Here is a 71,228-nt window from a genome sequence, read left to right as displayed (position 1 = left end):
AAAGGAGAGACCAAAAGAAAAGAAAAAGATACTGACTTTAGTTTGTATAGAAAGTGAAACCATTTTAAGCAAAGATTTCCAGGAATAATCTAATTTGTTCTATGTTGATATATGAAATAAGAGAGGAGAATAGCAGGACTCCCCCACATCTTAAATGTCTAAAAGTTCAGCAACACTGGGACTAAAACATGATGTTTTTATTAGTAGGTAGTCCAAAAGATTCCGATTCACATTTTAAGAGAATCGAACTCAGCAAACCATACCCACAAACAATACTGCTAGAGTTTGTCCCTCGTGGACATGTCACACAAGGCCCAACCCCTCCATCTGGAATCTTCCTATTGGGCAGGCATGAGATTAAGAACCACCACTCCCCACAGGAGGAGGGTAAAGGTGGAGCGGTAGATACTGTGGGTCACCTAGTAGCCAGAATGTTTCTTCTAAATGAAAAGAAAGCAGGATCTAGAAAAGCCAATGTATACTACGTTTTGGAAAATTCTGTCTTTACTAGGATATGCATGTTTGCAACAACTGTTGTTTTCTATTATTGATAATGCTCATGCAGGATTTGTAAGGATATGGGTAACTTTGTAAGGATATGGGTAAAGATGGCCATGGTATTCATCAAAATAAGTCTGCATCACTTCCTTGCTACCCCTTGCCATTAAGAATTAAATCCAAGTCACTTACCACAGTTTACAAACCCTACAAGATCTGAAACCTGCCTGCCAAGCCAAACTTCACATAGACACGCCTCTGCTCATCAACCGGTCCAGAAAAGCTGACTTTTTTTCTTTTCAAACATGCCAAGCTTATTGCCACCTCAGGGCTTTTCCATTTTATTCCGTTTGCCTGGAACATCTTTTTCCAGGTCTCATAGGTCCCTTCTCTAAATTTAGGCCATATCTCAAATGTACTGTCTGGAAAGGTCTTCCCCAACTAAAGTAGTACCCCCCCGCCAATATCTTATCATCACATTTTATTTCTGTGAAAGCACCTCTTATCATCTGAATTAGCTTCTTCATTTGTTTATTCTCCTATGTGTTGTCAATCTCTCCTTGAGTCATGTAAATATCTATGCATTGTCCCTTCTTAAGGTTGTGAGTTCCATGAAAGCAGGGATCTTGCCTATCTTGTTCACTATTTTGTCCCTAGTGCTTAGAGAAGTCCTGGCACAGGGAGTAGTAAGAATAGACTTTGAAGCCAGACTGGTTGTGTTCAAAGTCCATTCAAATACACTGATATTGTCACATCACTTATGCTCCTTTCCCACTGTTCAGACATGATCATATGGTCCGCAACTAGCTGTAAGGGAAGTTTGAAAATGAAGTCTTTATTGAGAATGGCCTTGTGTTCAAGGGTTCTGCTACAAAAGGAAAATGAGAAAGTAGATGCTGGAGGATAAGTATCAGTCTCTGCCATAGTTCACAACCCTTTGTAACCCAAATGTCCATACACAGCCTTCTTCCAACATACGGGACACACTTACCCCCTCTCCAGGGATGAGTGAGGAATCCTACTGGCTAGAAACTGCAAAAATTCTCTGCCCTGGCAGTAGAGGACTTTAGCCAAGCTTATAGTGCCTGGTCCTGCCCTCTAGAAGAAACTCCCTTGTCCGTTATCTTCTGTGTCCCCTTAGGAAGTTATTCCTTGTCCGTTTTCATCCGTGGCTACGTGAAATTGCCAATGGAGAGTATGTATGCCTTTGCGGGGGGGGGGGGGGGGGCTGCAAGTTTGATGATCTAGGATTATTGTAGGGGCTGAAAATTTGTAGGCTTTTGAACAGGCTTGTGGTTTGTTTGGCAATACAATTCCTCAAGACTTTAGAAGGTTCCCAGTCTATGTGCTTCCCCTCAATTCCACATGCAAGGACTCACAGCCAAAGAGCTTGTCTAGACATAGCTCTATAGTTCAGTTGCAAGAAACAGATACCACCTCGTTATTTTATGCAGAAGGAAAGTTTATAAGAGAAAATTGGGAGTTAGTGAAATAATTGGAAGAGCTTGAGCATTGCCAGCAAGCTGGCCTCCTGCAAAGGTGCTCTCCATCCCATAGAAAAGTGAGGAATTGGGAGACTACCACTAGAGCTATTAACTGAAGCCACAGAGCTCTAGGGCTGCAGTCTTGGGGTTAGTAAGTTCCACTACCACCACTGCCACTGCTTCTTGATCCCCATGAAGCAAGTAACTGGACTCTGGCAAAGTGGTCTGGCCTCAACTTCCACAACCACCTCTGAACTGCCATGAAGCTATTGACTAGTGACTGAAATCCCAATTAAAAAAAAAAAAATTGGTCTCTGCAATAATTCTTGCCAGTTGCAATAGTTAAAGCATCAGGATGCTAGTTCTTATTTCTCTTCCACCTTCTAAATGTGGTACAAATGTATCTAATTGGGTAAACCTAATTCACACCATTCCAGCTCCGGGCCTATAAGAAGGCACACCAGAAGACAGAAGAATGGTCACTGGGTGCCTCTTCCCCTCATCCACCACTGGTACATTGTAAAACTCTAGTCTTATTTTTTGACCTCTCTATTCTACCCTTATCTCTCTCTTTCATTTTATTAGTAGTTACCTTGAAGCCATCTAAAATAATGGACTTGAATGGGAAGGCAACACCCTTAATCTAACTTTTTTCTCTGAGCTGGCTCCCATTTTCTGGCCAGCCTCTTAACAAAAGTATTTATTTAACAAAGGCTCCGGGACACAGACATCTCCTGCAAAAGTTACCTGCCTTAGTGTGCTGGTACAGAAACAGATGGGTATTTCCAACCCTGCAAGGCCCCAAATTACCAAGTCTTTAGTCAGTCTAGATTGTGGGCTACAGGCAGAACACCTCCTTTAACAGAGCTGTAGTCCTTTCTATCTCTTCTTGCAAATTCTATAGCTGTAGCCTGAGTTCCTTTCTCTTTTGTAAACAACTTTGCTAAAAGTGGCCAGAAGCAACCAACACACCAATAGTCTGAATTTCTCCAGCATTTAACATACAGCCACTAATTCAGAAGTATAAGGTTTGCCTTCCAAGTTACCATGGGCATAACAAGGATCAGCAGCTTTCCAATCCCCAATATTTGATCTCACTTCCCATCTTCCAGCCACCAAGCCAACATATATTTAGCCATAAAACTTGAGTGTTCCATTTGTCAGATACCAAATTCTGTATAAACAAGATAGAGTTTAGGCTGTTGTTACAGAAATCCAAAAATACAGTGGCTTAAGTAATCTAGAAATCCATGTATCTCTCACATAAAAGCCCAGTTTGGTGATCCAGGGCTCTTCTGGTGGCCATATGGAATCCGGAGATCCTAGACTCATTTTGTCATTTTGCTGTGCTCTCCTCAGCACATAGCTTCCATTTCATGGTCCTGGATGGCTGTCTTAGAACCTACCCTCAAGTCCACAACTTATTCGTGGAGCCTAGAGCAAGAATGTAAATAAAGGACCACATACTTATTAAATGCCTAAATATTTTAATGCTGTCAAGCCAGCAAACCATTAAATATACTTTTGTCTTCCCTCCTTCACAAATATACCTTCCTGGAAAGCCAAGTTTAAATTTAGGATCAGGGTTCCACTCTAGAACATGGAGACATAGGGAGAATTTGCCTACAGCCTACCTCCCTTTTCTTCCCATTCCTGCCTCCTTCCTTCACACAGAGGGCCACTCACACATGCTTTTGGACGCCCAGCATGCACATACAAACTCTGTCCACACGCCCTACAAACAGCCATCTTTTGTCTACTCCTTGGGCCCCAGGACATACACACAGGCGATACAGTCCACCCTTGGGGAAAGAACCTGGGGAAGAGAACAGTGCAAGCTTTTGGACAGGGAATTCTGAGGTCACAAGCATATTCTGTAAAGAAGGGCACGGGATCTAGATGCATGTCCTCCTAGCCCTGTAAGTCCTCACCCCCTGGGGAGGGGCAGGGCCAAAGAAGGGGCAGGGGAGGACCCAGGGCAGGGGTTCTCTCGCCGAGCTCAGCAAGGTAAGTAGATGGCACTCCTCCACCTTTAAGGAGCCTCACCCTAAAGCTAACCACAGCACTTCTGCTCAAGATGAAGTGACCAGAACTTAGTCACTCAGCCTCATGTACTGGCAAAGGAAGCTGGGAAAGGTAGCCTTTGTCCTGGGAAGCCATGTGCCCCACTAATATTCAGAAATTCTTCTACTCACTGAAAAGGAGAATAGGTATTGGGAGTAAACTAGCAATCTCTGCCTCAGACACATGCCTTTTCACAAATCACACTTTTGTTTAGACAAGTGAGTTCTTCACAATCTGCTTTCAGAGAGGTGAACTTGGAGGTAAGACAATACTGTCAGTTATAATTGACGGTCAAAATAATTGCACACCTGAGCTTTTTTTTAATGGGCAGCCAATATGGAATGTTCAGCTCTGAAATTTTGTCTAATTTTCAGATAACTCAGGAAGAACCAAATGAATTTTTTTTAATTCAAAGGATATAGTATGATTATGACATTCAATAAAACAGTTTTAATCTTAAATCCTGAGAATCAATTAGACCTTAAACAAACAAAAACTTAAACCTAAAACCTGACCATGCTTAGCAGGATTTTTTCCGGAAATATTCAGCGACTACTAAATGTATACTTGCCAATCCAAAAAGAGCAAAATTTTGGTTCTGGCATTGTTTCCACTGGCCTATTCATATATGGGAATAGTGCAAAATTCATCAATTATGCATAGGCAGATGCATCTTCCACATTGCAAAATTAACCAAATATATAATAATTACAATATAATATTATAATAATGTAATAGTTACGGAGTACTATAAATGGAACAATGTAAAAATGCATAATAGCATGTAACATTGTTTTGGTTTTTGGTTTTTTGCTGAGTAGTTTACATATTCTGTGTTCTTGGGTTTTTCTTTTGTTTGTTTGTTTGTTTGTTGAGACAGAGTTTCACTTTGTTGCCCAGGCTAGCGTGAGTGCCGAGGCGTCAGCCAAGCTCACAGCAACCTCAAACTCTGGGCTCAAGCAATCCTTCTGCCTCAGCCTCCTGAGTAGCTGGGACTACAGGCATGTGCCACCATGCCCAGCTAATATTTTCTGTATATATTAGTTGGCCAATTAATTTCTTTGTATTTATAGTAGAGACAGGGTCTTGCTCTTGCTCAGGGTGGTTTTGAACTCCTGACCTCCAGCAATCAGCCCGCCTCAGCTCCCAGAGTGCTGGGATTACAGGCATGAGCCACCGCGCCCGGCCTTGTTATTTTTATTATTATTATTTTTACAAATTGAAACAACACTCTGAAATCTTACAAAGAAATAATAGCAATACTATGACGATGAATATATCAAGCCTGCTTCATCTGTCTCCTTCCCTCTGTCCTTCTCCCTATACCCCTGAAAGGTAATCCATCTTTCCACAAAGGAAAGAGAACTGTCTCCCTGTTTATCCATAGAGAGACTTCGAACACATTGCTTTTGTTCCCACCCGCTGAGCTAGTGGGAGCATCAGGTGTGCATTTCCTTGGGCAGAAACCAAGAATGGAGCCCCAATGAGTCATCTGTAAGTCACATACTGAACTAATGCTTCTGGCTGGTGATCATTTTGCTATGATCGTTCTCAAAACTGGCATGCTGCTAGTTGTTCCCCAATATTCATTTACTCCTTCCCCCATAGTAATAGATTTCTTAAACATTTTTTACACACTTCTAAACATTTCCCAGCCTCCCTTACAGCCAGGTGTGGCCATGTCATAGTTCTGGACGTGAATAGAAGTGATGTTGCCAACTTCTGGGTCTTGACTTCTTGGCCCCATTCTTCTTGCCACAAGCTGACAGCTAGCAAGAGCATCAGCCTTGGAGCCAGAAGTGGAACTTCTTATTGAGAATGGCAGACCAGTCCTTCCAGCTCAGAAGTGCCTACTTCTAGATTGTAACATGGTAGACAAATAAACCTCTACCTTTTGGAGGCCATTTTTTAGAAGGGGTAGGAGTCTATCTGTATTACAGCTACTTAGCCCATACTTTAGTTCATTCCCTACCATTGAGAGTAATGCATAGAACAGAATGTGGCTACAGAAATCGGCAAATCATCCTGCAAGCAAGGGCATTACACAGCTGAAAATCTGAAATGGAATAGGACAGCGTGTATTTTGTTCATTTGTTTCCTTCCCATTGTATAAAGGGGGAAAATGCTTTTGAAACTCAAATGGAAGAGCTTCATCTTCTGACATTTCCTTTATTTTTTGCCAGTAATGAGGACATATGCAAAAAATGGATTTTAAAACTAAGATGGACCCCAAGTTGCCTCCTTAAGACAGGTGTGTGTGTGTGTACATATGTGTATACACATATGTACACACATATGCGTGCATACTGGCTCAAAAGCCAGGCATCTGACATGTCCCATTTTCACTCTTGCCTTACTAAGCATGAGGAAAATTATTTAGACTTTTTAAATCTCAGAAGCAGAGAGAGAGAAGAGAGCAGAGAGACTATAATTGCAGTTTCCTTTGTTATTTCGTTACATTACCTCATTAAAGCATAATACATTATAAATACTCAGATGCTGGATAGACTGAGACCTGGTGGCCAAGTCTAATATTCTGTTGCTATCATTTATAACTATGTGTAGTTCATTATATTTGTAGAGTCATTTCCTTGCCCTAATAAACTCACTTATATTTATTTTGTTGTACCATATGTATTTTTATGAGCCACCCCAAATTCTTTTTTGGAACAAGAAGAAGTATGAATAAGCATAGTACTTGATACTTCACAAAACACTAACACACCTCATTTGATCCTGGTAACAGTCTTATGAGAGGAGAATTATTCCCCTATGGCAGATGAGGTCATAGAGACTTAGGTGAATTGGCTTGTCTGAGGTCACACTGAGAGTGAGTGACAGAAGCAGGTATCAAACTATTACTCTGCTTCCATGTCCAACACAGGCAGCCCTGTCAACAAGCCCTGGCTGCCTGTGCTGAGGGACCTATGTGTTGTAAGTTGATTACAAGCTTTCATTTAAATTTTCTGGGTTTTTTTCAAATGAAAAAATATATTAGAAGTATTCTGAAGTGCCTATTTCTGTGATCCCAGGCAATGCAAAGTGTAACTTTTCAGGAAATGTCAGAAATTTATAAATGGATTAAAACTAATCTCTATTCCTCTACTAAGGGTTAAAATGTACATCAACTATTTTCAGAAAACAGTGCCTGGAGGTTTGGCCTTGGCAAAATATGAAAAATATAAATTGATTTAACTTATTTTAATGGGTATTTACCTGCAATTTGTCTCAAATCCAGGTGTAATCTAGATTCATTATCTTGCCCCTTCTGTCTGGGAACTGTGAGTGCTGAGCACAGGTCTGGCAGGCTAGGAGAAAAGGAATTAGGAAGGGAACTGTTGAGCCAGGAAATCCAATCCTATGTGTCTATAGGATCAGTTTAGTCACTGACTCAGAAGGAACAAAATATAGACAGTGACCAGGCCCAACAAAGATACATGGAGGCAGGTGGCAGGGAAAGAATCTCAAAGTCTGGTTCTCCTTGGTACCCTTCAGAGCCTCAGAGGGAATCACTTCTGCTGCTGCTTCTTTGTTGTGATCCTGGGCTTCCTATGGGCCTAAGGGTTCTTTTTGGCAGGAGGCCCCCTAATCTGCCAGAGTATTTTGCTAGCCTCACTGTTTCCCTCCTTGCAGCATTGGGGAAAAGGGAACCATTGATCCAGTGGGATTCCCAGGCCTGTGCAGGAAACTTGGGAGTTGCCACACCTTTCCCAGCTCCCTTTGCCTACATAGAAATCATCATTTTCAACAAGGCATTAATGGAAAAAATAGGCAGGCAGCCAGTCAGATATCCATCTTCTGCACCAGCAACACTGTCTCTTTCTCCCAGAATCTGAGAAAAGAAAATCAAGTGAAAAAAAAAAAACACAGCTCAAGATGTAAGATACGGTTTTGGTTCTGGGCCTTGCCCCAGATCCCCAGGTATAAGATGAGAAAGATGAATACCTTAATTTGATTTATAAGGTTGAGAATAAAGTAATTTTTTATAGTCTGATTTTTATTTAAAACATTACTCAATGAAACCTCAATGTTTAAAAGTTTACCCCACAGCTTGCAGTTTTAGTCTAAAGGAGGTCACCACGCTGTACAGAGTATCTTGCAGCATGTTTTTTCAGAAGACAGATCTGGGGTACAGCGGCATCTGAACATTTATATGTCAAATGTGTAAATGCTTTGGAAGCCTCAAAGGAAAAATCCCTGACACACCTGGCAAGCCTGGAACCTGATCTCTCGTTCTTCCTCGCTGCTTCACATCGCACTGACATGGTGCACAGGGGGAGGCTCAGAAAGAAAGAAAACAAAACCCACTGCTTGAGAATTTAGACTGCATAGTAAGCTCAGGTAATAATCAACAAAAGCAGGCAAAATCACACGTAGAGGCACCTATTTCCAAGAGCCATCCTTGGGCATTTTCAAAGGACATACAAAGGAGTATACCACTGGCTTTATAATGTAGCATTTGATAAAAAGCAGTTAATCATATCACCCAAATTTTTTTATGCTCAGAAGTTGCACACAAATGATATTTGACTTTACTTCAAAGCCATTCGACCTGAAAGATTTCCAAGCATGTCACATGTCACATTTAGCTACTTTTGCTAAGAAGGGCATTCAGCCAACTGGCTCGCATTCACTGCCTAGGAAAGCAGAGGAAGAGAAATGCTTAGCCAGTCAACAAGCAAATAGGTAACCTCCCGAAATAAATTGTATTATACTAGTTGTGAATAAACCACACAGTTTCCTCATGTAGATTATAACCCTTCAACCAAATGTATCCTGTAATCTTGAAGATATATTTGTTCTACCGTTTAAGCAAATCCCCATTCTGCATGTCAGAATCCAATTCATTACTTAAGACCTAGCTCAGATCCCACCCCCATGAGCCTTTTTCCTGCTCCCCTTCCCCCACCATGATTTCTGATTCGTCTCTGCCTTTCTTGTGTACATGACTTAGAGTGTTCGCTATGAGGATTACCTGTGTGCTTAGCTTATTCATGTTACTGGATTGTTGGGAAATGAGGAGTGTGGAAGGTGTTCTGTTCACGTATCCTTCTAGAATGCCTTGCTTTGAGTAGATTCTAAATATTTGTTGACTCCGGTTGATTTCCTAAACAGCCTAATCACCATCTGTGACATCATCTGTGAGGTACCAACCAAAAGTGTACACACATAAATACATGCACACACACAAACACACATACACAATTTCTTTATGGTGATTTCCTTCAAGTTTCAGATAACCTTCAGAACGTGCATGTATCCCAGTCATTTTTCTTGCACTCATTAACAATAACCACAAGATCTTAAACATTAAAACATATAGCTCAGACGTATAGCTCAAGCACTCTTTCCTTCCTGCTTCCTCACGTGGACACTAATAGTGATAACCCTGCAAAGACATTTGTAACTGCAGACTTCAGTCATGCCTGCCTGTTAGATTACTGAGCCTTTCATTATTATGCTTTCCTTTCTGCCTACAGTTCTTTCTAGAACAAACTAGAGCATAAAGAAATGAAAGAATTGTTTAAAACAAAGAAAAAAATATGTGTTGATGATTTTTTTGTCATTCAAAAGTAGACATTTAATTACTTAATGATAGGTGGGTGCTAAGGCTGCCAATGAATAGATCTGTATGAATATTGCTATACGAATATTACAAATTCTTGACCTTCTTGACATTTCTAACATCTCTGTTGATTGTGCATCTGTATGATAGTATCTTTCATCCTAGTTGTATTTGTAATAAATAAGTACAGGCAAACTGCAATCAAAGAATATTTTCACATTATTTTAAATGTTTTAAAATATTTTGATCATTTGCACACAGCTTATATTTACATGACAATAAACAAGCCTTTGATCAGAAAAGAAACGAGCTGGAACATATTTGTATGGACTACAGTATTGAAAAAAACAATTCTATTCTTTTTTATCTTTTTTTGTGTTTTTTTTTTTTTCCATATTGAAGGAAGTTTTTCAAATAAAGGGTTTCAGCTAGGTTGTCTCCAGGTGAGTTTGTCTCTGGAAAGCTCTGTTTAGTCATCAGTGGAGAGCCCCACCCTGCCTCACCTTTAGCTTTCCATACCCACTTTGTCCTCACACACCAGATATGTCCCTATAAGTTAGGATTTTCATGAAATAAATCATGTGATCTATAAGCACTGATAATTAAAGGAATTTGATAGAGATCCTTTTGAAAACAGAAAAATTATTTTGAAATATGAATATTTCTCCCTTGTTACAATAACTGTTATAATTACGGTCAGTTACTGGGTCTGCTTAAATCAGCCTGTATCTGCAAGAGAACAGTTGGGATGGGGGGTAGAGCTCAAAACCAGTTTATACTTTTGAAAACATGACCCAACATTACTGCACAGAAACAAACTTACCAAGACCTTTAACAGATGTTATAGCTGACTTACCTGAACATATGAAAAATATTGACCCTTTGATTGGTACCATGTTTTTTTATTATGTCCATATTTCTGTGAAAATTCTAGGCTCCTAGAGAAAGCTAAGCCTTAAAATAGAATCATCAGGTCAACTTATAGACAGAGGGAAACAAGCATTTGCAGGAATCCATAATTGCTGAAAAGCTACATTTGATTTTTTTAAATTGCATTTTAGAACCCTGGCAAGAAACAAAACAAAGCCCCCTCCAAAAAAAACCCTGACATTGTTTATGTGACATTTTCTAATTATGCTTTCATTTGTGCATTTACATGTTTTCATTTCTACCTAAAGAACAAAAAGTCTTAATATGCTTTGGTTTGAACATTGAAAATATTCCACCGAGATTCCTAGTACAGTTTCTGCAATGGCTATAATTTGTAAAATCCAGTAGGAATAGGAGGTGCTTATATTCAGCTTCAATCTGAAGAATTGTTTTAGCAGGAATTTTATATGCAAGACTAAATGCTGATCAACAGAGCATAATATTGTATTCTGAAGTATGCTAGCAAAGGCAAAATTAATTTTTTCTTCTTCTTTTTTTCCTTCCCCTGAAATCTTCTGCCATAGCGACTGCATTTGCCTCCAGACTTGTCAGACACGGTGAGCCGCTCAAGCAAACAGGATCTGGCAGAATCCGCCAAGCTGCTGGGCCCAGGCTGTGGCATGATGGCCGGAGGCAAGAAGCACCTGGATTTCTAGGGATTCCTCCTTAGTCGTTGCATGCAGAATTATATGACACTCTAATTATGATTGCTAATAGCTTATGTAAATATTTTTCTTAACAATTTGACCCTCCAATCCTTGAAAAACACAGGATTGAAAAATGGGGCCACCATTCTTCATTTTTTAACCCACTTTTTATACAGAAATAGTACAGCAGAAATACTTTTATTTTAAAATTTTGTATGATGGCATATTTGAAGAAAATAATTTTATTTTTAAATAAATGCAAAAAAAGGGTCAAAATCTCCAGATGCATTACAGTGATCATTACGTGTACTAAGGCACTTAGTATCACGGGTACATGTTAGAGCAGGTAGCATATAAAACATTGTGAAATTCAAAGCTGTATATGAAAGTATATTTTCTCTTTATTTCAGAAAAAGTCACTTGCCACCAAAAATGCTAAAGTTTTTTTTAAATGAAAATGTGTTTGCTAATACATAAAATAAATTTGCATTTATGTATACTGTTATTAAATTGATGAAGACAAAATATTTTGGGATTTAGATTCTATTAAAGATAATTAATCTGCCATAATAGTTAATAAATATAATGAACTTGAGTTATAGAAAGAATAGAAAAAAGAAGTTGATGGTTTTCAGTTTAGTAATCCTAAACAATTGAAGTCAGCACGATGAAATTATGTCAACAGACGTAATTCAGGATTGAAATTCAAACTGACAGCTACATTAATGCTAGGATACCAGGGGAAAAACATATACTGAAGCGTGGTGAGAGATATTTACAGAACATAGGTCTGAGACAAAGTAGAAAAATGAAACTAACTCAGATTTCCATTGTATCACGTAAACCTTTTGTTAATTATGAACATTGGTTGGGTATGGAAATGTCTAGCCATATAAACATGTGTTTTGGGGTGTATAGCATACTGAACCAGTTTTCATATGACACACCAGATTTTTAAATCATAGTTCCATATTCTCAAAGCTTTTAACAAATAATAGATAAAAAGTGAAAGTTAAAAAGTAACTTGCATATTTAAGTAAAGAGTCTTGATTTTTAAAAAGATATTTAAAAATCCATTGGGAGAAATTGAATTTCCAAAACACATTTTCAAATATGTTAGAATATTTTGAAGTAGCTATAACTAGCATTTTTAAGCAGTTTGCTTTTAATATACCACAAATTATACTTTATTTGTTCTTGACAACATTGTAGAAAACAAAGACTAGGTTTTAAAAACCGTCTACCCAATATGATGAATGTCAGTCACTTAAAAAAAAAAAACCCACTGTAGCATAAACACATACTGTATACAGCTTTTATTCAGAATTAGAATAATTGAATCAATGACAGTGATTTGCCAGGATGTCAAATCTCTCCATCATATCCTGTCACTACCAGTTTATTTTTTGTGATCAAAATCAAAAAGACAACTATTTTGTCACCTGCTATTTCATTAGTACTAAAAATCAGGTTTCTTGTTCTATTTTTTTAGAATGTCTGGTTTATTTTTTTCTTTTCTTTTAATTCTAAAGACATAAATTCTTCCCCATTTTCTTTTCAAAATAAAGTTTCAGAATTGATCTGTCAGTTAAAATTAAAGGGCTTTTTTATTAAGCAAAGGTGCTTTTAAAATTTAAAGCAACTTCAAAAAAAATCAATGTAGTCCATAGATAATAAATAATGTTGTGCAGATAGATACTCCACAAAAGCTTTGATATGTCCTTTGAAAGCATTATGAACAATCTGAATAAATTCAAATGAATATTTTAGTCAGGTTATTATTTTAATAACTCTAACCTTTTTCTTACCGTGTTGTGATTCATTTTATACAAACACACAACAGAACAATTACATAGCATTTGACTCTGAAAAGGAGATGTGAGGTCATCAGATATGTAAATTGCTTGTCAAAATACTTAATAGGTCATTGATTTACTTCCCTGGCTACCATGGCTATAAAATTAACAGCCAATTACTAGTTAATATATGCTTTGCAAATAGATAAATACTATAAAAATTGAATGTGCATATTTGAATCCTTATTTTAAATATAAAAGAAACTTTTCAAACTCAGTAAAAGTGCATTTTGAATAATAAGAGTACCTGGGCTTTCCAAAAATCAGATCCAAGTGCTTTGTTTTTCTGATTCAGGAGAGAGATGTATATTTTTGTTTTCCTCTGATAAAAACCCACTCTAAAAATGTGTTTCCTTCCTTCTGGAAGCACTATTTGTTATCCATTATGCTAATAACTTACTACATAAAAATATTGGTCTTCAGTAATGGTACTGTAGGTATAGACACCATTGTGATACATTATGAAATATACACTCTAGTAACAGATTTTTTTCAATTATCAACTTGACTCAGATATAAATACTTAAAAACAATGCCAAACATAGTATCTGGAATGTCCTCATATCTTTCAAATGTTTCTAGTACATGAATTTCAAAACCCTATAGGGTATTCATTTCTTACACTAGATTTGTCTTTCCTTAACATGAGGTAAATATTTTGATTACTGCAGTCTGCTCAGGTGTTAGGGTTCTAAGACCTTCTGAATTTCTTTTTAGTAGTCATCAGACAGTGTCCACTTTTTCTTTCTTCCATTTATTCTTTATCTCTACCTCCAAGATCTTTAAATACTAACACTAGACACATACGCATACAAAAGGACAATGGGGGGGGACCCCTATGCATTTGTTTAAGCTCATTATTAATGTCATTTCTAAGACATCATGTTACTGCTTTCCAAAGATAGTCACCATCAACAGTATCAAAATTAAATACTAATCCTAAGTACTTACACCTTGAACTTTAAAACTGAGCAGTTAAATCATTCAGGACCAAGGCCAAAAAATAGATGAGGTTTACTCTTGAGAAACAGAAAAGAGAAGAATATATGTTTGGCCTTGGGGAGCCAAACATATTGAGAAGAAAAGCCTTTCCTTTTTTTTAAAATCTCGTTAATAATAAAAGCCGGGGGAGGGGATGAGCAGAAGAATATAGACAGAATCCTAAAATGACAAACATTCATAAAACAAAGCTGAATCTTAAAATAATACTGTGTAAATGAATCTTAGGAAACCTAGTTATGATAAAAATTAGGAGAAAATGGTTATGCAAGCCACATCAAGAAGCCAGTTGCTTACCATTTAAGAATTCAGAGGCACAGCTTTGGGGAGAAAATATTCTGGGAAATTCGTTGCAGTAAAAAGCATTTTTTACTTGGAGTAATTTGAATGTTTATTACTTAAACATTCAGCTCTAATTCTGTTCACCTGGTTTCCCTAAGTCAGTCAAATTTGGAGAATAATTTTAGGCTGTTAGTCCTATGATTCTACTGAGGATCGCATAAACAGATAGTCTCCATCCTGGAAGATGGCATCGAAATGTCCCTGCAGATTTCCCATTGATAAATATATAAATACACCTCTCAGTACATAAATAAAAATAAATTATTTCAACAATAAGTAAAAGGCCAACTCCCAGGCACTGCTACCACACAGTGCCTGCCACCCAGTCCCCAAGAGAGTGCCTGGAGCTCTGTTCAGAAGGACAGCTCATGTCCCTAGGGTGTGGGCAGAAGGCAGGGCAGCCGTTCCTGTCCTGCTGGACCAGAGGGCTTCTGCAGCTGAGCAGCCGCTTCTCCAGACTAAACCAGACTATGCCACTCAGCCCTGGCACTCCTGACCCTCAGAGGACACGTATACGTGCCCAAGTGCACACATACAGGCCCTCAGCTCTCACGTCGCTCCCCTTCTCCCGTTCCCAGCTCTAGCACCTAGCGTGCCACACCCAGGTCTCCAAAGTCTCTGCTCTCTACACAACAGAGCTGTGGTGCAGGATTGGCTGCCTGACCCAGGCCCAAAGCATAGCCATTTGGAAACTGTCCCTTCTTGCAGGGAAGAAGCAAGCCAGCCAGCAGCTGCAGCACACACTCCCACATCGCCCTTCTCTGACAGTTTCCTCAGTACACGTCCCTCAGGGAATGTACGCTGCAAATGTCAGGAGGTAGAAATGTCTGCACAGGCAATTGTACCAACAGTGTGTGTGTGTGCGCACTCCCCTGCAGAAGTGTGCCACTGTGCAGTGCAGACTGACAGTGGCAAAAACTACATGCACATGTACAAAAACTGCAATCAACTTAGGAAGATGTCTCTGAACGTGCAGCAACTCTGGTGGAATAAAAGTATTGGTATATTGAATGCCACAGCGATAAATCTCAATTACCTGTTCACAAGTAATTCCTTAACTAAAAAAACAGTAGATGTCGAATGAACTAAAAGGTTATGTTTAAATGCTCCAAGTAATTTCTATATTTCTGATCATTTGCCTTTGGAGATTAAAAAAATAAACAAGCAGGGTCCCATTCAGTGGAAGTGTGTCTTTGTCCCCAGAGGTTTCTGCATGTGCAAGCATTTTAATCCAGACTGCCAGAACCCCCAGGCTTTTTACTTTTAGTTTGCAGAAGAAAACTTATCTATGTTGACTTATATGTTGCACAGAACAGACAAATAAAAGTCTCAGACAGGCTTTTTTTACCCAACAAAGGCTTATTTTTTTCCCATCCTTTGCTTGGGCTCAAGCACTCCTGCCCTGCGTGCCGCCACTTTAAACATGATCAGATCTGTGCTTCATTGCAAATAACAACTGACCAACAATGGGCCCTGCTTCATAGATTTGGGAATGTTTGGCTTAAGCTGCCAATGACTGAAGGCCTTTAACTCCCACCGGCCAGTCACAGTCCGCTTTGTTGTTGTCTGTTGATGTGTCTGTGCTCATTATTCCTTGACATGCAACATCCCCCCTTCCACCCTCCAACCATCCACAACCGCACAGAAAGCAAGATTCAAATGGGAACAGCTGTAGTGGTTCAATGGGAAATGATGCCTCTTGTGCAAAGGGGAGGGAGACAGAAAAGGGAGAGGGCCTATTTGAGAAAGGCAACAGCTTTCAGAGAGTCTCGTTTAAGAAATCTACTTTTGAATATACTTCAGTGAAATCATTGTTGAAATAGGCTGACAATGGAAATCTGCCCAGATTGAAAATGCCAGCCCTAATTCAAAAAACAATTCCTAGTTAATAGCTTGTTGCATTTTTAAATTATTTCTGGACTTTGAGCTTTTGAATTAAATGGCTAGCTGGGAAATGTTACCATTGTGTATATATGTTGTGCGTATAAATGGGCATAGATCTACACAGAGCTTTAAGTGGATTTTTTTCCTAACACATTTTTGATTTATGATATCTGCAAGAATTATTTCTTTAAAGATCATCAGGATGTAAAACAGAGTATTATGAAAGTAACCATTTGTTTAGAATGTTAATCTAACATGGAAACAAAATTTGTAACACCACACTATAAGGTTAAAAAGAAAATAGTATAATAAAGGAAATACAAAGGCTTTGGCATGGTTTTTACAATCAACAATGGTTAATTTTGATATGTAGTTGTGAACAACTTCAAAACACTTAAGTTTAAAACTCTTGCAAGCACTTTTAATTGATTAGGAATGAATTCTAGATGCACAAAATGATTGGACTGTGAACAGTAATACAACTATATCTAAGAACAATTAACTTTTGCTGGCCAAAAAAGAAACGTATGATTGCATGAAAATGTGTATAAAACATCTATAGAGTATTCTTGTCAAATATAAATGAAATTAACTTTATTATAGAAATCATTCTGAGGATTTCTAGGGAAGACAAATACTTACATTTTGACATAAAACAAATTGGATTATATCGAAGACACACTCTACCTTTTAGCTATCAACTTTTTTCTTCCTTGAATTTATAGCTTACCCTTTTTTGCACATAAACTTCATCTGTTAACAACCTTTGGAAAACCAACAGATATTTCTTACATAAATCTAGTGCATGTTGTTCCAGGTTTAATTATATGCAAAGGAATGATACAAACTTGGAACATCAGTCCATAAAATGAACAGATGGGTAGAAGTATTCGATATATCTTGATAAAACTCTTAAATTCGTGGCAAAGCTTGTTGATCATGGTTTCCTTTTTTAAAAAAAAACAACTTCATGACCAACACAGATCAAACATCCATCCAGTCTACGTTGTTCTTTTTTTCATTATAACATACAAATGCCCATTTACAAATAATACACCAAAATGAATAAAAGTTTGGATACCAAAATGAAGATTTGTTCCAACTGATATCGTGCCTTCTGTATACAAAGGTCCTTGTTTCAAGTCCATTCCCCAGTGGTAAAATACAGGACACAGTTGTAGAACTGAAGTGCTTCTAACAGCCATTTTCTTTCTTTCCTGAACGCCCAACTCAACTGTTGTGTCCACATAGTCACTGACTGAATTAACACAATATTTCCTTTTTTTTTTTTTTTTTTTACTGTAATCTTGGCCAATATTGAGACATATCAGGTTCACTTCCGGGAACTTGAACTGGAACTGACACACCAGGGGAAATGAGTCCTAGAAGTGGATGAAAGAAATAGCCATGTAGATATTCCCTTCAAGAGATAGGCATGGAGTATGAATGTATAGGCTTTGAAAAGCCTGTAATACTTTCTAACATTTTCTACTATATTAAAAACTATTTCAACTGTTACCACAAAAAGTAGCTTCAGAAACTAGGCCAGTTTATGCATATCTATTAATTCCAGGTCCCCCCACCAAAGATAAAAGAAAAAAAAAAAACTCTTGTTTGCAACCTCAGAATAAAACTATCTCTGGAAAACCACTGTGGTACTTCTTCGGTTGCAGAGAAAGGCTTATAGGAGCTAGGAGGGTGAGAAGTCATTGAACAAGCACCCACCACACAGCTCAGTGAGCCCTGACTATTGAAGTTTGGCTAAAAATCTGCCCTCAGAAGACAGTCCCAGGCCCTGTCTTCATGCACAACTTTAATGACCAAATTCAGGAAACACAGCTTTGTTTTTTGTCTGTGTGGTGTCAAATTACTAACTAGCTTAACTGAATTTCCCTTTACAATCAGTTTTTCTGAGAGATAAAGGCAGCAAAGAGTTAAACACACCCTCACACCAGGCCAAGAGGTTCTTTCTGGGTAAACTTTGAGCGAAGGGAGATCACCTGGCAAAGGAAGTTGCAAAGGCCACCCTGTGCGGCCTGCGGAGCAGCGGCTCACCTGTTGAAGTGGTGCCCGAGGTGCCCATTGGCTGACTGTTCATGTGTGTCTGCATATGTGGGGGCGTGTAGGTATCATAACTCCGCCCGTTCACCGAAGGGCTGGTGGGCAGCATGCAGGAGTACGAGGAGGTCTGGCTGGGGACTGGGGGCTGCGAGGAGAAAGGCAAACCTGTGGTTACTGAGAAACATCACATAGCCCTATCCCCAAGGCTCCCTCCTCCCCAGGAACTCTGCCAACAAGTCTGATCATTAAGGATTCCTTCGTGTAAAGTATTGGAACTCTCTATGATAAATCTATGATCTGGCCTCCAACTAGTCCTTCCACTGGCCACAGCTAGAGTAAAGTCGTCTGTACGTCAAACTTCTAAAGCACTGTGAATTCAGATGACAGTTGGCACCATCCATCAATGAATAGGATCTTTGTCCATTTTCATCTCTAACCTCTACTGGCATCTTTAGAGAACCTGTAGCATGAGGACCCCCATTAAAACACATCCCCTCTCCCTGCAAATCTAGATCTATTTGGGAACCCTGTGACCCCCAAATCCCATATCTCAAGCAGTAAAGTGTGGTTTAGGGACCTTGGGAACCTTTCACAGCAGGACTCCTGGGATTAAAGATTCTTTGAAGACGCAGGTCCATAATGGTCTCAGGTTAAAATGGTCAGAAGTGTCAGTAAATATAAACCAAGGCCATCCTGAGAATTAACTGACTTCCTAACAGACCCAAAAACCCAGATTGGGTTTTAACCATAAAATTGTGTTGCTACACTCTACATGTTCAGACTGGTAGTGTTGAGGAGATAAACCTTTCTCCTAACTAAATAAGAAATACGCAGAGCTGGGACAAAACCTCTCATGAGCTCTCACGGAGCAATGCCAGGGCAGTGAACTTGGGATGAATTCATAGACGCATAATGTTGGGAACAGGGAGACAACAGTACAGTGTACTACTCTGCTCTGCAAATGGGAGAAATGTTGAACATTTCAAGATCCACATTCTCAGAGAGGGTGACGAATCAGAGAAGGTTCAGAGGAAGACAGTCACCCTTTATAAAAAGGTTGTGAAGATTTTGGTCAACAGAATGAATTAGATGGACAGAGACTGGCCCACCCACACCAAAATTCAGAGAGCACTTTGAACAGACATTTTCACTGTCTTTATGCTTTATGAATGCATATACTTTTGAATTATATAAATTGTGTAATTTTAAAAAGTCAGTGTTTACCCTTACACCACTCTGTCTATAGAAACAATGCTAATATATGGTAACAACACATTTTGTTATCCGCACAGAAACTGAGATATTGCCACAATATATAAAACTGAACAAGACTCTCTATGGCCTTATTAAAGTCAGATGATGACTGCCAACATCAAGTTCAAAGAGGCAAACAAGCCTTGAGGGCCTTGTCAGAATTTCAGCTTGCATTTGTTTCTAATTCCTACAATCACTTCCTCTAGGCAAACTGACTTCTGGAAAATTCCAAGGCCGTTATAGCAACACCAACTAATGGGCTGTTAATCCCTTAATTTACATCAATTGCACTATCTCCAGTAATATCCTGATGCAATAAAAATAAACATGTAAATAATTCCTCTGAACTTGCTTATCTAGCCGCTCCTATGTTAGTCTGAAGACTATGAAACATTCATTTTGCTGTTATTTGGATTCAAAATCCAGCAAAAGATGTTCAGTGGAGAATAAACAATCTGTGTAACCCCAGAACTGCTTCCAGCAGAGATACATGCTGGCCGATCTCACACCATCCGACATCTCTAAATGTTGCACAAACAGGAGTCCCAGGAAAACCAAGGCAGAAGGCCCATCAGAAGATGGATTTTTTTTTTCCCATCAAGAATTCATCCAGTAACAAGGTCTAGTACACCCCACCTGCCTTATACAACTGCCATCATAAAAGGTGAACCTAGTACAGAGCCCCGCAATGTATTTGGTACAGAATTAAAAGGAGGGGCAGGTTATTATATCAAGTGAATAACATCAGGCTTCCCAGGCAGATAGGAAGGCCACAAACTCATCACACAATTCACAGCAGAGACACACTAAATTTCCAGCAAATACCTTCTATACCTTTTCTTATTGTAAGACGTACAGAGAAAACCAGCTTTCCCATTATAGAAAGGATATCTCACTATGTAAAAATTTCATTTTTTATCCCTTTTTTCTTCTTCACTAGTTTAATCACATATACCCTAAACAATGCCCCAAATGTATACATTATATATTTTATTAATATGAACATATTACTATAAATCCAAATTTAGAAATACTAGTCTCTTACTATCCCACAGTGTGCCAGCATTATTTCCACTTTCTGGTACAAGTTTCACTGCTACCCAAAGCACGCCCCAGTACCACCCAACACTGTCAAGCTAACATTATGATAAAAGGCAGATTAACTTGACTGAAAGGGATCAGTTTTGTTTTGTTTTTTTAAGGGCATGAATCAAGGAGAGTCAATCAATTACAAGAGATTGGATTGACTGTCTCAGACTTGACTGGTCAGGCCGATCACTGCAGTGCGAAAGGCTCCCTAGGGTGCAGACACAGCCAACGAGGTCTGCAACCCCATCCTATTCCTCACTTCTCCTCGGGGCACGGTGCGGCAGGCAGCCGCCGGCCTCACTTACTTGCATAGGCAGGTTATTCGCCATGGTGAAGCTGGGCATGGGCGGCAGAGCGCTGTACGTGTTTGTGAGGGCTGTGTCTGTTCGGCCCAACATGGAGCCAGATGTGAAGGAGGAAACTGCAGAGAGAGAAATGACAGGTAGTCGTGGTGAGAGTCAGAGCCCGGAGCAAACAGGTTTAAACACACTTATTAGCAGCGTTGGGATTTCAAATTACCAGGTGTGGTGGGTTGTGGGATTGGTTGGTAGACACTGGTGCTGAAACTACTGCTGATAGGAATATGACTAGGTGTGTTGCTGGCCTGTCTTCTCTGATTCCTCAGTTTTTCTTCTCTTCTCCATTTGGCCCTTCGATTAGAAAACCATACCTAGGGAGCAGACAGAACAGGTTAACCCTGTGCCGACCCCAAGCCCAAGCCCACCCCGCACCTCCATCGCCACCCTCCCCACCTCCATGGCAGCAGATTATTTAGTAGATTGAACCTGTTACTATTTATATAAATAAATGGTGCCCCTTAGAAGTACACTCATCTCTAGGAAAGGCAAATGGTATGAACTACAAAGTGTGAAACCACAGAGTCCCTGGGTACCTGTATTCTTGCTTCAGGTAGATCTATTTTGGCTGCTAGTCTTTCTCGGGCAAACACATCTGGATAATGGGTTCTCTCAAACTCTGAAAGAGTAAGTGGATTTTCTATGTTGCGCCAGAACTACACAAAATATGTTGACCTGGATCGAGCTGCTTCCCGCCTTCCCATCACCTCCAGCCAATTCCCCTTAAAATCCTTTGGCTATTAGTGTTGGCTGTACTTGGAAGAACTTTCCCACTAGAACCAAGTTAAATTTTCTTTAGAATGATATTCAACGACCCTTCAGTGGCCTTAAATAGCCAAATCATCATTTTTTCTTTGTAAGTTAGACTTCTGGTCTTTGAATTACTGGTACATGAAAAGAAGAAAGAAGACACACACATATACACACACACACTCTGAAAAGATGCCCAGAGAAAATAAAAAGACAGAAAAGAGAAACCTTTTCAGTCCTCTATGCAAAGGGCCCTGGCTAAATTTAGCTCTTTGTACTGAAGATGTGGCATTTACTTTGATTTACTGCTTCTCTACTTTGAAAAACTCTATCACCTTTCTCCAGGGCCTCAATTTGCTCTTGGGTAAAGGATGTTCTATTTCTTTGCAGCTTCCGCTTCAGCTGAAGCCGCATTTGAGCCTCATCTGAATCTTCTCCGTTGGAGCTGATAGAGTTGGTATTCTCTCCCCCTCCTTCCTGTTGCTGGCAGCCATCTGGAACAAAAAGAATAGGACGGGTAAGAGAAATTTGGAATGACTTGGAGCCTCCAAAAGGGACATGGTATATAGTCTTAAGCTCCAAGAGCAGTTTATTCTGACAGTCTTACTAAAACATTCCCAAGGTAACTAAGTATCGGCCTTCTTTCAATAAAAGACATACGAGACATTAGTTACCTGGTCAACATTTTATTTGTCTCTGTTTTTATCAAGATGAGTCTTTACAATCCACACAGAGTGGTATTTCTTTGAATGACAAAATAAGCACTGAAGTTTCCAATTCAAGTGATCTTTCATTAGTAACCCCAATGCCCCAAATGCCTCACTCAGTTCCAATCTCCCTACAGAATGTATTTACCTATGGTTGTGTTGGGAAAATAGAAGAGTGATGTTCAAGATTTCAGTTGATCTATAATCAGTAATTCCTATCTAATCAATTAGATGTTGATAGGTTTGTAGAAAATGCTATTAAGAAACCAAACCAAGCTTGTAATCTTTTAAAAAAAATATTTATCTAGTTTTTATTTGAATTCTGCACAGTCAATTTCATTTTAAAGGTTGTGAATTTAGAAGTGCTCGCATTGTTCTGCAGTTTTATTCAACTATTGTATGAGTGCGCTTCGCCTTGACACCTATTACGAGCACAGCTGTAATTATATCATCACCAAGAACAGGCTATAATTGCTGAAAATGGAATTTTATATTTAGATAAAAGGACTGTCCATTCTTTGTAATGTGTTGCACCAGAGAAAAGTAAGATTTCTTTTAAATTTTTAACGTGTAATTTTAAAAAAGAAATAGTAGAGAGTTCACTAACTAGCTAAATATGCTATGCTGCAGCTGAATCCTTGGCATATCATTTAAGTAGTACATTTTTAATTAGGGCATTTCCACCACTTTTAATGTAATTTCTATCATTAAACAGGGGAAAGTTTTATTGTTTTCCCTTGCCGCTTGGAGGGTGAGATGTGCACTTGGGCTAGCTGTCTCTCGCCTTGCACCTTGCCTGTGAGGCCAAAGCCTGTCTGAAGGGAAGGACTCAGGCCCTGGCTGGGCCTCCAGGGCCACTGCGGGCTGGGTCCTGAGTCTTGGGTCCTGAGGCCCCCAAGGGACATCAACAGGGCTGCCCCACTCCCTATCCTGGAAGCTTGGCCAGTTGGCAGGGGAGGAGCCACTAGGAGTGCCTTGGTGGGAATCGACTTGGCCAGGAATATCATTTATAACCAGGAGACAATAGGCAGCGCCTTCAAAGAGTTCAGGGAATTGTGACAGGATCTAGTGGGATCTTTTCAGGAACTTTGAAATGTTTTAAAACCCCAACTTTCTCCCCCATTTAAACAGGCGGATTCATCGGCACTGGCCACCATATGGGCCCTTGGAGATCTATTGAGATGACCACCAACACTTGAATAGCGAGGGGCTGCTTTTCAGCGCCGCACAATGCCCTGCGAGTAAGGGAAACTATTAAACTCCTGGGGCAGGAGCGTTGGCAAACTTTCGTGGGCAGAATTTTGAGGCTACAATGAGTGCGGACAACAAAAGGATTCTCTTGAGGCGTGCAGCGGGCCACATTGTGTTACAAGAAGCCCAGTCAACAGACTTTTCAGTGAAGTGTGTTAACCCCTCTGCTCCGCTATCATTAATCACTGTCCGAAGAGCGGGCGCCTCGGTGCTATTTAGGGCGCTTGGCTGGGGGGCTGGAGGGTGGATGGGGGGGCCAGGGCAGGGGGTAGGGGGAGGCAGGGAGGGTGGATGGGGAGCAGGCTGGGTGTGTTTGTGGGGGATGGGAGGAGGCAGGATGGGGACCTGGGTTGGGGTGGGGGAGGGAAACTGGGGGGAATGATGAGGGGAGGGAGGAGGAAGAAAGGAGACTCAAAAGAGACAGACGCCAGAAAGGTATAAGAAGAAAGGACAGAAAAGAATGAGGAGACAAGAGGGTCGAACAAGAGCGGGAGAGAGAGGAAGAGGAGGACAAGGGGGAAAAAGAGCATTAGTAAATAAGCAAGCTGTGGCTCTCTTTTGGGTCATCCTGCCCTACATCAGAAGGGGGGAGTCAGGGAGGGCTACTTAGCGAGGGAGACACTCTTGTTCACGACTCACGTGTGTAGGCACAAGTGTCTGCTAATTTACTGCCCAAGTTTCTGGGTGACTTTTCAAAGTGTTTTGCTCCCCTCTTTATTTGGGGGTTTCATGAACCAGGAAGACTAGAAATAACCCTTTTGGTGCCAACTAGAAAGGCAGATCACTTATGGCTTTTTGAAAATACAAATATCTGCACACACCAGGAATTTCGGGTGGGGCTGCTGAGGAGGACACAGTCCCTATCTCCCCATGGTCACTCATACCCCTGCCTTCCAGGAGCCCCCCCAGTCCCTTTTCTGGATCATCTGATCTTGCCAATGAGACAAAGCTGCCTGAATCTCCCTCAGAAGACCCCTACAGATAGCATTCTCTGCTCTCCTTTGCCTCTTTGACATTTTCCAAATTTTAAAAACATGGAGATTCATAATCATATTTCTTTCTCTCTCTCTCTTTCCCTCTCTCTCTCTCCTCACACACAAACACACAGTCTTACACACATGTGAATGCTATAGTCACGCAGGGCTGGCATTTAAGGGGAGAAAAGTCAATAGGGAAACGTGAGCTAAATTTTAAATCTTTAAGAAAAAAAAAAGTGAAATTAGCAGCAAGAAGAAACCCGTGGCTGCAGGATCCCTCCACAACCCTGCAAAGCAAGTGTGCACCGTTGAAAACTTGCTTGCTACTTTAAAAGTAGCAACTATTTCCAACCAGACAGTGACCGGTGACCAAGTGGTCACTCTCAGATTGGGTGCCTCGCCTCCCCCCCCCCCCATTTAGTGGCCTTACTCTTAAAGCTTTTAACAAAATAAAACTAGAAGTTGGCTCTCAAATTCCCCACATGATAAACCTAAGTGGTAGACAATTAAGCTATCTTCTTTAAAAGGCGCCCCCTCAGAGCCGCGCAAAGAAGGGGCCTTCAATGGGTGCCGTCCACCTTCCAGCCTAATCCGTGGGAAGGCGAGTGAAAGCGCCTCCCATTATCCCAGCCCCAGGACCATCTGACGCTGGGGATAGGATTTGTTTCCTGGAAGAAGGAGAAGAGAGAGAGAGAGAGAGAGAAAAGAGGCTGGGAAATAAAATCATTCCTTAGTTTCTTAGTGTCTTAATCAGTGAGGCGGAAAACAAGCAAGAAAAGATAGCAACCCGGTTGCGGCACCTTTTCAGCTCTGGAGCGCGGATCAAAACATTGTAGCATCTGTTGAAAGAGAGACTGACTAAATCCTATAGAGGCCCCGGGTATTACGGGGGGTGGGGGGTGGGGTGAGGGGAGGAGATAAGAAAAAGTGTCTCCGTGATCCCTAAAACCACCAAATCGCTGGAGAATTGGGGCTGGATAGAGTTGTCTCTTGTTGTTGTCAGCCCACGTCGTCACGATTTTATTCACTGCCGCATGGCGTTGATCAGATGGAAACCATATTTGTCTCCCTCTGAGACCTAACCTCGCCTTATGCTTTTGGAGTAATGGACTCTTTAAAACCCAAGAACGGCTTCCCGGGCCGGGAAAGGGGGCCAGGGAGGGAGAGTGGCCCTCTTAGCGCCGAAAGGCCTGAGGATTCCCCAGGATCGCGAGCGGAAGCTCGCCTCCAGCGCCCGCGCCACACGCGTCCTCCCCACGCAGCTGGGGCGCCGGGTCCTGCGCCTGGGGGAGGATGCACAGGAACAGGGGTTTTGGAGGGGGGGGAATTGGCCCTTGACCCAGAATTTTCTAGCAACAGGGCACGTTAAAGTTAAAAACTCCTGAACTAGCGCCACCTCCGGCCTCAACCATCACCACCAAGAGCTTAGCAGGTTAGACTCTCGCTTCCTGTCCTCAAGCTGCCAGGGACGAAAATTTGCCCTAATCGGGCGCCACCTCTGGTGGAAGCTGCCGCCCTCCCTCCTCTTCTGTCTCGGCGCCAAAAAGCGGGAGGGCATAGCCACCCCCTGCGCCCCAAGCAAATGTGAGCCTCTACCCGGGAGGCCCGGGGGTTGGAGGCTCTGGGCTCAGTGTCCCCACCCTCCAGCCTGGGCCACTATGTCCTGCCTTTCTCCCCCAAGACTTCCTGGACCAAGTCGGGGAAACTCTTGGCGGGGGAGGAGTCACCAGGACTTGAGATTGCTGGGGGCGGAGGGTGGACGCTATCAGGAGCGCGAGTGCCAAGTTCGGAAGTCATTTGGGTGTGTCCAGTGTGCGCATGTGGGAATCCTACAGTTTCAAAGGTCAGGCAGGGCTGGGGTTGTCTACGCTCAGCTGGGTCAATCGCTGGTCCCACCACAGGTTGGAGTCGGCCTGGGCCTGGGCACCCGCCGCGCTCCCGCTCCCGGAGGCAGCGGGGTTGAGGCCTGGCGGGCGGGGTCGCCCAGGGGAGCCGGCCCGCGCGTCAGGAGGCCTTGGCCGCCGAGTGGCCGCGCTGGGAAACAAGAAGCGAGCGCTTTGCTCCCTATCTTCCCAGTGTCCGTCCTATATTGTTTTCTGCTCTTAAAACTGACATGTCTAATTGGCAATTGGTGCCGAATCGTGTCCAGAGGTCTCTTGTGGAACATTTCTACAGCTGTCTCCTTCAACTAGACGCTTATTCATGTCGCCTTAATGAGAAACAAAACGTTCTCTAATGAGCAATTACAGAGCGACAGGATTGTTCCCATAACAAATTCTTGCGAGTGACAGAAGCATCCTTTGTACCAGATATTTCGCATACTGTTACCGATTTTCCCTTCCCTAGCCCGACTCCACAGAGGCGCCGGGCATCCGGAGCCGCCCGAGAGCGCACGGACGCGCCGGCAGCCTCCTCGCCGTCCCCGCGGCCGCCCCCGGCCCGGAGCCCCCAGGCTCCGTTGTGCTCCTGGGAGTGAGACGCCACGTCCCATTATCCCGCATATTATCTCCTTGTCACGAGGACAACAAATACCGATTAATCTTCAGAGTAAACTGTTTCCTATTCTTGACCAAGCTAGGTCGGTGTGCGTGTGCAGGGGGGAGCCAGCTGACCCCCTTCCCCACCCGCTCCTCTTCCTCCAACCCTTCGCACGGAACCTGGGGCATCGCAGGGCAGATCTCGCCTCCCAGCCCCAGAGCCGCTCCCTGCACCCCGCCGTCCGGCTCACAGTATCCTCACCCCACCACTTCTACGCAGTCGCCACCCACAGAGAGTGTAGACTGGGGTCCGGGAGGGGTGGAGGGAGGAGGGGGAGGGGCAAGGATGGTGGGGTTGTTTTAGTTGGGAGACCACCACTTCCAATGCCCAATTCTCCACTCGGCCCAGCATCTCCCTGCTCACCTTCTCCTTCTCCCATGCACCCTACTCACAGTCACATAATTTGTCAATTATGGCAAAAAGCAAAATGATACAATTATGTTTACCTCCCAGTCTGTCAGTGTGTTAACTTGTCACACTTCTACAGCAAGGGGGCCCTCCCTGCATTTTAATGTCAAACTTGAATAGTGCACCACGGGGCTTGCTCTTACACATGCACATACTCCTGCCCACAAACACACACACACACCAGCCATGTTCATACTACTCTTGTCATGCACAACCCTCACATTCCCGGAGCCAATATATGGTTCAACAACAACACTTGCATACAATGTAAGGTGATGTGTCCCCGGCCCTTGAGTGCAGTCTCCCCTACCACATTCCCCAAGCATGGAAACCCAAAGAAGGAAAAGGCTGGGGCAGGGCAGGGTAGGCAAGGGGCTGCATATGTATGGAGAGTTCGGAGGATGGCTGCTTGGATTTTACCTTGTGTAGGTTGCCCTGGCACCGAAGTCCCCGGATACCAACCGGGGCGGGTGCCCCAGCTTCCGGTCTGCCCGTTCAACATCCTTAGTTTATCATACATGCCGTCTGCGCCCATCTGTTGCTTTTCGCTAGCCAGGTTGCGAAGAACTCTGTTTATTGATGACACCTGCAAATCAAACCAAAATCAAACTAAATGGTAGCGTCTCCGGAAGACACAGTTACCCATCTCAGCTCATCCACTGCCTTAAAACCCCTCAACACATTAAAAAGCCTGAGACAGTGGGTGGATTTGCAGATACACTGTGGAAAAAAAAAATGACAGCCACCACTCTGGGCATGGAAATTGAGTTGGGTAGAGAACTGGGAGAAGGGGAGTGCTTCACTGTTGCTCAGTATCTCTGGTGACCTAACTCATGATGATTGCTTTGCTTTGTTAAAACACTCCCCCCCCAAAAAAAAATATTTAGAAGTGGTTTAGAGCTTTCTTTCATTTTATTTGTTTTATATTAGGGCAGAAATGGGTGTGTGACACCTGAAGAAAGGTTCAGGCAGGTGGATTTGGATGGAGGAAGTTAGAATGTGGTTTTCATTTTCATTTTCCTTCTAGATCCATGTACCTTTCCCCAGGTGCCTCTGCCCTCTGTTTTGCAACATGCAAAAATGAAGTGAACGACTTCCCACACTTGACTCCCATTTTCCAGACAGTCAAAAAGGTCAGGGCATTCCTTTCGAAACCCCCAGGTACAGAAGAGACAAATGTGGAGTAGGCAGAGGACAGAGACAGAGCTACACCGGGATAGAGGAGAGTGGGAGGAGGTAAAGAAGAAGAAGGTAAAGAGAGAGGGGGGGCAAATGTTCTCAGTGAACTTACACTTGGTATGTTATCGTTGGTACAGACCCCCTCGGACAATAATCTGTCTCGGATTTCCCAAGCAAAGATGGACGGGCACTCCCGCTTATACTGGGCTATTTTGCTTACAACTTCTGGAGTCGCTACTCTCGGTTTACTACCACCGATTGCCCTGGGTCTGATGGAGCCAGTCTCGTAATACCTGCCCAGAATCTTACTCACACATCCGTTGGACACCTGCATAGGGGAAGTGGACAGAAAACCACATTATTAATAATTTCAAGACAAAAATAAAATTGTTTAAGTATGCATTAAACAATGACAAGCTTACGTTTTGATTGTCCAGCACTTGGACTTTTGCATCTGCATGGGTCTATAACACAAAAATATACCTTCAATGGTATGAGAACTTACTGTAGAAAGCTTTTTTTCTTAAAATTACATTTGTAGCCCTAAAAACTACAAATATGATACTTTCAAACAGTTTGAACTAAAAAACTAATTTAAAAGTTTTTTTAAAAAACTGTTTTTTAAAACACTGCCTGAAGATGCATCAAAACGAAGTCAGATTAATTTTTTTGTGCTGACCTTGCTTAAGGTGGTGTTATGTTTTAAAGAGCAAAGGGGAAAAATAAACTGTAGTTTAACTTCTTTTTCCTTAAAAAAAAATGCCCAATTGAATAAATCTGAGTTAGGGAGGGGTAAATAGCAGTTGCCCTTTAAAGTCAATATATATGCTTCATAAACATGAAGAATGCAAACAAATATCTGAAAATTTGAGGTAAGCATGGGATGGGGAAGAGCGGAATGAAACTCTGCCAGTTTATATAATTCAGCTCATTACAGTTCATAAACTGTTACCGCAATGAATGTCTTTACCAAATGAAAAAAACGTTTTTTTAAAAAAAAAAATCACAATTTTTTTTTCTTTTTTTTGCTTAAGCAGATGAGTTATCTCATGTAACTGACCCAGGTTGAAAGAAATAGGGAAGGATGGTGGAAGGAGAGGGGAAAGCCGGAAGGCAGGGGAGTGGGGTGGGGACTGGGGACTGAGGACTGGGGTGGGTGAGGGTGGGGGTCCATAAGTAGCAGCATTTACAGTAAGAAATGAAGAGAGGGCGTTGAGAGTGGAGGGCCGCGGGAGCGGCGAGTGGGGCGGCGCCGGGAGGATCACCTGCAGAATTCGGGAAATGTCGCACGGCCGGGCCCCGCTGTGAGCTAGCTCTACAATCTTCTGCCGGGTGGAGTCCGGCAGTGGCCGCCCGTTGACAAAGACACCACCGAGCTGATTCACTCCGCTGTGACCTGAGGAAAGGGGGAGGAGGAAAGGAGAGGAGAGCAGAACAGAGTGAGGAGGGAGAAGAGGAGGAAGAAGAAGAGGAAGGGGAAGGAGAAGAGGAATAAGAAGAGGAGAAGAAAAAGAGTAGAAAGAGGAGGAGGAGGAGGAAGAGAAGACAACCACAATGCATCCTCAGCCCTCTGCCAACCCATGCCAACCTTGGCGATCAGGTCCCTGCTATCGATCAAAAACAATGACAACCGGAGGGACCACCAGCCATACGAGGCATCAGGCAGCCCAGCCCCAAACACAGTCGTGCTCCTGCCCACTGTACTGCAGAAGCCACATAGAGTCAGACACATGCCAGCGAAGGAGAATCATGTACCTCACTACTGCCATCACCCCATCAGTGCCCCCAGCCCGCTGCCCTCTTCAGAAACACTCCAGAACCCACAAAGTGCCAATGGCCGGCTCTAAGAATCTCCTCCCAAAGATCTCCTTTGAGTGTCACCGAAAACCGTGAGTTCCTCAGAACCCACACTGAATCTCCAAGGTCTCTGCAGTGTTGCAAGAGAGATAAGCAAACCCTACAGCCCCCCGGTGCTCCCTTGGACGCCAAAATCCAGAAACGTTTGCGTCACAAGCCAAACTCTGGCGAAGGCCTGGCACAAACACCGGGGTTGGTTTAGTCTAGTTTAGTTTTAACAGAAAGGAAGGGAGAGGAGTAGAGGAGAACCGAAGCAGCAAATCCGTGGCCGGTGAACCCCAATCCTGGTTTCCGCACCTCCACTGCGGAAGTGAGAGTCGCCCCGGCTCGGCTTCAGCCTCGAAGCAGTCTGGCTGCCGCGGGTAAGGCCGAGACGGGGGTCTGCTCTCTCCGGCCCCTGCTCGCTTTACTTCCGCCGCTGAACTCCGCCCTCCCCTTAGCCAAGGACAGATATTAGCAAAAATCAAAAACAGAAAAGAAAAAGAAAAAACCACATTACAGCGTCCCCCATCCCTCCTTTATCCTTGTATCTCACAACCTCGTCCCATTGTCCAATCTTAGAAAATAGGGAGAGGGAGTTAGCGCCCCTCTGTAGCCCCCCTCCCCCAAAACCACAGGCACACAAATAAAGCCAATCGCCAATTTCCACTTCCTTAAAAATCTCCAACCTGCAGCCCCGACTCTAGAGAGCAGCCCTCCCTGGAGAAGACGTGGCTCCCTGCTCGGCTCTTCTCTCCTCTCCTCTCCTCTCTTCTCCTTGGAGCCTCCTGATAAATTGACTCCAGGAGCCTGAGCTTCTTAGCAATAAATAAGCTCCAAATATAGAAGAGGGGGGAAAATATGATGAGCCTCTCTGACATTTGTCTTTAAAATAAAACTAGCTGCACGTCAAGTTTGAGCTTAATTTCTGGAAATAGGCGGAAGTCGCTCCGGATCATGCATGGAAGGCTAATTGAAAAGATCAGTCGGGGCGCTTGTGGCAGCCTTGTCACTTTGTGACAGTGCTCCGCTCCGGGAAATTGCATCGTCACGACAAACGGGACCGTGATAAAACGACCCTTTCCGTCCCTATTTGTAGATCACTCAGACGAGATTGAACTGCACTCGTTTCCCCTTCGAGGGGAGCCGCGTTTTCAGGATAGCCAAAGGCTTGGGGCTGAGGGGGGGCCGCTCACCGAGGGTGGGGCAGAGCCTTAACTGGATGAGAAGTGACAGGCGTTTGGGGGATCTGGGCCGCGGCCGGGCCCAGCGCGAGCGGGGACAGTGCGGGGGGACACCAACAGAGTAAGGCCTAGTCCGCGCTTCCGGTTTCTCCTAAATTCCCTTTATTGCCTTCCTTTGCCTGGCAATTTCCAGCTAGCGCTGCAGCTACGGAGCCCCACCTCTGGGCAAAGGAAGCCTTCCCGTGAAAAAAAGAATGTCCCAGAGAGACCAAGAGACACTTTCCAAACTTCACGCATAGTCAGGGCAATTCCCAGTCTACGAATGCCAAGGCGTGTGAGGCCGCCTAAACCTAGACCTAGACCTCCCTCCTTCTGCCCCCACTGCAAAAATAACACCGTGCCCGCCACCTCCACAGCCGCGGCTGGCGGGTGCTCGCCCAGGAGACGCCAGGGCCAGGGCGCGCCTCTGCCAGCGTCGAAATGGCAGCGAGGAAACGCGGCTCTAAATTCCCCTTCAGAGGTTAAGCCTCAATCATTGTGTCCCTTCCCTAGGGACGGCTGGCGCTCTCGCCCAGTGGTGATGATTATGCGCCTAGAATTCGACCGCGAAGCATCTAATAGGAAAACATATGGTGTCAATTTGGATGCTCCGCGCCTCGCGCACACTCGGGAACGAGCGGCACAAAGCCCTGCGGGCCGGTCTGCGACCCCGCGCCCCTCGGGGCCCGCCAGCCAGGCCGCAGCGGCAAACGCTCCGTGCTGCCGGGCCTGGCCGGGGCCCACCCGAGAGAGCCTTGGGCTGCGGAGTCTGAACTCCAGGGGGAGAGCTCAGCCGCCGGAGGGGCGCCTCCTGGCCGAGCCCTGGGTCTGGCAGCTTCTGCACGACTACCGCCACACAGCTCGCCACCTTTGCACCCCTTCCTGAGCTTCGCGCCTACCAGGCCCGGAGGCGCCAGGGGGCGACCAGCGTTTCCAGAACTGAGGGCTAAGGCGCTGGGGACCCTCTTAAGTCTTCATGGTTCGGCAAGGGCAGGCAGGCCGCTAGAAGATTTGGGCCTTTCCACATATGGAGTACTGTTGAGCCCTGAAGCCCTGTACCTCAACGTGGGCCTGGTTTCACTGGGCCTCGGGCTTCCAGGCCCGAGCTGTACACTAGCCCTGCCACATACCAGCACCCACCGACCAAGCAGGAAGGTGGGTGGAGGCCCAAGGGGTCTGGGCAGAGAAAAGAAAGGAGGCACAAGAGCCATGGAATCAAAAGCATCTGGGCCTGGGACGACCAGGACCCACACAGTTGCAGCTGGCAGGACAGGGCTTTTCCAGTTCCTGGACTCAGCCCCCACCTGCTTCCCAGACCCAGTAAACCCTCCCGACCCCCCTAACAGCCCCAAGGTGCAAGTCTGCCACCCCAGCCCTCTGCAGGCCTGGGTGCTCCGCTCCCTTCCCTTCTAGGCCCGTAGCTGGGGTGGGAAGGGGAGGAGCTGCCCTGAGAGTGACTTGGGGAGGGAAGCCCCCCATACCGCCGGGTCGGTGGAGACATTCAGTCTTGGCTAAGCCCAAAGGGGCCTCCTTTTCCTCGCGCAACTAGAAGAAACCTTCGCCCCGCCCTGCTCAGCCCAGCCCCTCTCTCCGGGGTCAGAGCTCGGGCAGGGGCGGGGAGGGGGTGTGAGTTACAGGATTTGGGTGGGGGGGATGGGGTTTCTCTATAGCAGCCTCGAAAACTCGAGAGGGCTGTTCTTTAGGGCCCAGCCCCTTCCCTTCCAGGATCCAGAACAGCAGAACAAACGCCCTCCCCTCCAGGGCTGCCGGGTGCGGAGCGGGGCGCAGCCGGCAGGTTCCCTGGCCTCTTCCCTCCAGCGGGCGGCCTGGCCAGCGCCGACACCGTGAGCCTCTGCGCCCTCCACTCACCCGGGTCCGCGCGCCCACAGCCCGAAGTCCAAGAAAGACCAGAGGCACTTACTGTTCTGCATGCTGGCGCTGGCTGGGGGCCGCGGGATCCCACGGGGCTCGAATATGGGTCTCTGTTTGCAAGAAAATAGGGGTTAATCCCGGGCTGCTGCATCAGGTAGGCCAGAACTCCCAAGCGAGAAGACTCGGGCCAGGACAGGAGAATCTCTCTTCTTCAGGAATTGATCAGCCGCTTGGGGCGATCTGAGGGTCATCCAGCTCTGCCAGTGCATGCAAAAATCTACCCGTTGGGTTTCAAACAAAATACTCCAATATTCCCAATCCGTTTCCTCTAAATCCTTTAGTAGTTAACCCTTTAATCAGGAGAAACCGTGACCCAATTTTGAATTTCTTTTTCCATCTGAACTATAATGAAGAAGCATACTGAAATAGTTTGCTTTGATTTTTTCTGGTTTTGAGCCCAAAGCAGCCACTGCAGAACTTGCCTGAAATCTGGGATGTCTGTCCACTCTTACAATAAAAGGCCTCACACATCTGCGCTCCCCTAGTTAAAGTCTTCCCCCTAAGACAAAACAGAAGGAGAGAAGTATATGTCAAACTGTGGCTCAAAAGCATAGATCCATAGGCTCTCTGAGCCCCACCCTCAGGAAAAAAAAACGTGCAACTGGGGCTTAGTCAAACTGCCATAAACTCTAAATCCTAGCATTACAGCCACATTTCCAGCAGCCTCTCCCACAGAAGTCCCCACCCTTTGAGAGAGGCTGCCTTGGTCTGGCTGGGAGAATTGGAGAATCTAATGAGTTGGGGTCCCACTTTGCAAAAATATCAAGAACCATGGAAAGGAGAAGGGGAAAACAGGAGGGAGAGTAGAGAAAAGAGTAGAGGCCAAGAGCTGGAGAGGAGGGTGGAGACTAATATCTAAAGTTTGGAGGTGAGGGAAGGGGACCTCCAAACTTCATGGCTCCTGAGGGCATGGGCTAGAATAGTTTGGGAGGGCTTCAGGGGCCATATTTCCTCTTTCCTTAAGGAATTTCACCACCTCAGTTGTCCCAAGATCCCCAGAACCCAACTCTCTAGTTACCCCTTTATCCTTCATGCCTTCCTCCAAAAAGAAAAAAGAAAAGAAAAACTTCCCTGTGGCCCCTTTCTTCATCTATTTCTTAGCTCTTCTGAGACTTTGAAAGTGACAAGCCCAACTTTTTCCCCTAAACCTCACAAACCTCACTTATTGTGATTAACTCGTCTTTTGGCTTTTAGATCTTCCCCTCTTTTACTGTACTGTGACACACGCTGTCTACCTCGCCTCACTGCTTTAAAAAGTACGAACAGGAGGGGGTGAGCGTGGTTGACAAAGCCTACAGACAGCAAACAATGGCTTCTATTCTCTGGCTTTCCTCGAACCCAAGGAGCAAAACGAAGTCTCCCTAACCAGCAACACAGTTTCCAACCAAACGTACCAACAACCCACCAACTCACAAAGAGAACAGAGGGACACTTCTAGCTCCATAAGTCCTGACCCAGTACAGGTCCCCCAAGGCTCACCCTCCACCACTCCCTCCCCTACATTCCCCTAAAAAGCAGGTTCTTGGGAGAGTGGAGAAAATAGAAAAGTAATTTCTTGTTATAAATATCTGGAGGTAATTGTGTTACTGGTGTGAGTTGTTAGGGGCTGTAAAAAGATACAACGGCACCGTGGGGAGCTCAATTGGGAAGAGAGAGTTACAATAAAGAGCCCATTCAAGAGGTTTGCCCCAAAAAAGGAGGTAAAATAATGAAATAGTCACAGCATCATTTCTCCCTGTTGTTTTTTTAATGCATTATTTTTCCTGTTTTGCCTACGGTGATTATTAATTTTGCCTGCCTGCAAGCAAAGAATTCCAAGAAACATTTTACTCTTCCAGGCCATTCGTGGTCTGGTAAAGTAGCTGGTAAAGTAGCTTAAATTCATAAAAATAAATCTACGATGAGGACTTTTCCTCAGCATCCGAATGTGGCCTGGTAAATTTTGGCCACAGCAGAGGGCTACCTACTTACCTCAAGCTGGGATGGCTCTCCAACACCTCCCTCCTGTCTCTCAGTCCCCATACATAGTCATGCCCCAGACAGGCAGATACCTCAATTGTGACACAGAATGCCCCTCCACCAAATGTAGGACTCTAAAGCAGCAAAGTAGGAGTAGGTGGGGAAAGGAGGAATGGAATTCCCCTAGGAGGGGTACAACTTCCTGAACTCCTCTCTGTATCCACACTGTATAAAATCACAACTGAATGCCCCCCATTCGGGCTGGGAGGTACCTTCTTGATGCCATTTTTAAAAATTCACTAGCTGATTCCAGAGAAGGCCTAGCTGATTAATTTTCAAAGCAGCTGGGAAGGTGGTAGCATTTCAAATTCCAGTTCTGCTCCACTCCCATCCCCCTCTCAGCTAAGAATCTATCTAATTACTTAAGTAATCCTTAACACTTAGTGCAAAAGCAACCCGGGAAGCCAGTCGTATGGACACCCGGAAGCAGTCCTGTGGGCACAGAGAGGCCAGACCCCTGCACCGAAGCCTGAGCCCCCCAGCTCAGCCCCAAGCTTTGTATGGCCTTGCCAGGGCCATAGACCCACATCCAGAACAGTCTCCAGGCACTTTGGAGTCCCTCTGGCCTTGGTCCACCAGACCACAGGGCCACTGCCCCATTCCCTGTCCCCAACCCGAGCCTCAACTTTCAAATGCTGTTGTTATTTTAATTACTTGATTCTCAAAATCCATCCCGAAACTTCTTAGCTGGGGTGAAGGGGAGAGCTCACTTTCGATCCACCCAGTCCCCAGCGAAAGAGTAATTAGCAATTAAAATGACAAAGTTTTACTCTCTAGGGCCAAATAAGATAACAACTAATCAAATTGCCTTCAGACGTTTGCAAAGGTCACCGGCCATAAAAAATGTAATGTCAACCGCAACAACTATTATTTCTCCTCAGTAAATTCAGCAGGCTATCAAGCTCTTTGCTTTTCATTTCATTTTCTGCTCCCACCCCCATCTTATACCTTCCCAAGTTCGAGTTAATCGTCCAAAATGGCTTAGGAAGCTTGGGAGAATGAGAGGAAAATAAAAAGAAAGAAAGAAAGAAACCACGTTCACTTTGTTTTTAAACTTTCTAGAAATCACCCATGAATGAAGGGCTGGGTTTTAGCACTCGAAAAAGAAAGCATTTCCACTTGAAATTCAACTCCATTTCCCCCAATTACACTTGCTAAAATTCAGGGCTATTATGGTGCAGGGAGACTGAGAAAATCTGCACAAGGAAAGAGGCAGCAACTTTATGAACTTTGAAAAGACACTTTTCCTCCTTGGGTCTTAGAACCAAAAAGCTCTCAAATTACTCAGACTAATTAGCTGGGAGAGGATGTGATCAGACGAGGAGGAAAGCCAATGCTTTCATATCGATTTATTTTTAAGACCTCACGAAGAGAAAAATCAGAGGACAGGGAGTAAAAAAAAAAAAAAGCAAACCGCCTTTCCACCTAGAAACTTGTTCAAATGGCAACACCAGGTGCGACTTGGTCAGAGACGACAGGGAAAGATACCCACCGAGCGCTGGGGGCCGGAGGACAGGGAAGACGCCCAGCCTTCGCAGGGCAAGGGAGAAGAGGGTTTGGGGAAGTCTGGAGAGCGAAGAGTTTTCAAGTGCCCAGCTCCGCGCTCAAGTTAAGTTGGGGGCAAGAGCCTGGGGGCTTGATGGAAGCTGACAGTCCTCCAGCTCTGCTCTGAGTTCCCTCCGAGCGCGCGTCCGACCGCCTTGGCCTGGTGGCTTCCTTCCCGGCTCGCGCTCCCTCGCTCGCTCTTTCTCTCTGTCTCCAGCGTGTGGCTGCCTTGCCGACTGACTCTGCTCGCGCTGGTGGCGGCCGTGGTGTCCCCTCGGCGCTCGAGTGCCAGCGGGCTCTCCCGCGCCGGAGCCCAGCGCCGCACAAAGCGCGAGGGCCGGCGGCGGGCGGCGGCGCGGCGAGCCGGCTCCCTCGGCGCGCCCGCTCTCTGGGCCCCGGGCTGGACAAAGCAGCTGGCGGCGGCTGGTCTGTGCGGCCGTTCCGGGGCCTTGGGCACCGCAGAGCCTCCTCATCCTCCCCCGCCGGTCGGGAGCATTTGGCAATGATGGGCCCGGGAGCCGCGGCTGCAGCCGCGCCTGGAGCCTCGATTCTTGCTGCGAGCTCAGCCCGCGCGGGCGCGGGCGCTGGGGCTGAGCCGGCCGCCCGCCCCAGCACCGCGCCGCTCCCGCTCGCTGGCCGTCGCCCTCCGACGCGGGCTTTCGCTGGAAGTAGAAAGTTTGGGCTCCTGCGTGGAAACTTCTCCGGCCCAACTCTCCCGGCGTAGCGGTGGGGGAGGGGACCGGCGAGAGGGAAGGAAGGAAGGGGGAGGAGGGGGAGACCTGCCTGAATATTGCAATAAAAATAAAGCGAGATGAAAGAAGCGGACTCACCTTTATGAGGCATCCTCTCTCGTTGTCAAAGCTTCTGTCAAGAGTTTTGTTTGGTTGGGGTTTTTTATGCTGCTGTTGTTGCTTAAAGACCACAACGGTTTGAAATGACGGTGTTTTAAAGGAGTTGCTGGTGAGAGTTTTCTCCACGGACGCCGCTGGGTTGGTGTGTGAGAGCAATTCTCAGATCCCTGGGAAGGAGACAGAGATTGACAATAAAATGGGCTGTCAGCGGCTGGAGAGTGAGAGATAAAGAGTGTGGGTGAGGGAAGTGGCTGCAGCCAGCACACCTATGCTGATTGGTGATGGCTCAAGTGTGTTAATGTGTGTGTGCCGGCGCCCGGCCTCGCCTCCACCGCTCCTCACTGGCCCATTAGCGAAGCCTGACCTCTGTCATCATCCTCCAGCAAAACACTTCCTCCTGCGCCTGAACCAGAGCGGGAAATGAGGCCGAGCCACTGTTCGCTTTTCAAACCCACTAATCACTCCGCAACATGCAAATGCACCGCTCGCTCTCACACAAAATATTGCTTTATGCAAAGCAGCGCCGGGGCCTCGCGCCAGCCGATTGGATGCTCCCTCTCCCCGCCTGGTGCAATTGGTCCGTTTGTTTGAATATGAATACACTTGTTTTCGGCTCCGCCGGTGGGTCCCGGCTTCTCTCCCCGGCGCTGGGCCCCCGCGCCCGGGCTCTGGCGCTCGCCGACATCTCCCGGCTCCGCGCGCTCCGGGAGTCAGCGCGGCCCGCAGTGCGGCCGCGAACTTGAGCAGTCGAATGAAGGTTTCTGGGCTGGGGGTATTGCCCTCACCCCGCCCCCCCAAGCCGGGTGCGGGACTCCCAACCCACGGAGGGAACAAGTTTCTGCGCTGTCCTTTCTTGCCAACTCGAGTGCAGCGTGGCCTGCCGCCCCGCCCCCGCCTGTCCCCCTCGCCCGCCCCTGCCCCACCTCGGCCTGGGCCCAGGACTCCGAGCATAACCGAGTCTGCACTCTAGGTCACCTGGCCTCTGGGAAGAAGAGGAAAGGGGCAGGAGCGTCACTGGGTCCCGGGCAGCTCCACTCTGGCGTCGGAGGCCTCAGTGAAGCCTAAGCCGAGAGGAGGTCGCCTGGCTAGAACCCAACGAGGCCAGCGGCCTTCCCAGGCCAGGCCTCCGGGGCCTGTCCATTCCCCCACCGCGCTCCCCTTGGCCCTTTCTTCTTTCCTTTCTCCTTTCGGAAGCCGCGGTGCGCAGCGGAGCGGAGGCAATGACCGAGCTGGAGAGGCCCGAGTAAACACGCCACTTACTTTGTGTACAGAGGGTTCTTGTGAAAAGCCCTGAAGAGTCCTCACCAAACACTCACCAACTTCTCCCACGTGCCATTTGTTGACTAAGTGCGGCTGCTTTTCCAGGCGCTCCAGAGGAGGGGAAGAGAGGGGGAGATAAGCGGGAGGGGGAGTGGTGGAAGCCTGGAGGGGGGGTGACCGATGCTGCGTAGCTTCTGTGGGCTGTGTGTGTGTCCGTGTGTGTGTCCCCGCGGCCATGCTGGTGCGTCGGTGTGTGCCACCGGTTGTCTGTGAGGTGCGTGTGTCTCCGCACCACGGCTCCCTCTCCCGGGTCTGCTCAGTCCACGGAGGCAGCCCCCCTTCAGCTGTTGCCAGAAAACCGGGGAGGAAAGTAAGTAAATGGCTTTTCTCTTCTGACCACACACCAGAAGTCCATTTGTTGAATGCCGGACGATTAAGACACACCTCAGTACACTCCAAAGGCGCCCCTCAGAGCCCGCAGTTAAGGTGACAGGGGAGGAGCAGTTGCCTCGTCCTGCGCTGTCCAGAGCTCTCTCGGAGGCTGCGGGGCCGTGGGGCAGGGAAGGGGAAGGCCTGGGACGCGGGACACACCCCAGGTCCCGGCAAGGGGGCATGGTGTTGGCAAAGCTGAGGCAAAGAGTCTGAGATGAAGCCGCCGGACACACTTGACTCTTCTTGACTTATGAAAAGTGCTGAAAGTCAGAGCTCATCAATGAAGGCTGCGCAGCCTGAACTCGCTGCTGACAGGCCGCGACGCCGCAGCCCCTGGGCGCCGGGACAGTGAGGACTCTGCGGGCTGCCTTGGGTCATCTGGCCTGGTGTGGGCCTCACTCTTCGTCCCTACCGGGGACCCAGCAACCCCGCGACCAAAGAGCCAGGGCAGAGCTCGTGAGGGAGCAGCGGAGGCCTCTCTGGCCCGAGCCAGAGTTTGGGGCGCACAACTCGCTCACCTCCCGGGCCTGGGGAGGGCTGCTGGCTCTGCCTCTTCCCGCCGCCCAGGAGCACTCAGCGCCGGGAGGAAACCCAAACGAGAGGCGACGGAGGTGGTGTCGGGTGCCCAGGTCCACCGCCTCCTGTGCGAGATTTCATTTCGTAGGACCGCGACTTTCGGAGGATCCCAGGAAGTGGGGCAGCGGGTCTGGGTCCCAGACCAGCCAGAGTCTGCGTTCTCTTTTTCCTTCTTTTTACTTCTCAAGCGAGCATTAAAGAAGCTTGAACTCAAGTCCACTGGGCTTGAAGGGGGTGGGGTGGGGAAGGCCCAGTGACTCTGTCCGAACTGGAGGCGAATATCATTTTTACAACCTCTCAATTAGCGACCGAGTGGATTAGCACCTTCTTAAGCTTTGCCTCGGAAAGAAGCAGCCGTAATCTTGTTGCTATTTCCCCCCAGGGCACTGGCTCTTTGAATCAGCTACTTCTCCCACCCCACAACCCCCACCTCACCTCGGAGAAAAGTTTTAACAAAAAATCAGAAAAGGCAAAGAGTGAGGAGTGAATGCCACTGACGTCATTGGGTGGGGATGGGGGCTCCGGGAAGGACTCTTGGACACTCCTCTGCACAAACAAGAAACAAAAAGGACTTGGCTGATTCCCATGTGTAAATATTTAGGGAGGGGCGCTCAGCCCCCCTAATGAAGCAGAGTTTTCAAAGTTTAAGGAAAGAGGGGTAAGAGTGAGATTTCCTCGCTTTCTCCGGGCGGGTCTCAAGGACGGTGGGGTGCTTTTCCGCCCGGTGGGGCGCTTCACTCCCTCTGCCAAGTAGCAGCTCTGGGGGCGACACAGCCTGGGGGAGGGGGCGACGGCGGGGACCTAGGTGCGGGGCGCCGTTGCCAGAGGTGTGCGCCAAACTGAGAATACTCGCAGGTCGCCATTTTAATTGCAGCTTCCAACGCGCCTGAGGTCCACTTGCACCCCTGCATGGGGTGAGGGGGACTGCACCTTAGGGTTACTGTCTTGCCTTTCCCCGCCTCTGCCCATGCCCCCTTACCCTATCCGCCCCCTGGCGCCAGAGCACGACCTGTCGTGGGCGGGCTGGTGAGTTCCCGTAGGGGCCGCCTGGGTCGTCCCACCCGGTAACCGGAGGCTGAATGTGCCCAGGAAGTCACGCTGGGTATCGCGGCTCTCGGGAAAGTGCCCAGAGCCTCTACCGAGTACTGACGTGTAAGTGTGAGATCAGGCAGCATCTCACCCCCACCGATCCCTGGCGTTCGCTTGTGCCCACCCCATCAGGTCTCCAGTCTGGGGGCGTCCTCTGGGGAAGCAAAGAAGTGCCCAGTTCTCCGGGGACAGGCTCTCAGCTCCCAACTTCGGAACCAAGGAGTATCCCACCCGGTGTTCTGACACCTCCGAACTCCCTCTTTCACCGCCAGGCAGAGGCGTAGTGCTGGCGCGCTGGGAAGGGTGAAGACTGGCATTTCTTTGGAGAAGGAGCCTCTGCAGACACCTGCGTCACTTTGCAGAGCCCCACACGTCTCTCTCTTTGCAGCCCCTGGGAAGGTGGGTTCCCTGGCTTGAGGAGCTGGCAGACGGGTCAAAGGAGCACTAAAAGCGAAGGCGCCCACCCCAGCCGCCCAGTCCGGGGTGCCTCCCCTCTCGGGCCTTTGTCCTGCTTTCTCCAGCAACCTGCCGGGTTCCCGCTCACCCGGCAGATTCCCGGAGCCAGAGCGTAGGGAAAGAGAGAAGAGCCCGGAGCCGCCCCGCGGCGCCTCCAGGCTGTGTCCACGCTCGGCTGGGGGAAAGCCGCGCTGCCCTCACCCTTCCTTGTCTCCTGCCAAGTTGCCAGTGCGTCAGGGCACTCCATGGGTTTAGTAGTCTTCCATTCACAGTGGGCAGCAAGTCTCTCTCTCCTCTCCCTTCTCTCTCTCTCCTCCCTTCCCCTGAAAAATGCTTTTAAAAAAATGTTCACCAGGATCTCCCAGCGAAGAGACTTCTAGCAGCCCAGCACATGCTGCTGTCTAGATAGGAACAGAGTTTAAAACTCCTGATTTGTTGGACACTTGAAATCAGTGCAATTTCCGATTTTTGCAAATAGGATTGCTAGGAAAGTTTGCTTTTCATTTCGTCACCCCAGGATGATCCCCCATCACTCTTTCCCTGTAACCTCCGCTACCAAGAGACAAGAGTTCAGCTTCAAACGAAAAGAGAGCAAGCCAAGGCCACCCCAGTCCCTTCTCCCTGGAGACCCCCGATCTAAATAGCTGCCTGTTCTAAAGGCCGGGGACCGAGTCCTGCGGTTTGCCCTGTCGTATGGCTGGGAACAGGCGGGTGGGAACTGGAGGCTTTGCTGGGGGATTTGAGGCTGGGGTGGGGGAGGGAGCAAATGTCATGGCTGGCTCGCTGGAGCAGCCAGGGAACCGGAGCTAAGCGCATCCTGACGGGCTTTTAAAATGACATTGATTAGGACAAGCTGTTCCCAACCCCAGTAAGAGTTAATCTGCCTGTTAATCAAGGCACTAAGGGGCTCAATGCGAGTTTTATTAGCGACTGGAGAACAGAGGCGGCAGCGAGGGATCAAAAGCTGGGATCCTAGATATTTGTCAGCGCGCTCTCAAAAAAAAAAAAAAACCCACAAAAATATATTTTCAATTAAAGAACAATTCGGCGCTTTTCATCACTTCCTAACCCAGTCTCACCTATGGCGACTTACAGACCTGGCTAGTGGGGAAAACCGCCGCCCGGGGGGCAGCCAGGGAACAGAGGGGCGGGGAAGGAGCAGCGGTTGGCTCCGCCGTGCTCGGCCCGGGAGAATTTAAGAATCCTCAGCCTGGGACCCTGAAGCCTCTGGTTCCTCCCGAGAGGGAAAGATGGAAAATGAAGCGACAAATAACACCCCCAATATTGGTAGCCACCCTTCCCGGTCAGTGCGCACTGCTCAGGCCCGGCTCTGGCGACAGTGGCGTCCGGCCCCTGAGCGCCACTGCCCGGCCCGAGGAAAGTTTGTGCGGCGAGAGGGAATCTCTTTCCGTCTCTTCCGCGCTGCCCCCTTCTGCCCCGGAGGGGCGTTGGGTTCCCTCGGGTTTTCCTTTCAAATTCTAAAATAATTAAATAAACTTCCGTGCCCTGGGGAAATTTGAATAGTAATTCCTCCAATAATCCAAATTATGTGAGTGGGTCTGAGAAAAAAAAAAGACCAGCCACTCATTCGCCCTCGGATCCAGGAGGGCACGGGAGTGAGAAGGCGACAGAGGAGGTCCGCGGCTCGCCCTGGGCGCGGGGCGAGGACTCTGGTCAGAGGTAATTATGTCACCGCGTTTTCTCGCCGTGACAGCCGAATAAACACAATCTCCAATAAACATCTCTAATGAGGGAGGAGGCCCGAGGATGGCTGGGTTTGATTTATGACTGGAGGAGAAGGTCCACTTCCCACTGCGAAGCGGGCAACCTGCTCGCCGCCCGGCTCCGGGGAGAGGGACCCGCAGAGGAGAAGACCCTGGCCCAGGTAAGGCGCGCGGCCGCACGGCCGCTTCGGTAGTTCCCCGTTTCCAGGTGGGGTGGGCAAGGGGCGGCCACCGCTCGCAGTTGGGTGGCGGTCCAAGCACCTGTCACAGGTGCGGGAGATCCAAACGTCCTCCGAAGGTGCCTCCGAAGGTCTCGAGCGGGGGCGCCAGGAGCGCTAGTGGGGAGTGAGAAGGTGCACCCGGGCCTGGCCTAAAAGCCGCCCCAACCTCCCGGGCGGGGTGCTCCAGCGCCCCGCCTAAGCCGGCCTGGGCGTCTCCAGCCGTTTAGGGCTGAGCTCTCAGGACTTTCGCCCGCAGAACCACGAGTTAGTTTAAGTTTGGGTCGCCCCTTCCCCGATCCACTTCGGGGGAAACTTCCGGCACCCGGCTCTGGCCCTCCAGCGGCGGGAGGGTGGCGCGGCTCTGCTCTTTCCGGCACTCGGCGGCCGGGCTCCCCTCGCGCCCTAGTGCTTCCCGCCAAGGCAGCTAGCGCAGCGCCGGCGGTAACCCGAGCCTGCGTTCTAGCTCAGTGAGAATCGCTAATTATTAGGTCTTCCGAAGTGAAGCTCAAATCACACGCTGGGGCCTTTACGCGCTGTCCAGCTCTGTGGGCCGCATTCTTTCGTCCTCTCCTTTTGGAGAAACGAACCACATCTCTAACACTTTGTTGCGGTCCAACTATCTACACTTTGCAACCGCGGGAAACTTGATGCACCTCGCGCGACCCGCAGCGGGGCGTCTCCACGCGCTCCAAGCGTGGGTAGGGACTTCTCCACGCGTGAATGTCATGAGCTGCAAACTGCATTCCCACCTCCTGCATTTTTCTCGGTCCCGAGCGGCTTTAGTAGACAGCAGCAGCAGACCCCCCCCCCCCGCACCCACCCTCAGCTTAGGGCCCAACTGGAAGTCCACTTTTGGGACTGGAACATTTTGCTACTTTTGCAGAAAAGCACAATCGGCAAATACAAGTCCCTCCCCCCTCCTATCCCGCCCTCAGTAACTCCCTTCCATCTTTGTATGCCTCCTTTTAAAAGCAAAAATCAAGCCCTGGGGCCACTTGGGGCGGGCTTTGATTTGGGGGCACCCATCGCGGGCAGCAGAGAGACGCTGCGGGCCCCGAGCCCGGCCGGGGCCGGAGCCCGGGCGGTTACCTGGGAGTGGAGGGCGGGGAGGCAGGTGAGCCTGGCGGCGCCGGTTCCCACACTTCTCACCGCCGCTCGGCAGGGGAAGTGGCAGATCTGACAGCCGCGTTCTACGCGAGGACCTGCCCCAGAGTTTAAATGTCAATGATAAGAAAAGAGGGTGCTCAGGCAGGCGCTAACTTTCCTTAATATCCACGCCAGCGCCGTCCTCATTGGCTGCCCTGCCCGCGTGACGTCATGGCGGCCAGAGTTGGGCTCTGCTCCGCACAGACTAGCTTTCCGGCCGGGCGGAGGCCTCCTCCTCCCCACCCAGGGTCCAGCCGGCTCCATCCCCTGCTCTGGCCTTCTTCTGCCAGGCCCGTGGATGCCCTAGCCCAGCCTGGTCCCAACCCAAGCCCTCATTTCGGGGGTAGAGTCTAAGCCCAGGAACCTAGTCCTCCTCACAATCGGGCACGCGGACCCCACTGTCTCTACCCATAGGCTGGCCAGCTACCTCCCTGGGGGACCATCCTGTTCCCTCCTCCGATCTCCGAGGGAGTAACTTCATCGGAGAAGCCCGAAGGCCGCGCTGAGGTTGAGAGGGACTTCTGGCAGGAAGAGTTTTCAGGAGGAGCTTGAGGCGGGATGGGTACCCCAACCTGGCTCTCTAGCCCACAAGTCGCTAACTGGGCACAGGCGGGGGTTCCAGGAAGAGGACAAGCGATCCTTCCCTCGGTGCTAAGGCCAAAGGCCTCGCCTGGGCCGCTGAGTTCTCATGAGGAAAACCCCAAACGGAGCCCGCCGGGGCTTCCCTCCTTCCCTGGGCTGAAAGGCTCTAGCCGCTTAGTAAATGATTGTAGGTAAATACAAGGATGTATTTATCCTTGACTTGAGGTTAACTGTTGACTTTGTGGCCTAGAGGAGGAAAACAGGAAATTCTCAGATTCAGAAGTCAAGATTCCCCTTCCCAGCGCTGCGGAAACAACAGAAATTGGGGCGGGGTCGGCAAGATACCGACCTGTTGGTCAGTGCCTGCTTTTCCCTCACACCCCTGTGGACTGGGAGACGGCTTAGCTGGGCATGGTTATTTTCGGATGGAGAGGTAGACCCGCGTTGTTATTGCCGCCTCGCACCCCACAAACTGGGGGCTTCTCAACTTCCAATCTCCTTGCCCTGTGTTTCCCTCTGGTTCTGAAATTCGGAAGTGACAGAGGTCCGGCGCCCAGGAGGGGAGGAGAGGACGCTGGAGGAGTTGGCGGGAGGGGAAGAGGAACGGAATTACCTCTAAGGCCGCTGGTGGGAGATTCAGCCCAGGTGGACCCAGGCTTGTTTGTGGAAGCGGGGAGGCGAGACGCCTGGGCCGGACGGAGGAAGGCCGCACGACCAGTTCCTGCACACCTTGATTGGGTGGCAGCGGCAAAGGGACAGTGGAGCACAGATGGCGCGGAGGCGCGTGGTTGAGCGGTTCCAGTTCCCGCCCCTGGCACACCTGGACAGGTGCGGGACTTCGCAACCGCCCAGGAAGCAGCTCCAGGCAGCCCGCCTGCCGGCTTCTCTGCACCCGCCGGCACCCAGTCCGACTTGAATTTTTTGTCTTGCCCAGCCCGTCAGGGCGTGGAAGGCAGGGTTAGGGGCAGGGTGGGGATGAGGGTTAGGGTCAGGGTGGGAAGGAGTATGACAACCTTGGCCAAGAGATCTTGGCGGGATGTTCTGGCATTACAAACGTTCTCCACTTTTCCTCTCTCCATCCCAACTCCCTGGTCGTCCCACGTCAGGACCAAGGAGCGTCCCCCCGCCCCCCCAATGCCCACTCCAGTCAGGGCCTAGACCCTACCGTAGTCCTGCCGACGGGCTGGGCTGGGCAGTGGCGCTCAGGGAGGCATTTGCTCTGGTTTCCCTGCCGCCGTCAGCCATCTCCAGTGACCTAGTTTTCTCGGCAAGCCCCTAGCTCCCTTTCAGGACCTGGTCCAGCTCGGAGCCCTAAATGTCCTGGGATCTCTCCCACCCCACTCTCTGCCTTTGTAGTGTGGGCTGCGGCTAGGCCCCGGCCCCGGCCCGGTAGGCCTCCCAGATCCCCAGTTTCTGTCGGAAGCTTTCTCCCCACCCGCCCCCTGTTCCAACCGGAGGTCGCCAGGAGGACTGCTCCGGGCTTGTTTGGAGTCCAGGCCATTAAGAGTGTGCGGATCCCTGCAACCCAGCAGGGTGCTCGAGAGCGACGCTGGAAACGCCACGGCCCCCGCCTGCTTATCTGCCTGTCAATAAAGGGCGCGTTCGGGCTGCGCGGGAGCCCCTGAGATGGAGGCGAGGCCCGACCTAGGCCCTTCTGAGCTCCCGGCCAACGCCTGAGCCGCTCTCCATTGGCCCTGGGCACAGAAGGCGGGGAGGGGGGGAGCCGGCTGCGGCGTCGCCACCGGGGAAGGTGCAGGTTTAGCTGCTGCCTAAGTTCGGTTCTCCGGGTAACTCTTGACCTCAGAAAACTATGGAACTCTTATCAGAAACCCAGTGCTGAGGGTCCCCCTCTCTGCCCGCCACCAGCCTTAGGAGAGGCTGGACAGGGCCTGCGTGGGCCCCGCCTGGGCAGAGGCAGCCTCTCTAGGCCGCACAGGTCCGGGCTGCAGTGCAGGCGGAAGGACGCCGCCGGAGGCCCAGGGGCGCCAGCCACGACACCAGGGGCGCCAAATGCCAAGTGCTACCTGAGGGAGGCCGTAGGGGGGGTGCAAAGGGCCAGAAACCGGAAAGAAACCTCTTTTCTTCCAGGCTTCCCCTCAGCCCATGCTAGCCCAGACTGCAGTGCTCCGACACCTAGGGCAGTCCCCAAGCTCTGAGTCTCCACTGCAGCAATGAGCGAGCTCGCAGCTGCCCAGTGTGCAGAGGCTCCCAGGCCGGCCCGACCCACGACTGCTGCCGGGAAGCCCAGAGCTTCCCCACTAGGCAGAAGAAGCTAGGTGGGGAGTGGGATTGGGGGTGAAAGGCCTCGAGTAGGGGTGTAGGGGTGGAGAGAGAGGAAGATAGATGGGGTCCTTAGCTTGAACTGTAGCTGAGATCTGTTGTTCTTGTCCAAGGTATGTTTTCCCACCTCTCTCTAGGTCTCTATCTCTCTTCCTGTCTGCCCTAAACTACTTTATGCAAATAAAGTGGCTTCCAGATTGTCGGAGCCCCTCCCGCTAGATCTGCGCCTCTGGGCGGGTGGGAATTGACTTAGTATTTGTCTTTTCATTGCAAATGGGCATTGAGTTTCCCAGCAATTGAAAAACAGAAATGGATTTTTTCCAGTTAAATATTTCAATTTCATTTTACTAAGTCTGGATGATAACTCCTACAGTCTTTTAAAAAATAGTATTCCTGGGTAGGTGCTAACTTATAAAGGGGTTTAATAAAGGTTTTCCATATAAAAATTAATAGGAGAAGGAAAAGTCCCCTAAATACTTGATAAAAATACTATGTATATTTCTGTGTCATATCAAATAGCTGTACCATGTAGCAATACATATATTATCTAAGAAATGTAATTTGCTAGGCAATACATGTGTCTCTTGCTTTTCCTTGCCTCTTCCTCCCCTGGAAACATCAAACTAGTCTTAACAAGATTTTTATTTTAAATCAAAACTAGAGGAACGTTTTGTGAATTCAAGCATCAAAAGGGGGGAATATTTAGCAAAGATAATATTTGCCATCTCTTCACTCTGGTCAAAAGGACTGCATAATGGCATGATTATATGCATTCTGTGCTTTCCCTGCTATTCAATTATTTTCCTGATCTCATTCAAAGAAATTCTTTACTTAGTTTCTTCTCTTTTCTGTATACTACCACATCATAAAAAGTTTTCTTATACCTTTGGGAAAATCTCCAATCCTTCCAGTTTTCTTTCTCATTAAGAAAATCTCTACTACAATCAATTTGAGAAAACTCTGCTTTTCCTTTCCTTTTAAACATTTTCATATTAAGTCAGTTTGTGGCACCATGTTTGATTTCTTTCTCTCCCTTGTCGGGGTGGAGATGGAGACATTAGCTGAATTCCCTGGGGGTGATTGGATGCAATTCGCTGAAAGTAGACAGGCACGTCCTGGATGTTAGAAATTCACTTTTTCTCAACGTGACAAGGCCGGCTTCGATCTACAATTGTATTTGAATGGGCAATGAGCGGAAAGATCTCTCATCATTAAGCTTGCTTCTACTTTAGCAAAATAAGGAGAGCCTTCATTTGCACACAAATGCTCATAAAACTATAATTCCCTGCAACCCCTTTTTAAAAAGGATCGCTGCTTAATTTAAATTGGAGGTGAAGCGAAGGCAGAGAGATGGGGGGTTTCAACTGCATTCCCTCCCTTCCCCCAAAAGGTCCATGTGATCGAGTTGACTTTTTTACTTTAAATCTTAAATAAGATGTGAGTTGTAACAAGAGGATTGGCACTTACTCCGTGACCCTTATAATTGGATTAAATATAGACTGAGACGTACAAAAACACACCAAGATTGACACCTGCCAACTGGACTTCCTTATGATTGATTGTGATGCTTCGTGCTGGCAACAATAATGAAATAAATTGTACGGATAAAACAGCACATTTGTCATTTCCGTGCCATGAGTGAGGAAGTCAACGAGTTAGGCAAGCTGTTAGCTGACAGGCGCGAGCGGGAGGCAAGCTAAAGAGATAAATAAGGATTCCAGGCATTGACAGGACAAATTATAACTTGTCACAACCTTTTTAAATTCAGAAGTTTTCAATTAACATATATATTGCTGTTACATATAAGATAAGGGGGCACCAATGTAAACATTCACCGGGCGCAGAGACCCCCCAATACCAATGGCTTGGGCACCGAGGACTCTCCCGCTGGGTAGCCAGCAAGCACCAACCCTAGCCAGGCGGGAAGGCACCCGAAGGCCAGGGCTGCATGGTCAGCCGGCTGGCATGGGGCTTGGTAAGGTGAGTGAGAGTGTATTAGGCTGAGGGGCGGCTCCTTCTTTGGCTCCGACCCACAGCTCTCGGGTCCAGCACCCTTTTATCATATAAGCAAATCTCCCAAATTGAGGGAGAGGCAGGGCAAGGCCTGTGTCCAGGCCTGGCAGGGTAAGCTCTGCTCTCGGCATCCCCAAGTCACTGTGAATGGTGTAAGAGGAGGTCCTGCCCCCTTCATGCTCGGAAGTCTCGCCCTCAGGAGAGAATCTGAGCTCCTGGGCCCAAGGTATCAGCAGTGGCCACATCCTGGGGGCAGGCGGGCCTAAGCTGCTGAAACCTGGCATGGCCTGAGGACCCTCCCGGGCTCTGGACTCCTCCTCTCATTCCTGGGCCCAGCGCTGCCCTGAAGGAGGCCACAGAGCCCACTCTTTGTCCTACCTAGGAAAATCTGTTTCTCCCTGTTCAGCTTTTGGCTCTTGAACACAGTCTCAGGGGCTCTTCGTTTGCCCAAAGGCGGGAACGAGCCCATTGGCACGTCCCTGGGTAAGCTGAGGACATTCACATAGAGTTAGTAAGGCTTTTAGGAGGACCAAAACGCTGGAGTTACCGAGGGGTTACAAGTTAGTGGCAGCCATGTGATCGCTGGTGCAGTCTAGGTGTTGTGGATGTGGCCAGAGACCGCTGTGGGTGAAGTCTGTTGAGTGTGGAGGGGAATGTAAACTCCGTAACCATCCCCTGCCCCAAAGGAGGCTGAGTTCTTAGTTCTAAAGCTACCCCCATGCCAAACTAGAATCTGCACGTTGCAGTGCCTCTCCGAACTCTGGTCGGGGTTCCCGCCAAACTGCGGCTGGGAGAGAAAGTTTGTGGCAGGAAATGAGCGTCCGCCTGTCTGAAGCTGCAGGGCCTGAAGCACAGCCCCCGCGGGCGAGGAGCGCGCAGAACCGGCCTGGTCCGCTTTGCACCAGACGGCTCCAGGGCAGGCACGAGGCGCGGGGCCAGGTCCAGTTTCCGGCGGGTCAGGAAGGCCTGGCCCAGGAGGACTCCGCGAGCTTCCTCCAGATGCTAACGTCGGTCTCTGCTCCCCAGCCTGGATCCGTGGTGCCTGGAGCCCGCGTCTTCGTCCTCGTCCTTGTCCTCGTGGGGTAGAGGCCAGCCTTGCTGTCGAGGCCCCAACCTGGCACCACAAAAACTCCCAGAAAAAGCGCGTCAACCCCAAGCTCCAGAGCTTCTAGTCTTAACCTACTGGCACCTGCCACCAAATTAAACACCGCGAAGGCTCTGAATCCTTGCAAAGACGGAGCCTGGCAAGAGAGGGAGGGGGGAAAAAGGAGACAAAAAACAAGTTACATGGAATTAGTTGGAAGCGGCCGCATTCCCCAGCGACCGCAGCCATTAACATTATAATCTCAAACGCCATTTTTTATGTAACACTATTGTTAGTAAATCAACTCCTCAGGTCCTCAGAGACGCTGACCCCTGGCAATTCAGTGAAAGTGTAATTATCTCCCCGAATCTTGGACAGATTTAAGAGATTACATTTCAACTAAATCTATATCAATGCTAATTCCCCCCACCCCACCCCGCCCCCCAGCCTGCAGGTGCTGGGCGCGGGAAACGGCGTCAGGCCCCAGCAGAACCTTCACAAAGAGGAGAGGGCTTGCTGCCTACAGGGCCAAAAGAAATGAAGCCCCACATAAAATTACACCTATTTTTTTTTTTTTTTTGCTACAAAACCTGGTTCTTATATAGCAAAGTTAAACAAAGCAGCTATGCTAAATTAGCGTTACATAAAGGCGAGTTTAATGCTCGGTTACAGTCAACTGGTGTATCTCTGATGGCTAATTGTCTATCAAAATTAAAGAGAAAAGAACAAATGATTCGTTATAAGAAGGTGTTAAAAGCCTCAACAAAAGGACATTTCACAAATATAATATCGGCAGCTCGGGGATTGCCCGCGGGGTTGTTCAGGCCCCAGCCCTGCGCAGCTATGAGAAGTGGGGTGCGGGGTGCTATTTGCCTGGCAAGAGCTCATTTCCTCCCAAATGAGTATAATGAAAACCCGAGAGGCGATATTAGTGTAAAGATCGGGATTAGTCCTAATGGGCGCGATGGACTTGGGCTTCAAAGGCGACCCCTACTCTCTCGGCCCAGGCTGGGGGCGGATGGCTCTTTGCTGTCTCCCCAAGAACACTCCACCCAACTTGCCACTGTCCCCAGGTTCAGGGACAGGACGGAGCAAGCACCGGGCTGAGGAGGGTAGTTTCAACAAAGGAGAGCGGGCTCTGCCGATTCTGGCCCTTCCCTGCCTTCTTGAGGCTGGAAGGATACGGTCCAGGCTCTCGCAGGGACTCGGAGGCGCGGGCACAGTCCAGCACGTGCCTTTCTGACGCGCGGCGCTGGCCTTGCCCCAGGCTGGGAAGGACGCAGAATATAATACGACGGCCCCCTTCCCCAAGGCGACACCAGATCCAGAGCTCCAGGCATATTTGTTATTCAAAGTTAATTAAACCTGAAAGCAACCAAAATGCGCGCGCCAGGCGCACGGAGGCGGATTCCCGACCCGTGTAGCCGGCCCGCAGCGCCAGAGAAGCGGCGAGGGCCGCCGGGCTAGCTCGCTCCGGCGGAGTCTCTGTAAGAGAATCTCAGGCTGGGGAATAAAAGCCGAAACCAAATCAGGCAGCAAGAGCAACAAACCGTCTGGAAAATGGACCCACGGAGCCGCAAGAATGTACTTTTTTTTTTTTTTTTATCTTTGACAACTTGTGTCCTAAAGAAAGTGTATTGAAGATAATTGAAATGATTACAATTCATTGCTGCCCGACTTTGAATATGAACAGTCACATAATGACATCCCTGCCATACAACAACAGTTTAATTTCCATTATCCGACTTCGGGATCCTCGCGCCAGCCGCCGGGGCAACGCGGCGCTAATGCAGAAATCTTGGCTCCCGCCTGCATTATTCATTTTGGGGCGTGGGGATGGGATGGGAGTGGAGAATGGGTTTGTTCCCCTCCCCCAGAACTTGTTCTGAAAATCCCAGGGACCAATGGACACCGTGGAGCCGAGAGCAGAGAGAATCGCCGTCAAGGGGCCACTTAGCCCCACCCGACTTGGGCAGTAGCGCTGTCCGGCCGTTTTGTTGTCCCTAGGGGGTCTCCGGCCGGTACAGCGCGATCCTCCAACTCCCTCCCTAAGTGGGCCTGATCCAGGGAGGACCTAGCAAGGGGTCCCCTAGGCCAGGGTTCACGCGCCAGGTTGGCCTCTCCCCTTTCCCTCGTTCTTTCCCCTTCCTTCCAGCCCTCGAAGCCTTCCCTTCTTTCCGCTTCGGAGCTCTCCGGCTCGCGCACAGGGCGGATGGGCCCACCTCCGGAGCCCCATCGCAGATTTGAAAGTTGCCTCGGCCTTCATCTTGTCCCAGCCTCCCCGCGGCCACCCCACGTCTCCCGACATGCGGAGGGAAAAGCGAAGAAAAACAGAGTCTCTTTGCAGGGCTGGGACACTGGCGCTCACCTTTGGGCGCGGCCTTGGCAGAGCCTTAGGGCCAGAGCGGGGTGGGATGGGGACCTGGGGTGCTCTGGGGACCGAGGCCTTGGCAGTGCGCAGGCGCCGTCCGGGCCCGCCGCCCCCTCCCAAGGCTCGGGGTCCCGGGGACAGACCCCGCGCCCCTCTCCGCGCAACTACAGCCTCTAAAAAAAGACCATCTGGTAATTGTCTTCCTTTAGATCTTCCCTTAATTATGCTTTTAATTAAAGATGGTTCAAGGCACCGGACCACATGAAGGGCAGTAATTACAAATTACATTACAAACCCGACAGATGTAGCAGGATCTGCTGGGAAAAAGGTACCGGAATAAAAATTTGACTAAACTTTGGGATAAATTAATCGGTGGCTTGGAGAACAGAAGCACAGTTCTGATTATGTAGGCTCCAGCCAGGATTTAAGTTTTGTGTCATGATTGTTTTCATATTTCTTTGACGTCTATTGATTTGGAGGCAGCTGCAAGCCTTTGTCACAGGAGAGAAGAGCAGTCACAATATATTAGCTTGATGGCATAACTCGAACCGGAGAAGCGAGGGGAGCTGGAGTGACGGGGGCACACGTGACCCCCTGCCCGGGGCCTCCCGGCCCAGCCCTTACTTTTAGCTTGTTCTAACAGGAATAATGGAATATTACTAGTAGTGCATGGTCAGAAGGTGCATTTCTGTCCGGAACGCAGGCGGCGGGACTTGCACCGCCGCGGCCGGGGAGACCCCAAAGTCTCCACGCCCCGTCTCCCGCGCCTCGTCGCCGGCCACAGCCCTGCGGCCAGTGAGTCCAGGCCGCGCCCACGTCGAGGGACGCTGGGTGGAGAGAAGTTCGCAGGTTCGGGGACTCAGCCCCAAGGCTCCAGGCCGAGTCCCTACTCCGGCATCTCTTGGGGGGCCTCCCGCCGGCTGACGGGCGGCCGGAGGACCTGGGACCGGGAAGGCGACCGCCAGGCGGGTGCCCAGCCTGACCTGGAGTGCGCGGCCGCCCGCGCGCCTGCCGCAGGCTGGGAGCGTACAGGAGCGTGACGCTGACAGTGAAAACAGAAGGGAGGGAGTTGGGTCATTTCCTTCGCTAATCGTCGCCCCCGCCTGCTTCTCCCCTCACCCCCATCCCATCCTCTCTCTGCAGCCCAGGCTCGAACACGCTTCCACACCAGAGTCTGACTCACTTTGAGCCAGTGGCTGCACTTTATGGATAAAAAAATATATACGTGCCCATCACTCACCCATCTATTTATTTACAGCGCCCAAGCAGTGCCTCGGGGAATACGCATGGGTAATTAAACACACCCACTTACTGCGGGATGATGAGGCTTTCTATTAACCACATGTGTTCAGAAGTTGATACAACCCTAATTTTGACACAAAATGCTGCCAATAATGCACCTTGCTGTAGATGAACGTCCACGGAAAGGTGTGTGATTCACGCCTGACCTAAGCTAAGAAAACAAGACGGTCTTTGCCGAAGATCCAGTGGCCTGACACCTTTTCTTGTTGCGGGGAAGGAAAGTTTTTCTTTTGATTTGTCCACTCACTATTTTTCTCTTTTCCTTTGCGTTACAGTTTTCTCAGAGGAATGTAAATATTTTGACTAGACCTCTGCAGGGGCCTTTTAAACACCAGGCACAATCATCTGTGCAACACTGTAGTGCATCGTTTCTAAACTTGGGTGTAGGAGTCTGTCTTGCTGTGGGGGTACCCGCAGAAATAGCGGCGACTCCCGATTTGTACAATGAAGTGAAGTCTTCCTGATTGTCCAAATTTTAAGGACTTTTTCTGCCACTGCTACTTTCCAATTGTTTGCAGAGAAGAAAAATCAATCAGACAGACTTTTGATGAGTCGTGGCAAGATCAAATTTCATCGTGCTCCACGCTTACTCCTTCTACACTTCCTGCTGTGAGGCATGTGCATGAAGTGTGCAAAACTCTAGGAAGGAGATTTGAAAAAATTAAAACCCTGTTTAACTCTTTTCTGTGTTTGGAGTAGGGATTTCTTTCTTTTCCTGTATGTAATACAAAGCAGATATGTTGAAACAGAATGCAGAGTTCATAGAAACTAACATTAGGAAGCAAACAGTGCTAAGGTGTCCTCAGTTCCTGTATATAATGCAAATAATACAATGTCTTTTCATCCAAAATGAAGCAAAAATTGCCAGAAAGCATAGATCTTCACTATGTGTGTGTTTTTGAAAATATACCAAACATTCCTCAAATGTAAATGTACCATGGTTTTATGGCATGAAAATATTTCTAAACACAGATATGGCATAAAAATATTAATTGCCTTTGTTGTTAAAATGGCAATAAATTATTCTTGTTAATGTCTGTGGAGGCCATTTGAGGGCCTAGATGCTCTAGGAAAACTGCCTATAATGTGTTTATTTCTCTGTGCAATTCTCCTATAATGTAATGAGTATTTTAAATAAAATATTTTGAGCATCCCTAAGTCCTTTGTTAAAAATCAAATATTCTACATTTGTGACAAATAAGACTAAAAGTTTTTGTTTTGTTTATAGCAATTAATAAATAAAGCATAATACTGAGATTTTAATACAATGCTATGCAGTGCTTCAGAATAGAAAAAATACTGTTAGAACAACCTGTGTATTCCTTGTGATCCAATTTCTTTTTTGATGTAAGAAATCTGAATTTTCCAGCTAATATTATTCTGTTTTCTCATTCTGTGTTTCTATTAGAATACTCACCTATGCTCTGTCTTCCCTTGTTGTCTTCCCATAGCTTATGTGAGCATTATGGATTTCAATAAATATAAATTACTGCTTAACAGAGTAAAGAATGGCTACTTTATGTCTCATTGTTCTCTCCTTAGAATCTGCTCAAAAATCTTTTTTTTACAAATCCTATTGTAGCTATTTCCCCTCAGTTCCATGATGAAAGTGAATGGCAAATGCCATTCAATTTAGAGGAACTCAAGCACAGAGAATATAAAGATTTTGTTCAAAGTCTCCCTCAAATCTATTTTTAAACCTGGAAACAGAACTAGACTGGAGGCAACATCAGTACACATCCCCGACTCCATATGAGGCTACTTGAAGCAGGTGGCTTTGGGGTCCATTTTGGAAACAGAAGACATGCGTGGAAGTATGTGTTCCATAGAGACTGACAGGCAACAGTGGACCTCAGGAGAAATAAAACAACTCATGCTCTCAACTGACTCTGATTTGCAGACAAGGGACTGCTTCCTCTCACTTTCTTGCCTGCAAAAGTGTGCAAACACACTTTTTCCACATTTGGCAGCTAAACCAGAGAGCAGACTGCAAGATCTTTCCTTTGGGGATTTCGTGTGGCTTCGCCACACTCCCTAGAGAAACTCAAAGTCCTGGAGCCCATGGAGGGATTACATGAGAGCCACAAACATTATTCTCCCTCTAATCCATCTGGGGCAGATGCAGTATTGATAACAACCTTTCTGTTTACTTGACAGTTTCAGACCATTTAAATGAGAACAAATAATAGGAATTTGGTAGTGGAGGTGGGGAAAATAGGGGCAATTGGTATGGTCTTCTGAGTTGGAAGAATTGGTTTCTATTCCAAAATCATGGAACCAAGTACGAAATTAAACACTTCCCACTCAATTCTTTTGAAGTGATTTCTTCTCTCTTTGGTTATTGTAGTGCATTTGGATTAGGGAATTGACACATTTATTTACCAAGAAATCTTACTTTGTCCTTAGAACAAGACAGTGCTCAGTTGCTTGAATTCTGTGGCTTTAGTTTGCTTGGTTCTCCCAGCTTGAAGCTATTATGTTAGGTAATAAGGAAGCCTATTTGCATTAGATAATAAGAAATGGGGACAAGACAGACACAATGCTGATTAAACAAGGGCTCATATCCCACTTTGAGAGCTCCCTGATAACCACAGCTGCAATCACATTGGTAGGTCAAGCAAAAATCTGAAGATAAAATCAATGTCAGTATTCTGTCTTGGTGACAGACAGTGACCCACCAGAATCATATTCAGGAAATCTTGTTATCAAGTACCTCACTGTCATTGATGAATTCAGCTATGCTGTGGGTCAAATACCACCCCCACCTATACAATGGTGCTCACAACATTTCTCACTTTGACACAGACTTGCACAGAACAATATGCTAAGAATTATAGCTGTCCAACAACTGCTTTGTAAGGTAAGGTAAGCAAAGACATTGGGAATGTTCCTGTGGAATCTGGGCTGTGGTAAAAGCTAAACCTGCAGGGAGGAGCAGTTAAGAAAGTCAACCTACTGCCCATGCTCCTGATCAGGGCCAGCTGTATCAGAATTAGTCCAGAAATATTTATTTTATCTATTGGTTAATTTCTTAAGTAACTTAAATATGATTACCTTTTGAATATGCTGAGACATTCTTGTGCTTCAGAATTCTAAAGTTCAAAAAATATTTTGGGAGAATTCTCTTTACTGCTGTGTCATCCGGCCACCTGGTTCTTACTCAAGGAAAGCAACCAATATTATCAGTTTCTTGTATATAGGGGAGCTTTAAAAATATGGAATCCCAAGGCCTACTTAATGAGATTCTTCGGGGACAGAGGCCTTGCTATCTGTGTTTTGTTAGCAATGAGTTATTCATTTCATTTTTATAATTAAACTTTACTAAATTTATATATAACATATAAGTTGAATTGCAGCTGGTGTGTTGACATAATGTGAACATTTTTAGTCATGTAAACCTTTATTAATACTAACTTTACAGCTTGTTTTTTAAATATTTTGGAGCTACTGATTTTGGGGGCAGGGGCCAGAATTTAAACATCTTTTCAAACTTTTGAGGAGCTTGTAGGTTTTAGGTTCTATAACGAGATGCTTGTTTTAATGGGGTTAAGACTAAGTTTCTAAGACAAGTAGTCCCAGTCACAACAGTTCAGTGGATTAAAGGGGCTAGAAATGTATTCCTCTTTCATCTAACAGTGTGAGGCATATGTTTTAGGGTAGCTGGCAGCTCTGCTTTATGTAATTTTTCTGCCATTTAGGAGCCTCTATGCTCTAGGCCATTGTCTCTGTCTATGTGAGACACAGGTTACTCTGGGTTTTGGCTTGTAGGAAGAGGAAAGAGAGTGCAGGAGGTGTCCTCGTGGTCTTTAGGTCTACCTTGGAACCGGTACACATCCCTTCTGCTCACATTCTTTTGTCCAGAACTTAGTCACATGTCCACAGAAAACTACAGGTAGAATTGGTCAACGCATATCAACCCACTTTCAAAGAAAGGAAAGGATGATGGATTGTGGCGAAAAACCAGCAGCATCCACAACAAGGCATAATGCCGTTAGGAGACTGTTACAATAATCCTGGTAAAAGCTAATGATCATCACAGTGGTAGTTATGAGAGATGATTGGATTCTGGGTATATTTTAAGGAATTTTCTAATGGATTGGATATGGCTGTGACAGAAAGAGGAGTCAAGGATGATTTCAAGGTTTTGGCCTGAGAAACTGGAAGAATGGATTTACCATTTATAGAAATTAAGGAAGACTGAGGAGGAGGTTTATGGGGAGAAATGAAGAATTTGGTATTGGGTACATTAAGTTAGAGATGCCTATTAGACATCCAAGCGGAAATATCATGTGAGTTGAATATAAGAGTCTGGAGTTGTAAAACTATGAGATGGAATAAAATCAGCAAGGGAGTCAATGTCCACAGAGAAGAGGTCTCAGGATCAAGCTGTCAGTGTTTAGAGGTCTGGGAGATGAGGAGAAATCAGGAAAAGAGATTGAGTGGAGCAGCCAGCAAGGCAGGGGGATAACCAAGAAAGGGTGGTACACAGGAGGCTCCTTGGAGAAAGTATTTTAGGAAGGAGAAAGTGATCAACTGCTAACCAGCTATCGTGTTAAATGCTGTAAATAGGTTAGGTTAGATGAGGACTAAGAATCGACTGTTGGATTTATCAATATGTCATGAATTGTTGGGTAAAGTGACTAGTAGGGATAAAATGTTGGAGTGAGATTGAAACAATGAAAGGAGAGAAATGTGAGGCAATACCAGTACCTATAACTGTTTCAGTGATTTTCTTGCAAAGGGGAACAGAAAAATGGGACAGTAGATAGAGATCAAGATTTGTTTTTAAGGCTTGGAGAAAAAAAATCAATATGTTTGGGTTCTGATGGGAAATATTGCACCAGAGAAGGGAAAATTGATGCAAGGAGAGAGAAGAGGATTGTGTTGTCAGTGTCCATGAGAAGGCAAGAAGAAATAGAATCCGGTACACAAAGGTAGGTGTTGGTCTCATCAGTGGTGTGGATGATCCATCCACAATACTAGGGGAAAGTAGAGATGATGAGCTCAGATATAGTGTGGAGGTATGTAATAGAGATGGAGCGTGTCCTCTTCTGATTTTCTAAGCGAAACAGTGAGTCAAGTCATCATTTTAGAGTAAGAATGGAGGAGGCAGCATTGTGGGTTTGAGGTGAGGGGGGAAACTGTGAATGTTATCTAGAGAATGGGTGCATGAAATGATTGGAGACCTGCACAGGTGTCTAGGCATCTCTGGGGGCCCATTCAGCCTCACTGGTATGCACTCTTCTCTAGACACAACCAGTTCAGTTGCAGAGTAGGCACAGAGGTGTATTTGGCTAGAGTTGGGCTTTTGCAAGGACTGTATAATGAAGGGAGAGAGAGGCAAGGGAGCTACCTGTGCATGTGTACAGGGAGTGATTCCATGGAATCTAAACTGGGCAGAAAAGGAAATGAAGACCTGAGGGGATGAAGGCCCATGAAGAGGTGCTAGGTTTATATTTCAGTGGGTCAATGTATTGTTGAAGTGATGGAGTGAGCTGGAAAGATAGGAAGTCATAGTTGGAGCATGAGATGAAACAGAGATGATGCAGAGGTGAAATTAATGTCAATGTCTGGAGTAAGCCCATGGGAGAGCATGGCAGCTGGAGCAAAGGAGGGCAAGGAATTGAAAAGCCAGGGCACTGGAAAGATCATGGATGTTGACATTCCCAAGATTTAGGGCAGATTTAAGGCAAGATTTAGTGCTGGAGAGAAGGCTGGTGAGCTAGGAGCAGAAGTCTTCAAAGAATGAGAGGGAAAGAGGTGGGAGTTTATAGACCTCCACCAGTTTGGGATAGTTGGTACCATAGTCTGATGGCATGAGAGTCACCAGACTCTCATGCCATCAGTTTGGGATAGTTGGTACTATCCCAACTATCAGTTTGGGATAGTTGGTACCATAGTCTGATGGCATGAGAGTCAAAGCTGGAGGGTTTTAGGGGGGAGGGAGAGATGGGTATGAAAGTGCCAGAGAAGGCAGGCCCTGTAGTGCCATGGCCATGGAGAGAGGCAGCTACCATCTGAGGTAGAGCCAGGAAGAAGAGCCAGGTGTCAGCAGGAGAAAGTGAAGGGGTCCCTCAAATAAGAGGATATAAGTGATGGTGCTGAGGACAGACTTGAGAGCATAGTGGAAGGATATAGGGGCTGATTCGGGAGTGCACCCATCATATGGGATCCTGAACCTATCATATCCTAGTCCCTCTACAGATATTGACATCTTATGACTTCTAATTTACTTCCTCCCTCTGGGCTCCTCCTCTCTTGCTTCTACAGGACTATCCTCTCTGGTCATTCAAATTCTTTCTCTTTCTTCTCTGCCATCTCTCTCATTCATCTTTCAGGTTTTCTACTTATTCTCCTTCCCTCCCTCCCTTCCTTCCTTCCTTCCTTCCTTCCTTCCTTCCTTCCTTCCTTCCTTCCTTCCTTCCTTCCTTCCTTCCTCCCTTGCTTTTCCTTTTGTTCTTTTTCACTTAGACAATGGAGGGTAAAATAACAGAAAGAGGAAAAAATGACAAGTGACTTCACCAGTTGCTAACACCGGCAGACGTGGGCAGTGTGTCCCTGAGGAGGAACGGTGGCTCTGCTGGCTCCTCCCTTGTTCATCATGCTCCTGGACATTCATATTCTACCTTCCAGGACAGAACCAGAAGAGGGGGGAGCAACACTCTCTCGGGAAAGCTTTGTAAGCCAATATGGACAACCTGGTTCCCACGGGGCACGGGGGAGGCTCCAGGAGGAGTAGCAGAAAGTATACTCTTGTTTCTCAAGAAGACGGAGGAGAACAGCCTTGGGTAGGTCAATGGGAGTGTGTAATGCTGTCTAACCAGCGCATGATTCCCACCATCATCCCCCGTCCCTCCAAAAACATGTTCAAAGAGCCTTGTTACAACCTGTCATTGAGTTATCAGTCAGAGGGGGTCACCCATAATTGCTGACTTAGGGAGAGATTTTTGGCTGATGGGTTTATCAGCCTCTGTTTATATAGATTATAATGATTGAATTTTAGACTCATAAGAGACTTTGAGAGCATCTTTATAAATGTATGGTTCAAATAGATACAACATCATTTTGGAGTTTTACAGCTGAGAAAACAGGGGCAAGAGCTTGGAGAGAATTGCAGGGAGCACTGAGAGAAAGGGCGTCCAGGCAGCAGATGAGGGAAGTGGCTCCAGGCCCTTCTAACACCACATTTAGCCCACCTTCCCCCCCTCAGCCGCCTCCCCTAAGCTCAGGGAACTGTATGAATTAATCAGATGAATTAAGAAATTTGCTCGAGGCCCCACTTCTAGACAGGGATGGAGCTTGGATGGAGATCCCATTTCCTCAGACAGTGTCTTCTCTGCCCAGGTACAAATAGACTCTGCTGAAGCACAGTCCATTTGGACCTCATCTGGGGGTTCAGCCCCAACCCTACTTGGGGACCCATCAGGCTCAGAGACAGAATAAGTATAATATTGCCAGGATCCTGGATTCACAGCTCAGAGTCCATCTAACATTGACTGGGGATCCTGCCCTGGTCTCATATCCAAGGTCAGGAACAAGAGGCTGCTAGCCTTGCTGCCCTATTACTAACCTCCTGCCTCAAAACTCAGTTTACCCATCAGAGCCTGAGCTGCTACCTGGCTTCGTCCTAGAACTCAGGTCCTCAGGCTGGGAGGAACCAAAGTCACACAGAGTTTGTGTCACCTTGAACAGAATCTCAGCACAAATTGCTGAGTATATGGAAATAAATAGGTTTGGTCCCTTAAATTAAGAAATCACAGTAAACAGGCCAGGCACGGTGGCTCATACCTGTAATCCTAGCACTTTGGGAGGCCAAGGTGAGAGGATCACTTGAGCCCAGGAGTTAGAGGTTGCAATGAGCTATGATGACGCCACTGCCCCCTAGCCCTGGCAACAGTGAGACCTGTCTCAAAAAAAAGATTCACAGTAAACATAGTAAGGAAAAATTTCAAATTTAAACTATACAGAAATTTATAAGGTAGGAAGTGTGTTTCCCTTTCTTTCATTTCAGTCTCCTAACTGCATCCTTTTTTAGAAGAATCCATATTAACTTTTTAGCATATGACCTTCCAAATTCTTTTCAATGCTAACTAGACTTACATACATACACTTACGTATACCATTTTTGGAATAAAGGTTGTTTTTTTAGGGGGAGGGTAGAAGGTCATTTAACAGAGATATATTTCCAAGTCATTATCATGGTATTTCTTTTTCTTTTTTTCTTCTTTTTATTTTAGAGATGTGGTCTTACTTTGGAGCCCAGGCTGCGGGACAGTGGCGTGATCATAGCTAACTGCAACCTCAAACTCCTGGGCTCAAGCAATCCTCCTGCCTCAGTTTCCTGAGTAGCTGGCACTACAGGCACAAGTCACTGCGCCCAACTAGTATTTCCTTTTTACTGGCACAGAGTATGCCATTGTATAGACACAATATACTTTATTTAAGTGGTCCCATAGTGATGGACATTAGGCTGTTTGGAACTTTTTCTATTATAAACAAAGCTGTAATATATACTTTCCTGTGCATATATCATTTTGGAAGCTAGACTCCTACAGATAAAGTTGTTATGCTGCCCTGAATGTGCATTTTAAAATTTGATAGACACTGCCAAATTGTTCCCCTCCCCAAATCATGTACCAATCTACAGTCCCACCAGCAGTGTACACGTGTGCCTCTTTCCCCATACCCTACCCAGTAATCTGCTTCCTTCTGGAAGTCTACAAAGAAGCAATCCATCAGACAGTGGAATGAGAAATCTGTGTATATTGAATACACCAGACACCTTGTTGAATCCCAGGGCTGGTTCTGCTGATCTGGCTGCCTCAGGGGGCCTCCGCTCCCTCTTTGGGCTCCATGGGTATCCCAGCTGAGGACTGGTTGATAAGTGGCACTGGGGTGCTCTCCACTTTGGTTTAAAGTCTGCTTCTCAGTCCACTGCTACTCGGGGATGACATGCTCTGATGGCTGATAATATGCTCTATTTGTATTCTAGCTGGATACAGGTATTAGAGCCAAGTGTTCATTCACTTCCATCAGGGAAAGTCTCCAGACATTGGGTGTTCACCTTGATATTTAATTGTTATTACAGAATCAAAGCCCTGCTGTCATCTCAAAGGCTCACCCAGAGTCTAAACCTTAGAAGGTCTACTGGCCTTCATCCCAAATGTGTAGGACAGGTGTATGCTTCCATCACAGGGCTCCATACGCACTGCCTGCTCCCCTGATTTAAATAAAGTGGAAAGGAAGAGAAAGCCATGCTCACTGAAGCTCAGGACCTTTTAAAGCACTAATAATTTGCATGAACAATCATGGCCATTTTTGTTTTTAAGACCACTTAATAGACTTCATTTCTTAAACCGAAACCACAGATTAATCTTTCCAGAATTAGCCCTCAGAAGAGAACTGCCACAAATTTACTCAGAGGACTTCAAGCAGTAAAAATAATGTGCAGTTTATTTTAATGGGTAGTAAAATCCCACAAGAAAAATGAGTCTTTCAATGCAGAGAGTAGATGCTTTTCAAAGGAGACTCACCTGTCTCCTTACTATTTTTTTGTTTAAAAAATGTAGAGCTTTTTAATTTTTGTACAATTAACATATTTATAGTTAAAAAATTTTTAAACTGCAGAAATATATAAATGAACAAAGTTTAGAAAATAATAACATGAAATCCTACAACCCGGAAAAAGAATCACATTAACATTCTGATTGGACACATTTCTAAAACACTTTGTACATTTATATATATATAAAGGGACCATCCTCTTTTGTAAACTGCTTTTTTTACACTCAAAAATGTGCAATTGCCATCTTTACATTAATATCTATAAATGTTTTATTCTATGAATGCCTCACAAATTACTTAGCTAATTCTCTGATGATGGACTGTTAGGATATTTCTAATATTTTTTGCAAGTGCAAACAATATTGCTATGGCCATCCCTAGAGCTAACTTATCACATGTCTTTATATACTTCCATGTAATACATTCGAGAATGTACAACTGATGGATTGAGGGAATTTGTACTTTTCAAAGTATCTTAGAAAGGTATAGAATTATAATTCCACAAAAAATTATGAGTGCTATTTACCCATATGATAACACATATTGAATAATAACATCAATGTTTACCTTTCCTAATTTGATAGGTGAAATAACATTGATTTAGATTTGCATTTTTTATTTAGTGAAGTTTGACCCTTTTTTATTATTTAATGGCTAGTTTGTATTCTTTGCTCATTTTAAAAAATGGAGTATTTATTTAAAATAACAGCCACTTGTCTGTCCTATATATGTTGCATGTATTTTCCCAGTTAAATCTCAAATTTTGCTTCTATTTTAATTAAACTTAACAATCATATTTTTGCATTTCCCTTTAAAATGTGAAAAATGCACTTTTTATAGGGGGACTGATACATTTATCATGGTGATACCGAGAACTTTGACGGAAGGAAACTTGCAGAGAGGTGCCAAAGTGGGACAGATGGCGTCCTTGGTCGAGGATACAGAGGGTCTACTTGGCAGTTACTTGGCCAGAGGCCTTAAAGATATTCTAATACTATCTGCTTATGTACTAGTTCCAAAATCAAGGGAAGGGGGAAAACCCCAATTGGAAACATCTAATTATAACACAGACTTCTTTTCCCATTGCTTTCCCCCAAGCTCAGGGTATGGGTTGTTTTGTGGGAGAGTTTGGGCGGTTATAGCACCATGGCTGCTGAAACAAAACCATAATTGAACAAGTCCTCTTTTATTGTAATTTGATTTCTTTCCCTTCTTCCCAAAGTTTCATGCCTAAAATCTGCCTAAAGATCAAATATGTGGTCCTTTGCCTAAAGGATTGACCTAGATTTAGCTTTACTTAACAATTAGAAGTTAAAGGCAAGAAACAAAACCAAAAATAAAACAACTTTAAGAAACATTATTGCAGATATCAATGTGCCTACTTTATAGTACTTAAATACTGTTAGCCGAATAGGAAACCTTTATTCATTTGGGTTCAAATGGCTTTCAAAATTATAGGGGAAACATGTTGCTTACTCGAAGGAATTCTCTACTTTCAAGAATCTTAGCAATTTTATTTTATAGAAGTGAATAAATATTCTATAAAGTTGGGGGACATTTACTATGAGCTAGGCATTGTTCTTAAAGCTTTATAAAATATATATAGGTATGTAACTATATCCATGCTTAATTTGCTCAGTGTGCCACTGCACTCCCCCAAACCTTGAAAGAAGAAACTGGGGAAGCCTTAGAGTGGCCCAGGAGGCAGTCCATGTCAGGAAAGATGTGGTCTTTTGCATAAATACTTCAATCTCTTCTTCGGAGCGTTGGAATGAACCTGGTGAATATAAGGTATGGGTCACCCTAACTATAAGTGGAGTCACAATAGGGACTCATCCTTCAGTCAATATCAAAGCAGAATTTTGCTCTTAATTCTCAATCTTATGCATTTAAGAAAAAAAACTAGCTTTTAAAAAAGTTACTACTTTTATTTTTTAATAAGTAATTCATGCACATGGTAGAAAATGTACAATGTAACAAATGGCATACACTGAAAGATAAGTCTCATCCCCCTTCCTATACCACCTAGTTCCTGGCAACCACTATTGTCATGTATATCCATCTAGAAATATTCTACGTGTTCATACAATTATGCATCAGCACGCAAACATTCTCTCTGTACCACCTCCTCATGGAAATGGAACCATACCATAACATTTTTTTCAATACTGTATCTTTGAGATGCATTATTCAGTTCTACTGTATTGATAAACTAAATTTATTTAATCAGTTAAAAATAGTCTTTTTCTATTACCAACCTACTGGGGCTGCCAATGATGCTCATAGTAGGTTGCCTGCTATTAATTAGGCTAAATAATATGAAATTGTAGACATTAGGCCACTTTTTACCTACAAAAACATGGCAATTTTTTGACTTATGGGGGAAGAGCTGAAAAGAAAAGCAAAAAGCAAAAAAAAATGACAAGTTTCCATTTGCATTTTATTAGTAGTTCAACTAATATTAAGTTTATTTTTTGGTGTCTTAGGGAGAATTCTTTAGAAAACTGGGGAAGTTTTCACAGGAAGGCAGGTTTTGGAGCCTGGGAAGCTGAGAGATAAGAGTGAAGGTGGGTGAAGTTGAGGGTACAGGAGGCCTCTGGAAATGAGCCTGAACAGGAGGTAAAAGTGTGACTCAGAGGAGTGATGTTTCATTTCTACAAACTTTCACGAACTGAAGTGGATCTCCTATCTCCTGTGTGAAGTAGAAAACTGTGGTGTAGCAAGAATAATCAGGTTAGGGAAGCCATGGGGCATATCCCCAAATATGTGCACCTGGCTTAGGGTTTTAACCTCAAAACAGAAGCAGATGAGGATTGAAATCTTGGTACATTTTGGGATTTGGTACTGAAAACTTCAGTTGAACATTGGGGTCAAAATGTGCCCTGGTAGCATAGATGTAGAAGTGGCCCTGAAGTTCATTATCTTAAATGGTTGCTAAGGGGATGATTATAGGGATTTTCCCACACTTGGAGAAGAGTCATCCTGGAGCGCTGGGATAAATATATAGTGAGAGAAAGTGTGTTTCTTTTTAGAATTAGAGATACAATATAACATCACTAGAGGGAGTTTAGAAATAGAGGGGAAGCACCACCTATAATCACCACCCTAACAAAACAGCCCTGAATGTTTACATAATCCTTCTAGTCTTTGGCAACTTGCTTTCATATTTTTACACCATTGCAATCACAAGCATTTCTCATTTTGCATCTCAGTTTGTTTTGCTAATCATCATTTTAAATGGCTGCATACTAGTCCCTTGAGTGGTTGTACTATAATTTGCCTACTTACCTTCCCATTCTCAGACATTTCAGGTTACTTCCAATTTCTTACTATTAGAAAAAAAAATGCCTCTTTTTAATTTCTAGTTCTGAAAAAGGGCTTCCATCCACACTTTAGTTTTTTCTTATTAAAGTAAATTACTCTACCACATGGCTTCCCTGTGTCAGCAGAGAAACCAATTTCTCTATTTTACTAGTGTTAAAGGAGATAACATTTATTGCAAAGGCACTTAGAACAGTGCATAGCAAATCATGAGTGCTATATCAATGTGAGCTATTATTGTTACTAGTCAGGGTTCTTGATCACCAATACCAGAAAAAGACCTGCAAATAAAGAATCCATTAAGAAGATATTGGATCACCTACAGAGAATTATAATCAACAAATGGGGAGCAGCCGGTGGAGGGTAGCAGCAGAACTGTGGCCCAAATCATGCCATAGGTTTCTGGACACCTCTGCTGATACTGCTGCCACTAGTGTCCCTGGACTGTGTTGCCAGTACTCCATCCCCACCAGGAAGAATTCTAGTAGCCCTTGTGTCTCTGAAGCATCTACTTAAGATTCAAAGATCTGGGTGGGGATGTCCAAATAGCTGAGCCTAAGTCACGTGCCTAAGTCACACACATCTGCAGTGGGAGATAGGGCCCTGCCTCCCACCAAGACTTTGACAGTGGAGAGGATACCTTCAAATGGGAAGGCTGTTTGAGTTCTGGGGAGCCAATTGGCAAATATCTTTCTTTGCTCAGATTACTCCTCACCTACAATATGGCTCAGTCAATAATGGAGATTTCAACTCAACTCATTGCCTGAAGGGAAACGATCTTTTGATACAAACAGCATGTTCCTTGGACCACCAAAAATGCCCATGGGAAGCCTTCTGTTGCCACTTTCCTCCTCTAAAAGAGCCCTCGAATAACAAAGGCTCAGTTTGAAATTATGACTGATGTCAGTGATGGGGTTACTTTGTTTCCTGGGCTATTTGGGTCCTGGTGTAATTAGCTAAACATCCCTTTCCCCTCCACCCCTAAAATAAGAACTGAAGGTAGAGATGGGGTCAGGGTAAAAAATAAATGGTATGTTTCTTATAAAAGGTTACTAATAATTGGGAAATTTAACCCATTCCCAAACATGAACAATACTGTACTGACTCAGGAAGCTAGCAAATGTACAAATTAACAGAAATAGATTGCAACATGATTACATAACTTACTTAAAACTTTCCAGTGCTTTCTCATTACTTTAGGATGAAATCCCAAATCCTTTCCCTGACTCATAAGACCCTGAATGATCTAGCCCCTGCCCTCCTATCCAGATCTTGTTCTCTTCCCTCTAACCCCAGTTCTTGGCTTTCTTCTTGATTCCTCTTTCCTTGCCTTAGATTCTTGCCATGCTGCTCCTTCAGCTTGGAGAGGTCCCCTCTTTGCCCAAGAAGCCCCTGCCCTCATCTGACATTAACTTCTGGTCATTAACTTCAGTGAAATCATCTGCTGTTTTAGGGAAACCTTCCCTGACCTCAGGAAAAGGTTTGGTACTCTTTATAGATTCCCATAGCAACCTGACTTTGTATCACTCATTATACCGGTTATACCCATTAGGCTTTAAGTTCCATGAGTGTAGGGACCTGTCATGTTCAGCACTGTGTCCCCAGTGGCTGGCAGAAATAGGCACTCAATAAATATATACAGAACAAACTGAATGAAAGAATCAATGAAAGTTAGCTTTGCCGGTGTTTACATTAAACATGCCCATAATCATGCAGATTACTTAAAAAGATTTTTTAAAGAAATAATTTCAGATTTACAGAGTTGCAAAGATAGTACAAGAGTTCCTGTAAACCCTTCATCCCTCTTCCTCTAATGTTAACATTTGACATAGCCGTAACATAAGTGTGCTAACATTTATAAAAACTAAGGAATTAACATTGGCACATTACTAAGGAGTAAACTACAGACTTTATTCATATTTCACCAGTTTTCCCATTAATGTCTTTTTTACTGTACAGGATCCAATCTAGAATATCATGTTGCATTTAATTATCATGTCATCTTGGTCTCATCTTAGCTATAATTTTTCTCCCTCTTTTCTCTTTGCTTATCTCTCATGAACTTGACACTTTTGAGAACTAATGATCAGCTATTTTGTAGACTGTCCCTCATTTTGGATTTATCTATATTTTCTCATCATTTCTGGACTTACAGATTTGGGGGAAGGATATCACAGAAGTGATATGCCTTTCTTATCTCATCACATAAAACAATATATAATGTTGATATATTTAATTACAGTGATGTTAACCTTGATCACTTGGTTAAGGTGGTGTCTACCAGATTTTGCCATGTAAACTTACAATTCTTCCCTTTCCATAATCTATTTGTAGATGCAAGTCACTAAGTGAGGCATTCTCATTTCTCCTGGAGAAAGGAGAATCAAATGATTTGTAGACACATGTTAGAACCACCACAGTAATTTATTTTGAGGGAGATACTTCAAAGGTATTCAATTATCCTGTTTCTCCTTAAAATTTTGCCCACTTATTTTAGCATTCATCAGTGGATTTTGCCTGCCCTGTAGCAATTATTATTGTAGTGTTCATGGATTCTTTTTAGTACAAAGAAAACAAATTCTTGTTCATAAATTCGTTTGAAATTTGAAGTTTAATTTTCTTAGCAACTGAAATATTATCCCTATGACAAAGAGTATTCATCCTGGAGGAATGAAAATCAGGGATCCCTCCTTTTTGTAGCCCTAACTTTGAAGTTAAACCATAGTCCTTAATTTTCAAGGACATTTCTAAGCTTTCAGCTCAGATATTTCCTTTGAAAATTAAGATGGGAGAGTTAAAAATAACAGTGGAGGTGCCATCAACGAAGTGGGGTAATTAAATAGTTGGGCAGAAATTAATAAGACATAGAGAAGCTTGTTGTATTTTCAGTTTCATTAGCAAATCTCATAACTTCTGGAGTCTTAGATGTTGCTTAAATATAGAGTCCTCATTCTTTCTCCCATGCTCTTTCTGGCATCTGGCAGCACATTTTGTGGTCAATTCTCCTAAGAGAGACCCGGATGGTAAGCAAATGGAGGGAGGAGAGCTTTATAAATGGTAAAAAATCTCCTACGAAGCAAAAAGATTGGGATTATTGTGTTTTTTTTTAATTGCTCAATACAAAAAAGCAAAAACCTGGCAACACAACGTTGCCTTGTTTCTTGGAGCAAAAGTGGGAAATAACTTTGTCTCCATCTGCTAGGGACACCAAAAACAGGCCGACTCTTTGCTGAATGTGTAATCTCCGTGGGAGGTGGGATAGAATGAAGTGGAAGCCACACCAGAAAGAATCCTGACTTCTACATTTTAACAAACGGCAGGGGCTCTGGAAGAGCTTCAAAATAAAGAGAAGAAAAACAGTGGTATCTGCACACTGAAGTGGGATGATTAAATATTTGGAGGATGAAAAACATGCAGATAGGAAGCTATTAATGGATCAAGAGAAAGGTCATTCTATGACTAAAAATAGAAAAAAATTAAAATACCCCCCCACCAATAACAAATACCTCCCAACAGTAGTGTGGAACCTTGACTCTTGACTCTGTGTACCTCTCTTTCCAG

The 71,228-nt window shown here is 46.1% G+C and overlaps 2 protein-coding genes across 11 annotated transcripts in view; one reads left to right on the top strand and one right to left on the bottom strand.

Annotated features, from left to right (window-relative positions):
- ELP4 (elongator acetyltransferase complex subunit 4) overlaps window positions 1–11,686 on the top strand; it is a 211,983-nt gene extending 200,297 nt beyond the window's left edge. For both annotated transcript variants that reach the window (XM_020286532.2, XM_076002057.1), the window contains exon 10: window positions 11,067–11,686. In XM_020286532.2, the coding sequence (XP_020142121.1) occupies window positions 11,067–11,198 (132 nt within the window). In that variant the 3' untranslated portion in view covers window positions 11,199–11,686. The remainder of the gene's footprint in view (window positions 1–11,066) is intronic.
- Window positions 11,687–16,591: 4,905 nt separating this feature from the next.
- PAX6 (paired box 6) lies at window positions 16,592–46,397 on the bottom strand. 9 transcript variants are annotated; one of them, XM_076002051.1, is made up of 14 exons: window positions 46,346–46,397; window positions 38,226–38,413; window positions 34,254–34,330; window positions 33,821–33,881; window positions 30,106–30,236; window positions 29,263–29,304; window positions 28,953–29,168; window positions 28,082–28,247; window positions 22,116–22,274; window positions 21,567–21,649; window positions 21,194–21,344; window positions 20,980–21,095; window positions 18,326–18,476; window positions 16,592–17,652 (listed from the first exon to the last, which is right to left on the bottom strand). In XM_076002051.1, exons 4-14 carry the CDS (start codon window positions 33,828–33,830, stop codon window positions 17,567–17,569), a joined length of 1,311 nt encoding a protein of 436 aa, XP_075858166.1. In that variant the 5' UTR covers window positions 33,831–33,881; window positions 34,254–34,330; window positions 38,226–38,413; window positions 46,346–46,397; the 3' UTR covers window positions 16,592–17,566. The 9 variants fall into 9 exon arrangements, with proteins under 9 accessions (XP_075858166.1, XP_012595283.1, XP_012595282.1 ...); XM_012739829.2 differs by lacking the exon at window positions 46,346–46,397 and adding an exon at window positions 45,094–45,246; XM_012739828.2 differs by lacking the exon at window positions 46,346–46,397 and adding an exon at window positions 38,513–38,721.
- Window positions 46,398–71,228: the final 24,831 nt, after the last annotated feature.

Source organism: Microcebus murinus, chromosome 4 (genome assembly GCF_040939455.1).
Source record: "Microcebus murinus isolate Inina chromosome 4, M.murinus_Inina_mat1.0, whole genome shotgun sequence".
NCBI classification, from domain to species: domain Eukaryota; kingdom Metazoa; phylum Chordata; class Mammalia; order Primates; family Cheirogaleidae; genus Microcebus; species Microcebus murinus.
The sequence above is the reverse complement of the archived record's forward strand: the minus strand, read 5'-3'. Positions and strand labels throughout refer to the sequence as shown.

Coding starts and splice junctions, on each gene's coding strand:
- PAX6 (XM_076002051.1), bottom strand. Junction 22,275..28,081: donor GCCAGGGCAACCTACACAAG/GTAAAATCCAAG, acceptor TTTTTGTTCCAG/ATGGCTGCCAGCAACAGGAA. Junction 21,096..21,193: donor CCCACAACCCACCACACCTG/GTAATTTGAAAT, acceptor CTCTCTCTGCAG/TTTCCTCCTTCACATCTGGC.